At 44.7% G+C, this 72089-nt stretch overlaps 1 protein-coding gene and 1 long non-coding RNA gene across 2 annotated transcripts; both read left to right on the top strand.

Annotated features, from left to right (window-relative positions):
- Nucleotides 1-16229: 16229 nt before the first annotated feature.
- Nucleotides 16230-37473, top strand: LOC135248671 (calcium-binding protein P-like). The gene is made up of 9 exons (XM_064323508.1): nucleotides 16230-16371; nucleotides 16747-16815; nucleotides 18684-18752; nucleotides 19153-19221; nucleotides 32908-32976; nucleotides 34034-34156; nucleotides 34593-34652; nucleotides 35590-35769; nucleotides 37329-37473. Coding segments are annotated over exons 1-9 (783 nt in total). The 3' UTR covers nucleotides 37331-37473.
- A 4242-nt stretch (nucleotides 37474-41715) lies between these two features.
- Nucleotides 41716-46946, top strand: LOC135248672 (uncharacterized). The gene is made up of 5 exons (XR_010328474.1): nucleotides 41716-41829; nucleotides 44203-44427; nucleotides 44837-44905; nucleotides 46033-46125; nucleotides 46876-46946. It is a non-coding gene; the product is annotated as an uncharacterized LOC135248672 (long non-coding RNA).
- The last annotated feature ends 25143 nt before the right edge of the window (nucleotides 46947-72089 follow it).

Raw genomic sequence — 72089 nt, 5'->3', positions numbered from 1 at the left:
AATATCCCATCCGTATATTACTCCCTGACTGATTTTTCCTCAGGCAATACTGAAAGGAGGAGGGGCAAACAGGCGTGGCGCGGGACGCCTCCTGCATGGGGGGGAACGCACAGTACTGACTTTTTGTCTCGGTGTGGGGCGGCCTAGACGTCATTCGTTCCCTTCTTTCCTACCTGCTCTGGGCCTAATCTGGGCAATCGCGTGGTGCTCACGTTTCTCAAACACAAAAATCCATTTTTTAGCCCTGGATATGGAGACTGACTTATCACCATTTTTCCTGGGTTCCATTTAGGATTTAACACACTGCTCTAGTCTATGGCTGTTGGAGTGTGTGTGTGTGTGTGTGTGGGGGGGATGGCTGTCTGTCACTCCCCAGTGAGAAAAATCCAGAATCTATAAGTCTAAAGGGGTGGAAATATAATTTGAGAGACATTTTGACATAAACACTTGACTAACCCCTAAATAATGCATGTATATACCTGGATATAGCCTGGCTATGTCCTATTAGAAAACTTTCACTGTTCACCCAAATGTAGCAGCTTTTCACCTGAACACCAAGATGGCGTTTCACCAACATTTCATCACAAACATGTTCACTGGGTCATCTCAGCCTCGCCCTGTTCCTTTCCACCCAGTCCCGCCCCTCCCTGCCCCACCCAGGTAACAGGTAATGACATATTCCAATGTGTTATTGTTGCTGCTCCCATGCGTGAACAATCACACCCAGATATGCATGTCAGATATTCATTCAGATAGCAGAATGGCCCATGCTTTGTAGTTTGAAAACAGATACCTGTGTGTGTGTGTGTGTGTGTTTGTGTGTGTGTATGCGTTTGTGTGTACGTGCATGCATGTATGTGTGAGGCAGACATCCAAATACAGAAAAGTACACCGTATACACACATCTAATAAACAATGTCATTAACTAGGATGACTCATTAACTGGTGTGACAGGTGTGTGTGTGTGTGTAAGTACGTCCGCACGCATGTGTGTATGTGTGTGAGAGAGAGAGAGAGAGAGACTGAGAATGAGAGAGAGAGAAATCAGAATAAAGAAGGAACCCTTTCCCGAGAGAACTGTCTACCGCCTTTAAAGAAAGCAGAGCTGCTAATCACTGCGAGCCATTAAAATTTTTAGATTTTAAATTTGTATAAACAAGTGGGCCGGCTAATGGAATAGTACCTTCGAACCCTCCAAGCAAATACAGAGCTTATAAAATGAGTATTTCTTCCTATTAAATTTTATGAGCGTGTGATATTTTAAAAGGAGAGACGGCGTGCGGACTGATTAAAATAGAACAGCGCTCATTAACCTCATAAAAGCGTTCTTCATCTGAGCTCAGACATCTGCACTGTCCCTCCATCACACTTTCACTATTGTTAGTGTCATATTTATTTATGGAGTATAGAAACGAGTTGACCCTTGTCCCTCAGTTGACCATATGAAGTTTTGGCCAATTGCTTTTGTACAATTCACCCGCATGCAAATATTTGGCTGCATGTATATAATAATAATTATTATCATTATAATAAAACACATGACATTACAGACGTCACCGTGTATATACGCACACACACACGCACACACACACACACACATATAGATATATACATTTTTATCTCTATTTACACAACCACCAGCCTCTGAATCTTGGCCCCATTGCCATAATTGTATAGCTTAGTTGTCTGTAAATGTGCAGTTAAGAGGGCCAAACTTTGCCTGGGCTTTTGGTTTTGTAATGGAAGAAGTGGATGTGCCATAACACCATAGACCATCTAAAAAATTGATGTCCGTAGGAAACAAGGTCACTCAAACGCTAAGCTCTGTTAGGTTGTTTTAAATGTGATATTTATCTTTAATCCTTTGCCGATGAGCTTATTCAGAGGAACTTAGACAGGTTACATTAGTTTTTTTTTTTGCATAAAACCCATTTATTCAGCTGGATATTTCTTCACTGAAGCGATTCAGGATAAGTCCTTTCGTCAAAGGATACAAACGCGGTGCTCCACCCAGGAAATAAGCCTACAGCCCTGGAGTAGTGAGTCCAGTTGTCCAAGCACTGTGATACATGGTCTTTACTTTTCTCCAATAAAAGTGCATGGAGGGCCATTGGTTTCAGCATTGATATGTTCATAATTTAAAATGTTTTAAAAATTATTACATCTTTGCGTCCACGCATTTTCATATTTTTAATTTCCAAAATTGTCATATTTTTATCCAGAGATTCCCTTTTTTGTGGCCCATTAAGCAAAGAAACCGCTAGTTATAATTTAAGACAAAAAAAATAAAACAACATTCTCATTTAAATCCTAATATTGCATGTCATTTTGCCATCTGAGGCTTGTACGATGCATTACCCAACAAGCATAAAGCTTTTCATTTTCATACATCAACACATTTTCCCAATCATTTAATGAATGTCTGGCATTCGGAAGTGAATAAACCCCATTCCTCTACGTAAACCCAACTCTCAGAGTATTTCTTTTGTTTTGTCTTACCACCATGTTCGATCAATTCCAACAAAGTGAACCCGGTCCCTATTGGACTGAAATTACACTTTGTAGGACTTGAATTGACACTGAACATTTACTGCGCACTGCCTACGTTGCTGAGGGCTCTTTGGAAAGACAGACTCGGTGGCTGTGCGGATTCTCTCCATTTAGCTTCAAATGAGAGAAACAGGAAGGTAAATCAATCATATTACATTAGGCGAGCGTTTCTCCCCCCCGTACTCCATGGACACTCCATGCGCGGTTTATTTTGATTGGCCTTGATTTTCTTTTCCACTTGACATTCTTGAATACACAGAGTCTTCATTGAAAACAGTAATCATCTATTTTCGGCTGATGACTAGCTGAGAGGGGGAAACATTGCAATCAGTAAATATCACCTCTGAGGGTTTGAACGTGGTAATATCCTGTGCGTTCCGGTTGTTCGTGGTCCAGGCAGTTCTGAGCCAAATTACAGCAGCGAAAGGGGGCTCATCAAGGGATCAATGCGTAAATGAACACCCGGGAAACGAAGAGACAGGCGCCGCCCAAGTTTCATCTATCGAGGGGTTTTTTTTCTTTTCTTCTTCCTCCCCTCAACCTTTTTTTCCACAGAAGCAGAAGCGTTTTCAGAGAAAGTGATTGACGAGTGCGCAGTCCAGCCGTCCGCAAATATCACGCGATGACAAGCGGCGGCGGCGGCGGCGGCGGCGGCTGCTCCTCTGCTGTGCGCCGGCCTGTTGGGATGACTGAGGGACCGGAGGCGTGAGGGACATGAATCACTGCCGGGCGCCGGGACAGGTGGCAGGTGGTGGGGCGGGGGGTTTGGGGGCGGGGTCACCATTTAAACGGATCTCGACCAGCCGCGAGGGCTCGGGCCGGCTGGAGGGCCAACCGGTGATGATTGCCATTGACGGGGGAGGGGTCAGAGGTATTGTCCGGGTTGGGGGATGTGGGCGACAGCTACAGCAGGGCAACGTTCGTTAGGTTGGTGATTCAGTCGCAGATGGTCACCGTGAACCTGGCGCTATCTGTTCACTTACGCACGTGATGAGGAAATTCCACCAGGAGCTTAACGGAAAATAAAAAAGAAAAAAAAAAAATGAAGTGGAAGCCCGCACACTGCAGGCCTCTACGGGATTTATTTGCTATTTGCAGCCTCCTTTGGCTGAGAAGGCAGTGAAAGCATTCTCCTTCTTGCATGTTTTTCTGGGGTAAACAGAAAACCTGTTTATTAGGGAGACCCCGGGAGGATTCAGTCAAAATACATGAGATATGAGCCACAGATGTGGTTGTCAGATTTAGAATGAACCAAAACCAGACAATCATGGACAGTCAGAAGAGTAATCAAGAAAAAAAGAAGAGCAAGGAGCTTCCTCCTCGGAACCGGCATTGGACCAGGGAGTCGCTGACGTGCTAATTCATTATAAACTATCAATACATTTCTGCCGTAAATTCCTCAGACCAGAACTGAAATACAAAAAAAAAAAAAAACCTTGAATTGTGTGGTCCTGTGATTGTGGCCCTTCGCAGCTACATAGACCGTCTGTGGCTCTAACAGGCGTACGAAAGGTGGGCGGCAGTGTAGCGCAGTGGGTAAGGATTTGGGCTTGTAACCGAAAGGTCATAGGTTCGATTCCTGGATAGGACACTGCCGTTGTACCTTTGAGCAAGGTACTTAACCTGAATTGCTTCAGTATATATCCAGCTGTATAAATGGATGCAATGTAAATGCTATGTAAAAAATTGTGTAAGTCGCTCTGGATAAGAGCGCCTGCTAAATGCCTGTAATGTAATGTAATGTAATGTAATGAAAGAGTCAATATGTGATGCTAACGTTGGGTGTAAAATGGACAATACAAGGGACAGGAAATGGGGGGAAACAGAAACATCAGCTAGGTTCCAAAAGTGCGGCAAGGCAAGGTTTTGGGCACAATCATTCTGAGAAGGCAAGGCCAGTGTCACTCATTACTTAATGATACCCAGTGGCCATCTTCACAGAGGAGCAGTGTGGTTTTCCTCCTATGGAATTGCAGACGCTGACAGATTCTAATGCCACGCCACAGACTGCATTGCCCACGCGACTTTACACTAATGATTATATTTTTAAGTTCGGCCCTTAACCAGGATAAGGATAAGGTTTGCTAAGCAGGTGGATGGAAATTTTAAAAAGTTGTTCACACGGTAGGCTCTAACGCATGCAGTTGAAAATGTAAACACATGTGTTAAGGGCAAGCTATGTATGTAAAGCACGTATATTCTGTTGGTGGCTTAATGGTAGCCTATTTCTTTCTGTTTTGAATTCATTGATTGCTATTGGAACTACCTCGTTCGAGAATACCCATGCTCAGTTCTTTAAATTATCAAATATCCTTTGAAGAAATAGACAAATAAACCAGATATTGCATTAAAAAATGGTACCCATGGCTAAGACTAGCCACACTGTTCACAAAGGGTATTATAGAGCCCATATGTCCGTACTTACATGTGAATAATTATCTACTCTTGCCCCAATCCCCACCACGCACCCCCGATGCTGATATCTGTAAAATCACAGAAGCATTGCAAAGCCTAACCCCAGACGTTTGTTTTTACATAGCAGGTGTGCAATGCTAGACTGAACCTTTTACTTGCCTGTACTTGCTGCCAAAGGGAAGTCAGGCCTTACCAGAAACCCCCCATTCCCCCCCCCACAGTTTTTTTGTTATTCAAGTAACATGCTATGGTTGGAAGGTCAAAAGCAGCAACAATTGCCCAAATTTCCCCTGACCCTGCCATCCCATCAGAAAGAAAAAAGGAATCTTTGAAGTAGCACAGCCACCTTTGTGCACACATGGTGAACTTTCCTGATACTATTAACCTAAATGAAATCCCTCTCCAATCCAACTGCCGTCCGACTCTATTGAAAGTCATCGTGCGCCCATTCCAACATCTTGTTGGAATGCTAAGGGTGGTTCTGTTGCTACAAGGTCAACCCGACCTCTGTCTTTCCCCGTCCCATTGGTTTTCCACCATAATGGAATTTATGAAGCATCTTTCCTTTGGTCTTTCCTGGGGGTGCATAAAAGTGTTTTAAAGTAGTCCCCAAATCAAGCCAAACACCTATACCCAAATGGGGGTACTGAAGGACACTGAATTAAAGCTACTGCCACAGGAAATTAAGTTGTTCTTCAGACAGTACTTCTTCACAAGAATATCTGGATGTGACTATTGTGGAGTGTCCATCAACAAATTGCAGTTTTTTTTTCTTTCCTTATTTTCCATCCTAAAAAGTGAAGGACGCCAAGAATGGTTCTTGGTATCAAAGGTCAAAGAGATGTGTATGATAAAACGATGTAGGCAATTCAAAAAAATCCTTCTCATTTCAGCCACCTTCACTTGAGGGTTGTCGGTTCACTTTAACTTTAACTTTTTAACTTTAAAAAAAAAACAACTCTATTCCTCTTCCAACCTTGGAATCCTCCCTGTCACCAGCCTCCAAGCAGACACATAGTCGTCTAACCTGCGTGCTCATGCCATCATTGTCGCCCGGTTTGCTATAAAAGACTTTTACGCACGGTGGATTTGGCCGGATGGCTGGGTGTCCTGTTGTCATCAAACGGAACAATAGCAGCACCTTACAACCACAAGACAAAACCCCAGAGCCAAGGTGACTTTTCTTTGTCAAGGATATTTCTATTCAGCCGTAATTCCATTAGACGCACAATGGGTATGCTGCTGTGGCTCAGCCTCGCATTCCCCCGAATATTGTGTCGAAAAACATTTCAGCGCGTCAACATACATATTGCTGAAGCTCATTTTCGCATCGCTAACCTTTTCAGACATCTGGCTTGGATGACTATAATACCTTTATCTTTTTTGTGCACAACGGTTTCCGGAAAAGACTTATTTCAACGTTCACCGAGAAAATAAAAAAATAGTACTCTTGATGTAAGTTTTTTTTTTTTTTTTTTTTTTTGTAAATTTCATAATTTCTGTAACTTTCCTCCAGGCTCTCTACATTTAACAATTATTCAAGGTAGTTCCCTGAATCTTTTGACTTATTGTACCACGGATGCAGTTGACAGGAGACTCGTACCAGTCAAATCATGCTAACTTCAACTGCCAGGACACATAACGTTTATGCCACTCAGTGAGGTGTTGCAGTCTCAGATTAGAGAATCTCTCTCTCTCTCTCTCTCTCTCTCTCTCTCTCTCTCTCTCTCTCAAATACTGCATTCACCCATCCCATTCATGAGAAGTTATCACAAACTCCATAATGTAGCAAAATAAAAATGTATCAAGGACAATGTGCATTGGTTAAAAATATAGTAAACGATCAATTCACCAGTTCTTCTTCAGTAAAAATAATAGACAAATTTGCTTGGAATTAAATTTAAAACACCTAGGAGTGGAGTGAAATTTGGAGTTTGGGATTAACATGTGGCTCACAGGCTCAGATTCGATTGGACTGGTTTCTCACTCGGCTTCGCGCGGTAAACAGCAAGCCCGCACCGAAGTTTCTCTCTCTTCTTCCTTTCTCGTGTGACCATTGTCAGCTGTGTCATGTATAAGAAATGTAAAAAAAAAATCTATATATTTTAATCGTTTTGCAAGTAAATTTGCGCCTCAAATTTTTGGATGGTGCTGGGGTCATGGCTGCCTGGGCAGGGCTTATCTTTACTGCGATAAGGTAAATCCAGATTCACGCTCTGCCGGATGACCTGGCAGGATATCTCTGTTCTGCGCTACCTGTGCTGCCCCCCCACTCCCCATCCTAACAGTATTATATTCTCTCTCTATGACTGCTTCACTGGCTGTGCAAAATGGCGTCCCCTATGGTCCGTGCTGGAATTACATCACAATGCCGAGAGAAGCCAAACTGGAAACACCGCATAGTTCTATGTTGTTCTGCCTCTGCTGTATCCAGTTTTGTTATAGTTTTTTGTTTTTAGTATTGTTGAACATAATCTATCCCCCCCCCCAACAAAAAAAAACAACAAATGTTGTAACGTACCATTCAGTATTTTTGTGCATTATGTTTCATTACTGCTGTGCTGCTGCTGGCTATATAACATTATACACTACATGGCCAAAAGTATGTGGACAAAGGACATCCAACATCTCATTCAAAGTTGTGGGCATTAATATGGAGTTGGTACACCCTTTGCGGCTATAACAACTTCCACTCTTCAGGGAAGGCTTTATACTAGATGTTGGAGCATTGCTGCAGGGATCTGCTTCCATGCAGGCAGAAGAGCATTAGTGAGGTTACAGTAAGCACTGATGGGGCGATTAGGCCTGGTTCGCAGTTGACTTTGCAGTTGATCCCAAAGGCATTGGATGGGGTTAAGGTCAAGGCTCTCCGCAGGCCAGTCAAGTTTTTACACACCATTTTCAACAAAACCATTTCTATATGGACTTCACTGTTTGCCCAGGGGCATTATCATGTGGAAACAGGAAAGGGCCTTCCCCAAAATTGTTGGGGAAGCCCAGAACTGTCAAGAATGTTACTGTATGCTGTAGCATTAAGATCTGTCCTCACTGTAACTAAGGGGCCTAGCCCAAACCATGAAAATCAGCCCCAGATAAGGGTGTCGAGATACTTTTGGTCATATTGTGTGTTTATATTTACATTTAGGCAGTCAGTGGATGCTCTTTTCTAGGGAGACAAAATTAAAAACGCATGCCAGTAAAGGTTAGGCAGTGAGCAAGGACGATACCACATGAACCCTGTCCTTGTGTTTTGTGACCCCCCCTCCCCTCACCCTCCTCACCCAACGGCCCACACGATGGGTGGGGGGGGAAAGTGGTTCACATGCGTGGCCGTCCTGGGGGGCTAGCAGAGGAGGCACTGGTGTCGGCGGTGTGTTTTCACGGGAATGAAAAATGGGCCTCTCTCTCCTTTTAATCTCAGAGTGTGGTCCCCTGGCCCGTGACCCTCGCCCGCAGTGAGAGAGGGGTGCAGGAGAGCCGTTTCGGCCTGCTGGGTCCCAGCAGTGTGCTGAGTGACGTTTGACCGGGACGGGGAATGAGGTCTGCCAGAGCAGCCCCTCCCAGAGATCCCACTGCAGAGACAAACTCTCCCCCCATTCCACCAGCAACGACCTTACTGCTGACCTTACTACCGCCAACCCCCCCCCCCCCCCCCCCCCCCCGCATCTGCCCATGTGATACACCATACCCCCTCATCCATGACATCACAAATCCATTCCACAATCAAAGAAGCTCGGATGGAGAAAGATGTGTGTGTGTGTGTATTGTGTGAGTGAGTGTGTGCGTGCGTGTGTGTATGTGTGTGAGAGCAAAACTTCCTGAGAGTGAATTTTTTTAGCAGTGGGTCGCCTAAAGTGCCCTTTGAAACACTGACACTGAGAGTAATAACGCTGTGCAGCATAGTCAGCAGTGTGTTAATTACCTCCCCATTTACCACTGTCTCCAGACTACTGCTTCTGGGCTTAGACTAATGTACTCTGAGCTAGCCCAGAAGTGGACGTACATCACCACTGCGTACAGCAAGTTATCATACGTTTGGTGATGCCTGTGTTGCAGTGTTTTATTTTTATTGATTCTTTTTAGCTTTCTCAAAGGATCAATTAACAATAAAGATGGCACATTAGCTAAAAATGACTTTTTATTGTCTGTGCTGCTTTCTTTGTCCCAGGTTGCCTGTAGTACCTTTGTCAGCACACGCAGCATCCCGTTCATCTGTCCTAATTCTTCTTGACCTCTCAGCTGCCTTCGACACCGTTGACCATCCTACACTTCTGTCTTCCCTGACAGAATTGGGAATTTGCGGACCAGCCCTCAACTGGATTGCGTCCTATCTCTCCGGCCGCTCCTTCCAGGTTGCCTGGGCCGGTGCAGTATCAGCTCCTCGTCCCCTCACAACTGGGGTCCCTCAGGGCTCTGTCCTTGGTCCCCTCCTCTTTTCTCTGTATACTAGGTCCCTTGGCCCTGTTATTGCCGCCCATGGCATGTCATATCATCTCTATGCAGATGATATTCAACTTTTCTACTCTTTCTCTCCCACAGACACTCAGGTCTCCGATCGCATATCCGCCTGCCTGAGTGACATCCAGAGCTGGATGACCAAACACCAGCTCAAGCTCAACACAAGCAAAACGGAACTTCTCCATATTCCTTCTCTTACCTCTCCCACTTCTCATCTGCCCATTTCTTTAGGAGACACTCCCTACACCCTTCACAGAGTGCCCGAAATCTTGGAGTTGTGCTCGACAACAGGCTGTCACTCTCTGAGAATATCGCGGCAACCACCCGGTCGTGCAGGTTCATCCTGTACAATATCCGCAGAATAAGACCACTCCTCACCAATTATTCCACACAGCTCCTGGTCCAGGCCATGATACTGTCACGTCTGGACTACTGCAACTCCCTCCTGGCTGGCCTCCCAGCATCAGCCACCAGACCCCTTCAGCTCATCCAGAATGCAGCAGCACGTCTGGTTTACAACCTCCCTCGTGACTCCCACGTCACTCCCCTCCTCATCTCCCTCCACTGGCTACCAGTGCAAGCTCGCATCCGGTTTAAGACACTGGTGCTTGCTTTCCAAGCAGTCAAGGGGTCAGCTCCTGGTTATCTGCAGAAGATGATCAGACCCTACAAGCCGGCCAGATCGCTCCGATCGGCTACTACAGGGCGGCTGATTCCTCCCCCAACACGAGCAGCAACAAGGTCTCGACTCTTTGCAGTTCTGGCCCCACGATGGTGGAACGATCTTCCAGTGGAGGTCAGAACAGCAGAGTGTCTGAGCACCTTCAAACGGAAACTCAAGACGCACCTCTTCTCTGTGTACCTCTCTCCTCTTCCCTAAATCCCCTCCCATAACTTAAAAAAAAAAAAAAAAAATTTTTTGGTTCAGACTATCTTGTTTCTCCTTAATGTATGCATCATAGTAAAGGCTTTTTATCTGCATGTTGTTCAATGGACTTAAGTGGACTTGATCCTGAGTTTTGGTTACACTGTTGTAAGTCGCTCTGGATAAGAGCGTCAGCTAAATGCCTATAATGTAATGTAATGTAATGTCTAGAAAGAGTGTTTAACCAAAAGATTAGGCTTTCCGCTGCGCTATTTTACTGTGACAGTTAGAAGTTTAGAAAACAGGCAGTGGTAACTGCCACCTCGCTGTGCCAAAGTTCAAAGCTTTTCCCCATCAGGAATGCACAAAGAGGTGTGAGAGTCATGCAAGTCATGCAATGCAGTCAGATGTCAGCAGCAGTGATGTCACAATGACACAGTTTGTATGGAGACAGAGCGCAATTAAGTCCCGCCCACAGCGGAGGGGAAAACAATTCATCGCTCTCCATTGACTTGGTATTGCGTGAAGGTGCCTCCTTGTCACTTTCGTCTGCTAGCAAACAACAGAAAAATGCCTAAAAGCTGACTGGTAAAGAACCCAGAACTAAGTTTTTTATAAGCTGCCGAACAGAAAAATCTGTCCTAACATTGGAGTCTAGTGGCGTGTCAGCTAGCAAGCTAGCTACGGGCCACAAGTACGTTACTGTAATTCGAAATAAGTTGGAGTTGGCTAGCGTCGTTGTTTCAACAAGCTTGTAGATGGCTAAGAAGGGGAAGCTAAAATGATAGCTACTTAGCTAGCGTTAATAAAATTGCAGGTAATAAGTAGCTAACGTTAGCTAAGTTCTAGCTGCCATGTTTAAACTACGGTTAGTTTCTGCATCAGTTTCACCAGAAACCCCCCGAGCCAAATACAAATACCGTTTGTCAGAGACCGTTATAACGTTGTCACTACACTGAAGTAGCAAGCTAGAGCTAGACTAATGCAGGTAGACACAGGGTGCTAAAATAATCCTTTGACATGCTTAAATCTAATGTTTTTAGCTAGCTACAGACATTTTGTTAGTGTTTCAGCCCTTGGTTGCATATTGTCAAATCAAATCAAAAAATCAAAACGAATTCTATTTGTATAGCGAATTTTACAGCAGTTGTCACAATACGCTTTACAGACAACCCTGGCCTAAGCCCCCACAGGAGCAAGCCTAAGGCAACAGTGGCAAGGAAAAACTCCCTGGGATGGGAAGAAACCTTGGAAGGAACCTGGCTCAAGGGGGAAACCCATCCTCCTCTGGTCGGCTCAGGGTGCCGACTGGTGACCAACATATCAGTCAGTTTTATATTGTGGCGCCGATTGTTTTCCCCTCTGGTGGGCCTGGTTTTCAGAGTATGACGCCTTGCGCCTAGGCCGCCACAATATAAAATATATAATATATGTGACATCAGCAGCTGTGATGTCACAATAACAGAGTTTGTGTCGGCCTTGGAGGCTGTGATGTTACAGAATGTGTGTGGGTTATTGCAGATATCAGAGATGGTCACATCAGTGATTGTCTGCAACAAACCATTTTGTTTGTCCCAAATTGAGGTGCATGACAATCATTTTAATTAAACAATATTAAACAATAATATAAATGTTATATAATATTAAACAATTAAATAAATAAATAATATTTTCACCAAAACCAAAAACTAGTAAAAGATGTTCTTAACATGCTGGTTCTGGTAAGTGGTTAATATCTCTAACCTTTAGAATGTTTGCACATAAAATGTGGTAAATTTCAAAGTCATAATCAAAAGAACACTGTAGCCTGTCTCTCTCTTCCTAATATTGCTGCACATTTCAACATTGAAGCTTCACAAAGTATTTCTCTGTAATCACCCAAATCTTTTCCCATGTTGAACTTTCTTTTTTATACTGCCATTTTCTTTTTTTAATTAACAGATCTTTCATGCAGGAAAAATTGTTTTAGTGTCCAAAATAAAAAGCAGGCCATTTGATTAAAACGTATGTTTAGATTTTTTTGTAATTGGTCCATAATTAATTCAAGTTTAATATTCTTCCACTTATTAATTAATTAATTAATTAATTTTGTGGACTACTTAATTACTTAATAATATCTTAATTAATTTTTTTTTAGCTTCTAATTCAATAGAAACATGTAGCATGGTTGTTGGTGCCAGATGGGCTGGTTTGAGTATTTCAGAAACTGCTGATCTACTGGGATTTTCACGCACAACCATCTCTAGGGTTTACAGAGAATGGTCCGAAAAAGAGAAAATATCCAGTGAGCGGCAGTTCTCTGGGCGAAAATGCTTTGTTGATGGCAGAGGTCAGAGGAGAGAATGGCCAGACTGGTTTGAGCTGATAGAAAGGCAACAGTAATTCAAATAGCCACTCGTTACAACCGAGGTATGCAGAAGAGCATCTCTGAACGTACAACACGTCGAACCTAACAGCAGCAGAAGACAACCCGGTACTAGCAAGGTGTACCTAATAAAGTGGCCGATGTGTATGTATATATATATTCATTATGACAAATGGGGAAAAAATTGGGCGAATGCGAAATAGCCATCAGTCATACTTTCTTTTGTTGCCGTAGGAGGGCGAGGTAATGATTATGACGGCCCGGAGGTTTGGGCGATGACGTCATCCTGGCTGTCGCCTCAGCAGCTGGAAGCTCAGCGGGTTCTAGTAAACCGGGCCGCGCCGGTCGCGAGCATGACGTTCAGCCGGCTCCATTTTTAGTTCTCCCTGCGGGCTGTGCTCCGGGCCTCCGGCCGCCGCTGCAATGGAAGTGCCTGTGTCACATTCGCATGCCGGGGCCTCTGATTGGCTGGCCGGCCCCCCGGCCAAACCGGTTGAGCGGGGAAGGTGTGCCTCTCCGAGAGAGAAGACAGAGGAGAGAAATGTGACTACACCTGACTCTTTGTGTGGGAGCAACCACTTGCGCCAAAACAAAAAAAGGCAGAGAGAGAGGCAGAGAGAGAGAGAGAGAGAACACAGAGACGGGCAGCAAGCGCAGAACTCAAGAAGAAGCGTAAGGTAAGAGCCGCTGTCCTCTCGTCCGCCAGCGTCCCTCCCAATGCGTCCACGTCTCCGTGTGGGTGCACAGAACCGACAGCCCAAATGGAATTCCATTGGTTAATGATCGAAAACCGACGGTGCTGAAAGGAGACGGGGGCGGCGGGTGGTGGTGGGGGGAGGGGGTTGGCGGAGGTGAAACTAGCGCTGGAAATGCCAGAGGCCTAGATTTAATTTTCTGTCATTTGTTGTAATTGCGGACACTCCGAACGCCGCAGATAAAGCATTATTCCAGCTTTGCAGGGTGATCACTTACTGTCTGATAATGGCAACAGGAAAATAAAACAAGAAAAAAATAAATAAAGTACCACGACCCAACAGCTAAAAAAAAAAAAAAAATTTTTTTTAAAGAATTTTAAATAAATACCTGTTACAAAAGAGACAGAGACCGGAGACCCATATCAGACTGATGTTTAATGGTGTTTAAACCGTCGGGAAATAGAAACTGTTGAACCAATACTTTCAGAAGTTTTGGGGTGCTGGTGGCGACATCTCCTTGGCCGTCCAATCAAGCTGACTCATGAGGCTTCACCAGGAAGTACTCAAGCAGATATATGAGGACAGATAAATACTCACCTTTCTTACATTATTCTTACTTTTGTTCTTAAAAATCCTGTTCCTGTGAAAATATCGATATGAGATTCATGACACATGTGCAGACCTTCGTTTTTGTGCATATCCCAGGTGTATGGGATGATAAATGCTGGCTGTTTGTAAATTTAATACGCAATCCTGTTCTTGTGCTTAGCATAAGGAAACAGTCATACAAGCAAATGACCATCAAATGTGATCGTGCGCACGTTTCATGAATGAGGCGCATTGTGTGTGTTTGTTTGTGTGTGTGTGTGTGTGTGTGTGTGTGTGGGGGGGGGGGGGGTTTGCATGCATACACAGGTGAACAAGAGTTTTATGAGGTCCCGTTTCATAATCTGGAGTTTCACTGTGATGAAGCTTCTCTAAAGAAGAAAATAAAATACAACTGGACCTCGGTCCAGCCAGTGCTCAACATGAGTAAATGAATACTGAAATTGTTTCTGTGGTTTATTAATATAATCAGCCTGAGTGGCAAAAAAACGTGTTATGATCAAGATGGCAAAACAGTATTTTTAGCTTAATTCCATCCTGCTCCCACTGTTACATCCTGTTTCTGTCACAAGTGTTAACGACATACATTTACTGTGTTATTATTTTGAGTTGGCATAATATGCTTTCCCAGAAACGTGAATAAGTTTAAAATGCAAATTTTGAAATGCGCTTCGTTCCAAAGATGCCACATTATGGGCTAGCACAAGCACCGGTGTCATACATTGGGGGGATATTCAATGCACGTTGCCCCCTGTAGCTATTGAGATTTTGAGAAGAGCAATGCAGTAACTGGTGAATTTTATTGTAAGGTGATTTATAGCTAGGTGGAATGGTAGAACTATATGCAGGTTATGGCTGTAGTGATACTTGCTTCCTATCTAGCTGGCAGATGAACTCCTAGCCCAGTGATAATTTTTGAAAACTGTAAACTGTTAACATATGCATTGTAGGCCTAGGCCAACCATACCTCTTTTTGTGCTTTTCGGAATGATGTGTATGCCTAAGGAGGCTATCGGCCAAGCTAGTTGTGATGTTTGTTTTTGTGACTGTTACTGTAACATTTCCACCAGCCTGCAGCTGAGCGCTGTCTGGTCTGAGCCCTGTTCATGGTTCTGATGTCCGCCTCAACCTTCTCTCCCAATAGCCTAACTCATACAACCCAACACGTTGTCTACTGTGAAATATCTAGGCCTAGTGGTGTAGTGTGTACACATGCTTGGAAGTGTGTCTGAGGGTGAGAAGGGGCTTGTGCACTGGGGCCTATCATAACTAGCTTCAGCCACTGTGAAGGAGCCCACTGTAATCTGCTGAGACAGATTAAATTACAGTGCATGCATTTCGCAGACAGTATTATCCAAAGAAACATGGCGCTTTCACCTGATTAATATGAGCAATAGTGGCAGACCTGGCCAATGACATCTCCATACAAACAAGTATAAATGCTGAGTCACTAAAGCACTTGCGCAAGTTTCAGTAACTATGCTTACCAAGAACAATGTACCACAGTAGAAATTCTGAGTACATCACCGATTACATTCATAACAACCCTGATGAAGAGAAACATAAAACTATAAAAATTTAACCAAAAATCACATAATCCCATAATTTTAATTATTATGCAAATTAGGAGTTTGAGGGCGCGGGGATGGCAGGGGGAACCAAGATTCAGTCTGGATACGTGTGTCTTCAATCACAATTGGAAGATGGTCCATAATTCTGTTGTCCCCTTGGTCTGGCCCAGCAATGGCCCACTTCCAATTGGTCCGCAAACAGAAATGAAATATGGTCCATGGATGGCCCAGATCAAATTGCCAAATTGGGAGAATTTTTTTGGCCATGACTCTAAAAAAAATGACCAAAAAAATGTTCCGGATCTGGCAACTGGATCTGGGCTACCCATGGACCGTCATTCAGTTCCATATGTGGGCCAAGTGAAAGAGAGTCATGTGGACCGTCGCTGGGCCAGACCAAACAAGCTACAGTAGTGGGTTCTGACCACTGTGTGAAGTTTGTTCCACCACTAGGGGGAGCCTTGGCAGAACCTCGGATCAGACGCTTGGCAGAAGCACAGAAAATGTGCTGTTTATGGTGTGAGGATATTGCAGTACCCTGTACTGGACACATACAGTAGCAGCCACAAACGCAACATGCAGGAACAGTTGTCTTTTGGAAGGGAAGGGTAGGGGTCTCGCCCGTGCCCCCCTACCCCCGCTTCCAGAAAGTGCCCAGCAGGCATTGACACCCCGGGGGGGTTGTTTGTGCTTTTTACAGTGACATGGACGATCTAGGACCGCTGGATTTTCCCCCTGCATACCCAGGGCCCCCCATCAACGACTATGGAGGCATGGCCGGACCCTCCCAGCCTGGCTTTCAGGGCTCCCCATACCCCCCTTTCCAGCCTGGCCCGTACCAGGGAGGTGAGTGACGCCCTTTCACGCCCTGCTCACCTGGGGGATGTGTGCCTGGTGCTCCCGTGCATACCAAGTGCCCTCATGATTACGGTCTTACACTACTGCCACCTGAGCCAGCTGGAGTAGATAAAGGCTGAACCTTTCGCCCTTTGAATAGCAGGCTTTTAGGGAATGTTTTTCATCAAAATTCTAAGTCAGTGTTCTATAACTCCACTGCTTTCAGTCACCAGCAGTGATTGTTACATCAGTAATAGAATTTTCAGTTAAGATGATTCTAATCACATATTTGTGATCTTACACCTTACCTGGCACAAACTCTCACCTGTTCCATCTGTGCGCCCCCCCCCCCCCCCAAACTCAACCTCTCTCTCCTGATACAAGGTCCTGTTCCTGGAGGATACCCAGCTACACCCCAGTACTACGCTGGACAGCCTGGACCCCAGCAAATGGGTGAGTTATGTCCCAGTCCTCAATACTGTCTGTATACTCCCATCTTCCCTACACATGCATATCTGTGCATTCACACATTCACACACACATATGCCCTCACATTCATACACTCATTCACACACATACACATACACATGCACACACACATACACACAGACACACGAGCACATGCACACGCACACATACACACAGACATACGTGCATACACACACACACACACACACACAGACATACATGCAAACCCACACACAAACATCTATTCAAAGTAAATATCTATTCGAAGTAATATTCATAACTATAAGAACATACATTTCAAATCAGGCATAATATCTGTATTGAAAAAACATCAGGATTGTATGGGCATGGTCGGGAGTGCCCCACCATCCTTCCTGCCCCCTGAACTCCTCCCAAATGGCCCCAACTACAAGTAAACAAACACACGTGTCTAAACAAACGCACATTAAACGTATGTAAACGGTATCCCGATGCTCAACAGAACCAAATTCTATTTGTAAAACTTACACAAAGATCTCACAGTTCTGTGGCATTCTGGTTTATGTGTAAATTCTGCCTTTTAACAGATTCTGTGATTCTGTCTGAGATTTTCGCAAAATGGAAAACATAAATATAAAGTCCTACATATAGCCTATTGTAGCCTACCTCTTAAATGAAAACCATTGGAAACAGGCTATATCCAACTTCTGAATATTAGAGAATATTTTCCAGTGCATGCTTTGGTACAAATAAACCTTCAAGGTGAAATGTATATTTCTGCACTGAAATAACTTTGACATTCTATGTTCTGTTCATAGGCAGCTGGGATCCTCTAGTGGTTGACAATAGTATACAGCCTATTTTAGTATATAGCCTAAGGTTACGAAAGATACTAGGTTAGAACATAACAGTTTCATTGTTGCTAATTTATTAAAAGGTGCTTTCTGATGAGACTATCAAACAGCTTCATTTTTAAGATATTAAAATGAAGATGATTGATGTGAATGTCTCTGCTTTTTTTGCTTCGTTAGCCTTCAGAGATATATGGCTGTTAGTAGTATGATTAATAAGTTAATTGCTAAATTTAACAAAATAATTATCCGATGTTTAAAGATGTGTAATTTTGAATCTCCTGACCACTGCTAGTCTTTATGAATGCTAGTAATAATGTGCTCATTCTGATATATTTTTGTAAGCGTAGATATAATAAAAAAAGCAACAAACAATGCAAGTTCATAACAAATTTTATTTCAGTTATTCCTGTGCAGTTTTACAAGAAATGATTGCGCCAGCAAATTACATGAACTTCATTTTACGAGTCTGGAACATTATTGGAGCTGTTCGCTGACTCATACAAATGAGCCTGTGAGGAAAGCAGAATATTCTGTCTATATTGATAACATGGATGCCGATTCTCTGTGGCAAAGGAGTATTTCGCTCAGACTCAAAGAGGCAGTTTTAGCGGGAGAAGATACTTTTATTTTCCTAAAACTATGGGAGACGATATGCAATGAGACGAAAACATTTATTGGCCATTGCGTCAGGTCCGTCATGACATCATGAAGGACCTGGACCCAGCAGCTCAGAGCCCAGTAGTAAATTTAATGTCACCCATTCACTCCGCACATAGGTACTGATGGAAATGTTTGGACTGATATAATTTGATATTGCAATGCATTTGATTTCTCATACTGTTGCTGATGCTTAATACATACCATAGTAACCCCATACAATGTAGTCTGAAGCTACTCACAAATTTACCTTCAGAGTCACATTCTAATCACATATTTGTGATCTTACAACTTACCTGGCACAAACTCTCACCTGTTCCATCTGAGTGCCCCCCAAACTTACCCTGTCTCTCCTGATACAAGGTCCTGTTCCTGGAGGATACCCAGCTACACCCCAGTACTACCCTGGACAGCCTGGACCCCAGCAAATGGGTGAGTTATGTCCCAGTCCTCAACCCTCAACTTACGTCCCATTCCTCAAATTCCTCACCCACACACACCCTCACACAAACACACACACACACACACATGCATGCCAAGTGCATTCATGATTTCAGTCTTAAACGAGTGCCATCTGTACTGACTAGAGTAAATAAAGACTGAACCTTTAACTCTTTTAAGACTAGGTTTTTGGAATTATTTTCTGAAATTGGAATTCAGTGTTCAGGAACTCCATTTCTTTCAATTACCAGTGATGATTGTTACATCAGCAATAGAATTTTCAGTTAACATGATTCTAATCACATATTTGTGATCTTACCTTATCTGGCACAAACTTTCACCTGTTCCATCTGTGACCCCCCCCAACCCAACCTGTCTCTCCTGATACAAGGTCCTGTTCCTGGAGGATACCCAGCTACACCCCAGTACTACGCTGGACAGCCTGGACCCCAGCAAATGGGTGAGTTATGTCCCATTCCTCAACCCTCAATTCACATACACATTTATACACACATACACACACACACACTTACACAACCATGCACACACACCCACACTCTCTCTCTCACACACACACACACACACACACAAATATGCACACAGACACACAGGGCTCCCATGAATGCTAAGTGAACTCGTGATTTCAGACTTAAACAAGTGCCATTTGTGCTGACTGAACCTTTAACCCTTTTAAGACTAGGTTTTTGTGAATGTTTTTCTAAAATTGGAAGTCAGTGTTCCAGAACTCCATTGCTTTCAGTTACCAGTGGTGATTGTTACATCAGCATTAGAATTTTTAGTTAAGAACATACTGATCACATATTTGTGATCTTACACATTATCTGGCACAAACTCTCACCTGTTCCATCAAAACCCACCCTGTCTCCCCTGATACAAGGTCCGGCCCCTGGAGGATATGAACCCCCACCCCCGTCCGCCACTGTGCAGCCTCAACCCCACAAAGTGGGTGAGTTACATTCCATTCCTCAACCCTGCACTCACATACACATACTGTATATGCACACACACGCACACACACAGACATGCACACTATCCTTCCAATGTGTTTTGCATAACCTGCTAGCCAACTCTGGTCATTTATGCAACACTGGGACAGGAGACGGGGCAGTATTTATTTATTTTTTTATTCCTTTCTGAATAATACCAAACTGACGACACCCACCCTCCCCACTTCTCCAGGAACATGCCAAGGGCTAGGACTGCAAAAGATACACAGGTCAGAACAGGGAAAGTTTGCATTGTAGCTAGGCAATACAACTTAAAGGCTCACATTCCAAATACAGACCACTTTTTTCACAAATAATTTACTTCCACCAATAATTTAACAATTTTTTCCTGGATGGAATAATAGACAAACAAAATTGGCAAAACAAAATAAAATGAATATAAAATAACAGCAATAATAAAACACTGCAAGTTAACTAACGCAAAATTGGGTAACTGTGCCAAGTGGTCAGACAGACAATTCCAGGGCAAACTTCACTTCATCAAGCTGCTAAAAGTAAAAGTTATTTCCATTTAGAAACATATGGATCACATATTATGTGATGCATGTGTTATACATACTTATGAACATCTTTACCTTCCAAGGGATAGCAGATGAGCATTAGATAAGCATTAGCTGAACATATAATTGCTGATACGCAGATTACTCTTTTTTACTATCATAAATTAATTAAGTAAATAAATGAACTAAATTTGAAACCCCTTGCTGATGCATCTTTTCCCGAGGAACTACAACAGTTCTCATTTTTTACGCAAAAGCAATTCAGGCCTAGGTCCCACCTGGCAATCGAGCCTGCAAGCTGTGGATGACGCATCCACCCCTGGACTCAGTTTAACATGTTCTGTTTAAGCATTTCTCCCCCCCCCCTCAATACAGAAAACTTGCACCGGTGGGGGTAGCGTCACACAGAAAAGTATAAAGGCCTGCTTCTGACAAAGATACGAAATCAAGTGTCGGTCTTTAATTATTGTACATCACATAATGTAGTCAATTTCTGAATGAAGGTCACAGATTTCTGGGATGCCTTTCACCCTGCTGTGCTTGTGACCTCTTCTGGATTCAGGCCTTGGTCACACTCGTATCTGAAGCATTCCAGAGTACGGTGGCCCACAACGAAAAGCACAAACATAAAGGGGAATGCACTCCGAATCAAAATGACGATGCAACATGGATAGTCGCAGAAAAACCAATTGGTACAATGGAAGTGCTCCACTTCGCACAATGTAATGTACTCGTGCCGTTCAATGTTTTTTTGTGTTACTAAATAATGATGTTTTCCTGATTAAAACAAACAGTAACAACAGCTGTGTAGTGTAAATTTATAGGATATGTTTTCTACTTCAAATGGTGATCAGGAAGTGCACAGGACACATTCTACCTGCAGAGGGTGCCACACTTGCACTGCTCCAGTAATGATGTTGTTTACCTGTCCCACGTTTCTCTCGCTGAGTCATCTGCACTTGGGGGGTGTGGTTGTGACACAGGTGAGCTGGAGCCACCTCGTGGCCACGCCTCCCAGAGAAAAGTTACCTGTCCATCGAGTCCCCTACCAGCAGAGGGAACCAGGGATTAGTGACTCATCTGGTCTGATCGCTAATGAGTTTCTGGGCTGAGACTTTGATCTCGCAGTTGTTTATCATCACATTACATTTCAAGAATTTAGCAGACGCCCGTATCCAGAGTGACTTAAACAACTTTTACATAGCATTTACATTTCAGATTAAGTATCATGCTCATAGGTACATAGGGCTCAGAGGTGCCCTAACTGGGAATCGAACCTACGACCTTTAGGTTACAAGACCAGCTCTTTACCATTTATACTACACTGCCACCCGTCCGCACATTTCAGCACACTGCATCTGTGCAGGCGCAAACAGCAGCATGCTCACCTGTCCCCAAACATTACCTCCGCCTCCACCTCCACCATGTTCCTTCCAAACCTTCACCCCATAATCGCCACTCTACCTTTCCATTACCACTTGCTAGTCCCACTGTTCTCAGGCCATGATGAATGCCTCTGTACTCTCTCCCTCACCACCACCACCCCAGCCCCTACCCCACCACGGGCCCCCGCTCCACCCTCCACCTTGCTTCCCTCCCACTCCAGTAACCCCCCTCCCTTACCCATCCCAGGCTGAGCGTGTCTCTCTGCTGCCTCCTGTCACAGACCAAAGAAATGCTGACAACAGGCGAGTGGACAAGAAGCCTGCGAACTCCAACGGCGGCTGCAAGCTCTGCTGCCTGAAGACCAAGAAGTGCCTGATGAGCCCGGAGTGTGGGCGGGGCCTGCAGATCGCCAGCGTCATCTCCATGTGCGGCATGTGCATCGGCTACTGGACATGTGAGTGCCGCACCCCAGCGCCACCTAGGGCTTCGCTGATGCAACTTCACATGCGTCTGTGTTGCGTTGCCTGTGGTAACGAAGGTCGTGGTATTAACGAGCAGAGGTGGAAAGTCCAGGGGTCAGGGGTCAGAATGTTAAAGTCCTGCCCGGTGGTTCTTCCATCCATGGACTCAGCCAGCTGATTTCACTAATTGGTTCTACCTCCTGGCTGATGAATTGTGCTAATTAGCAAATCCAGGGAGTTGGAACGAAATACTGGGTGAGGACTTTTATTTTCTGAATCTGGATTTTTTCAACCTCTGCTGACGAGTCAGGTGGTGATTGTAGGAATACAGTTAGACGTTCCAGGACAGGGAGAAAAGAAAAACTTGGCAAGAATTATTCAGAAAAATAAAAATCCGCATAACTAGATGAACAAGTGACATATGAAGTCATTTGGAGTAAAAAAAAAATCCTTGTTATGAGAGATTGGCAAGAAAGGAGGGTGAAGAAAACATTTAAATTTTTGACTTCTGTGGCCTCCCTGGAATGAAATTACGTTTTTTAAAATGGCAATGAAAGGAGAGACAGTCGTACTGCAGTATAATACATCGGTGCACCGTAAAGCGTACAAATGATTTAGGACGCGTTAGTCACCTTACCACCTCAGCGGGCATCTCATCCGGTTCAGGCGCTGTTTCAGAGCGCGGATAGGTCCCACGGTCCGGCTTCTGAATCGGGACCACCCCCCCACCCCCCACCCCCCCGTAGGGTGACCTGTAACGAGCCCAAACATTTCCCCGAGAGGCGAGGTCACGGCTGGACCGGGATGAAGGAGGTCTCATCACAGTTGTTAAACTCTTTCTCACGGGGGCCTTTAGTTGTTTATTGTTTTTTTTTTGTTTTTTTTTTACCATTTTAATAGTGTTGAGATTTATATAATAGATAAGTAAATAACTATGAATATAAAAATAAATATTTCTGCTAATTTGCTGCATTTGACATTATTAAGGGTTTATTTGTTTACAACATTTTTGTTCTGTTTTTAATGCTGAGTGGATATTTTTTCATTGTTCTAGATACCGTAGGCACATGACTTAACACGATACCAGGCAGGGTAGGGTAGTATAATGGTTAGGGAACTGGGCTTGTCGGTCAAACGTTGTGGGATCAGTTTCCAGCTGTAGCACTGTCTGTGGCCTTTTACAAGGCATTTAACCCGATCCGCTTCAGTAAAATATCCAGCCGCGCATATTACTTGTAAAAATGTAGTTGCTATCAGTAGCCAGTAGAGAGAGGTGAGAAGAGGACGGGCTTAAATCCTAGTTTTCCATTTTTCAGAAGTTCTATTGCTTTCTATTGATTTTTATTCCTTGGTTCTGCATTGTAAATGTTCAGTTTTCTCAGCAAATTACAGTATCGACTGCATTTTGTTTCGCTGCCTCAGATGATGAAGTCTTCTGCATTTCTGTTTCCTGCTGAACCGTGACTGAATTTCTTATATTACAGAGGCGGATCAAGATCCCCCAGAAGAAGGGCCCATTCCTCCCTTCCCCCATGATGCCCGATTTTTGCCTGTGTGATCTTGCGCGCCCCTACATGAAAGGCTACCCCTGGGACCTTCAGCCGTGTGTGTGTGTGTGTGTGTGTTTGCGTGCGTGTGTGTGTGTGTGTATGCGTGCGCGTGCATGTGTGTGTGCGTGTGTACGTGTGTGTGTGCATAAGTGTGTGTGTGCGTGTGTGTGTGTGCATGAGTGTGTGCATGGGCATGCATGTGTATGTGCATATGTGTGTGTGTGTGCGTGCGTGTGTGTGCGTGCATATAAGAGGTCAGCTGATGAGCTTCCCCTCTCTGCTGGGGCTGTGTCTCTCTCTCCCCTCATGGCACACAGCGCTAGAGGAAACTCTACTGTTTCTTCTCCCCCATTGGACTGTCAGAGACCTGTATGAGCCAATAAGAAGCCTTACAGAGTTTGTCCCAGTCCTGAGAGCTCTTTGTCGAAGTGTATTCCTCCCCCATGCTCTGTCTCTTCTTCATTCATTCTCCGTTCCTTCTCTGTCCTTATATTTGTCTATCCAGCTCATTTTGCTACACTTTTCTGACGAAACGTGAGGCTTCCCAAATATTAATTTTAAATGTTTTAACTTATGTGGACAGCACGTGATGTCGAGAAATAAGGATTCTTTGGTTTCAAAATTATGCTGTGCAGTTTTGATTTTTTGTTTTCAGGTTTGGGTGTGGGGGGGGGAGTGTGGCAGTTCTTTTGTAGCTGTTTTTTTGCTGTATTTATTTATGCTAATTTGCTATTTAAAAAGAGCTTTTAGAAGATGTACAGAGCAAAAGTGTCTATCTTTGTTTCAATCCCTCTTTTACTTTCCTTTTTTCTTCCCTTGTTTCTCCCCTTTTCACTGCCTCCAATTACCTGAATTCAAAGAGTAGTCTGTGCACCTCCCTATGACTGCCAAATTATGTGCAATTGCCAAGCTAAGGGGCTGTTATGTTTAATTTTATTTTTACAATATTATAATTTTATCATTTTTCTTCATAGCCATCTTGCCTAATAAAAATGTTAAAACTCTAATTATTTCTCATTACCAGCTAATTATCTGTGTTTTCGTACTAGTAGCTTGTAGGGTGTGATGTCAGCAGTTCGCTTCTTCTTGCTTGCGCAGACATGAGTCAGAGACAACAGTCAGACGCACGGAGATGCACGCAAATATGCACGTGACACGTGCGCAAACACAACACATGCAAACACGCACATGGACATGGTCACAAACACACGCATGCGCATATTCCAATGCACAGACGTGCATATTCATGGACACACGCTTTCAGGAGAAAAGATTCCAAAAGGCTCCTCTGTGTCCCCATAGAGGAACCCTGTCTAGTTCCAGGGGTTCTTTGTTGGGCAAAAATGGTTCAGTCTGGGAGCTTTCACTGTTTCGCACCTACCAAGAAGAACTAAAAACCCTATGTGGCCTGGCCTCCCCTTCACAAGCATCAAAGCAAATGTGATTGGGGCAATTTAAAATCCACTGATACCCTAATCTAGGCAGACGATCTATGGGTCTCACCTCATGCATAGTTTGTCTCAGAAGAGACTAACCAGAAGACACAGGACACCATATTGTGGGTCAGAGACCCTGCATGCCTACATTTCCCTTTACTTTAAGTTTGAATGCAATCTTTAAGTAGGCCATTCCTTGTCATAAATGAGTCTGACCCCCCTTCCCTTCTCTCCTACACGTTAATTCAGCATCACCCAATCAGGGCAAACATCCTCAAGCCATACTGGGTAAGGTGTTTACAGTTTTTTTCAATTGCTAACGTGCATTGGTCAAAACTGAAGTCATATTGTCAAAACTCTTCACACAGTCAGCGAAACAGAAGTCTATGTGGACCAAACTGTGAATCATTTTCCATTGCTTTCACACAAAATGCATTCAATGACCACATTTTCCAAAATCCATAAACTCTTTTCTCATTCATAATCCACCACCTGCAAAACACTATATATTTGCAGCACATTTTTCAAATGCTAACACACTGTTTTCAAAACTGTTAAAAACACATTCAAAACAGAATGATGGCAAATGTTGTGCATTTACCATGCAGTAACCATATTGAAATATACAGAAATTCTTAGCGGAATATTTACAATAAAATGACATAATAATCATTCCAAACACAGCTGATTGCAATTTCAGCTGAAAGCCTGCCCAGGGGTTCTGTTTTAAGTCTCGTTACCAAACAGACAAAAGGGAACAGCTTCGGAATGATTTTGTTTGGAAAAATGGATCAAGGAAGACAGGTTGGTGGGGAAAGAAGAGTGGCAGGGAGAGGGAGAATGCGTGGAGGACAAAGGAGAGGAAGACCAAGAGCGGTGGTCTCTGATGAGATAAGGGCCACAATTATTGACCATGTTGTAAACCATGGCCTCTCTTTGAGAGAGGCCAGTTTAAGGGTGCAGCCAAATCTGCAGCGTTCAACAGTTGCATCAATAGTACGAATTTTTCCGGTAAAGCAACGGGTGAGATGTGCATCCTTCAATGATAATTGAACTACGTATTACAGTACAATACAGTATGTTTACATTTTTACATGCACTGACATTTTGAAATATATTGATTGTTTTGTGTTTTACACTAGGATCCAAAGGTCGCCTTCCACAGGAGGGAGAGGCAGAATATTTTCAGATGCGCAGGAAATTGCCATTGTTGACATGGTACTTGGCAACAATGCAATAAAACTGCGGGAAATTCAGGACAGAGTGCTGGCAGACAATATCACTTTTGGGAATGTGAACACGGTCAGCACAACAACAATTGCCAGAGTCCTAGAAAAACATAAATTTGCTGATGGTTTGCTGTTACACAAACCACTCATTGGCCCCTACAATACAGAGAGGTTCATATCTTTTCTGGATGACCTGCATAATCGACTTGTACCAGTGGAGGAGCGAGGGGCAGGAAACTCCCCTACCTTCGTTGTTGTGTGGGATAATGTGGCATTCCACCACTCTGCTGCAGTCACAGACCGGTTTGCTGCACATCCCAGGATGTTAGTACTATTCCACCCTTCCTAAACCCCATAGAGGAGTTTTTGGAGGTGGAAGGTGTAAGACCACCGTCCACTTGACCAGATGTCCTTACTGGATGCCATGAATGCCGGGTGTGGAGACATTTCTCCTGAAGACTGCCAGGGTTGGATTACACATTCCAGAAGATACTTTCCAAGATGCTTTCTACAAGAATTGCTTCTTGAAAGTTATGCAATATGTTCATTATGACAAATGAGGGGAAAATTAGGCGAATGAGAAATAGTCATCAGTCATACTTTCTTGTGTTGTTGTAGGAGGGCGAGGTAATGATTTTGACTGCCTGGAGGTTTGGGAAATGACACCATCCCGTCAGCAGGAAGCACATTGGGTTATAGTAAACCAGGACACACCGATTATGATCAGATGCCTTTGTTTTTAGTTTTTCCTCCGGGCCATGTTCCGGGCATCTGCCGATGCTGCAATGAAAGTGAGAGGGATTTGCATGCTGGGACTCTGATTGGCTGGCTGGCCCAAGTCAAACTTGTTGAGCAGGAAGGAGTGCCCCCCCGAGAGAAGACATAGGAGAGCAATGTGACTATGCCTGACTCTTTGTGTGGTGGCAGCCACTCGCGGCAAAGCAAGAAAAGAGAGAGGGAGAGAGAGAACGAGAGATAGAAAGGGAGAGCCCGGAGACGGACAGCGAGTGAGTCGTGCCAGGTCAAGAAGGAGGCTAAGGTAAGACCTGCAGCCCTCTCGCCCCTCTCCTCCATCCCAGCTTGCCCACGTCTCCCTGTGGGTGCGCAGAACTGGCAGCCCAAATGGAATTCCATTGGTTAATGATTGAAAACCAACGCTGCTGAAAGGAGATGGGGTGGCAGGAAGGGTAGGGGGAGGTGGGGGTTGGGGTACGGGGGGTGGTGGTGAACCTGACATTGGAATTGCTAGAGGCCGGCTCCATAGCCCCGACTCATGAAACTTCAACAGGAAGTACTTGGGAAGATGTACAGTACTGTGCAAAAATCTTAGGCATCCTAGATGTTTTCATATGATATATAGTAAATATTTGGTCTTAGATGTTTATTTTTTGTTTTCTGCATTAGTGTGTCAGTAGAAAAGAGCAAGAGATTTGAGATTTCCAAACATAAATTTTCCAAAAAATGAAATTTTACAGATACATTTTTGTATTTTGTTAAATAAAGTAATATTTTAAAGTAATAATCTCGAAGATTTTCATTAAAATAAGTGTCTGTTAAGTCACTATCTATCGCTGAATTAGGTAACACAATGGTGATTGAACCCATTGTTATATTAATTTATATTAATTAATATTAATTAATGATTATTATTATTATAATTTATGATTAAAGAACTGGGTGTCTGTGGCGACATTCCTGGGAAAAAATAACAAATAGATAGTGACGCGTTTTCCATCCACCCATCAGTGGTTGGTCCGCCAGAGAGGGTAGGCGGACGTAACGCAACAGGCTTGCTCTTCAACTCACTTGTGTGTGAGCGGCGTACTGTTTTTTCCGGTGTCTGCTAGCGTTAAAGGTGGGGGGTTATGGAACCCTAATAAGTTTTTGTGTAACATGAGAGGTCATATTATTTGTTGATGTAGATTTCGTATTACATTTGATGACAATGTAACGTTACTAAATTGCATAGCTATTTGCACAGCTAACGCTAGCTACCAGACCATGTCAATAAAAGCAACGTTAGTTTAGACAACGTTGAGCACAGTATCCATCTCTCATATCAGGTAACGTTGCATTAGCTAGCTAGCTAATGTAATTAACACGATATAATGTTAGCTAATAATTAGAAAAAACGCTAGCTAACGCTACCGACTGGTACCGACCTCGCAAACCGTCTCTCGAATGCAATGCTACCTTGTTGCAGCGTTGCAATGTAGCTAACTAAAGGCCAGTTCAGATCAATGATTCGCAACGAGACTGGATGCAACTTGCAAAATTCCAAGACCTCTGATTGTAAACGTTCTAAAACTGCACTTGGCGATTTGACAAGGTGGGTCTTTTGAGACCCTAGGCAACGGCTTCAGAGGCACCGCAACTAACCAGTTCACACCGCTGCAATTTTCTCTGCAACATTCTAAAACTGTTTTGTCTCGTTGCGAATCATTGATCTTAACTGGCCTTAACGTTACCGTTATTTACATTGCCATCAAGTTCATCAATATATAAGGTGGAGCAGAGCTGGGTCTGATTTTTGTGTAAAGATGTCAGGCCGGAGAAAACTAAATAAAAGAATACGGCAGTATGGATTAGCATTGTTATTTTTTTATTACGCTTCTTCATATGCTCCTTCAGCCTTGATGCCCTTTTTTGATGTAATCTCCTTTGTTTTTGTTTTATTCTTCTTATTCTGATTGCTAATTTAACACCCAGCTCAGCTTTATTCTCGAACAGTTTAGCTAGCAAAACCAGAAACAAGGCAGTTGTTTCAAAAATTTCACACAACGATCATTCACGATGATGATGCACGAGCCACAGCGAATCCCACAAATTCTTCTCTGCAATATAAATATGTTCATACCGAGCAAAAGGTGGATAAAGAACGGTTGTGGAAATTGATCATCATTAATTCTACCCCAGGTCTGCTACAGCATTTTAACCCGGCTCGGAAGTGTAAAGACAGCTTAAGTTCGTCTAATGAGATGAGTATGTATATAACGTTACTTGTATAACATCCATTTTTTATTCAGTAAATAATAAGTGTAATAGTTGGCGTGGCCCAGGTGCCAACTGACTGACGTCACACAGGCGACACTGGTTGGATCCGGTTGGATCTATGGGAAGTGAGGTCCAAGAACACACCTGCAATTACCGCTTCTCGCCATTGGTACCGCCAAAGAGAATGAAACTGAAATCTTTGAGATTGTAACTTTAAGTAATAGACTACTTTTCAGATGAAAATTTGATCAAGGGTCTCTGGGATTACCTGGAGAGCCAGAAGCAAGCGAAACAGCCAAAATCTGCAGAAGAACTGTGGCAAGTTCTCCAAAATGCTTGGAACAACCTACCAGCTGATTTTCTTATAAAACTGCCAGACAGTGTACCTAAGAGAATTGACGTAGTTTTAAAGGCGAAGGGCGGTCACACCAAACATGATTTTATTTCGTTTTTAACTATTTACTGCTCTTTATATTATTTTTTCGATATTTATAACCTTTCATTTCATTATTTTTGAAAGCTGTACAGCATTTTTTTACAGGTGCCTAAGACTTTTGCACAGTACTGTAAATATTGTGAGTTGTGTGTGTGTGTGTGTGTGTGTGTGTGTGTGAAAGAGTGTGTATGTATGTGAGTATGTGTGCATGGGTGTGTGGGTCTACATGCATGTGCAGGTGAACACATGAGTTTTACAAGGTCCCATGAGATTACCACTGATGAAGCTTCTCTTGAGAAGAAAAAAAAAATACAACTGCAGGCAGTGCCAGGAATTTGACCACAGACCAGCCAGTTCACATTTCCTACATTTCTCACTCATGCATTCCCAACAACATTGCTACAGATGTATGCTTTCCTGTCTTTCTTGCTCACTCGTTCTCTTCCACTCTCTCTACCTCTTTCTTTCCCCACTTAGCCTGTTTGTCGCTCTCTCCCCTCCCTTACTTCAGTTAATTTTGACAGTGCTTGCCTGTTTGTTTAAATTGGGCTGCCACCATGTGCTAAACAGTAAACCTGAATCATAGTATTTTGGATGAGGGTAACTTTAATCCACACGCATTTCTTACAGTCAGAGCAGATCACTTTCAAGATCCAAAAACTTTAAGTCGGGAGGGTGAGGGTGTTTTAATAAAATAATCTCCTTGATCTTGAAAATAGCTATCTATGGATAATAAAAATAGGTTGTACAATGATTTTTTTCATTGATCCTCATTTTATGTATTGGGGATGTGTTTTTGGTCATGTGGTATGTGCAGTGGTCCGGGAGAGGTTTTTTTTTATTTTTATGATTGAGCGAAGACCCAGACTTGAATCACAACAAAATAATTACTTGTTTCTTTGAGTTAATCATCTTTAGGTGTCTGACATTTGTGTTGTTCATTCTTCATGATAGCCCATTTATTTATTTTCCACAGCTGTTGGTAATATTGCAAGATTCAAAGAGAAAGCGATTCATTTCTTAATTTCGATAAAAAGTCAAAAACAAGATGTCACTCTCTAGCGAGCTTGTTCAACATTAGGAAATTAATAGTGAAATTTCTTCTATTGTTTTTAAAAATATTATTAGCCTATTGGCAAAAATCATGTCATGTCATGATCAGAATACCAAAACAGAATATTTTGCTTAATTCTATACTTCCATTTTCCAGAGCTTTCACCTGATTAATATGAGTAATAGTGGCAGATCTGGTCATCTGGTCAACAACATCTCCATACAAACGAGTACAAATGCTGAATCTCTTAAGCACCAGTGCAAGTTAACTATGCTTACCAAGAACAAACAACAAATACAATGTACCAAAGTGCAAATTCTGAGTACATTACAGATTCATAACAAGTCTGAAGTAGAGAAATATAAAACGATAAAAAAATGTAACCAAAAACCATTAAATACCATAATTAAAATTATTATACAAGGTTGGAGTTTGAGGGGGGTGGGGATGGTAGGGGGAACCAAGGTTCAGTCTGGATACGTTGGTCTTCCGTCACCATTGGACGATGGTCCACAATTCTGTTGTCCCCTTGATCTGGCCCAGCAACGGCCCACACATAACTGACTTTCAGTCAGTCTGCATTCAGAAATTAATGACGATGCATGGGTGGCCCAGATCTGGTTTCCAGATCTGGACCATTTACTTTGGCCATGATTTTTTTTAAATGGCCCAAAAAATGGCCATGAACCGTGATTCAGTTCCATATGTGGGCAGAGTGAAAGAGAGTCATGTGGACCGTCGCTGGGCCAGACCAAACAAGCTACAGTATGTGGGTCTGACCGCTGTGTGAAGTTTGTTCCACCACTAGGGGGAGCCTTGGCAGAACCTCGGATCAGACACTTGACAGGAGCACAGAAAAAGTGCTGATTATGATGTGAGGATATTGGAGTACCCTGTACTGGACACATACAGTAGCAGCCACAAACACAACATGCAAGAACAGACACAGTTAGTAGTTGTCTTTTGGAAGAGAATGGTAGGGGTCTCGCCCATGCCCCCCTCCCCCCAGTTCAGAGAGTGCCCAGCAGCCATTGACATTGACATTTACTTGCCTGCTCTGGTTTGTACAGCACTTTGGTAAAAGTGGGTTGTTTTTAAATGTGTTTTATAAATAAATGTGACTTGACTTGACTTGACAACCCAGGGGTGGTTTTTTGTGCTTCTTACAGTGACATGGAGGGGCAAAGACCACCAGATTTGCCCCCCCCATACCCAGGGCCCCCCCTCAACAACTACGGAGGCATGGCCGCACCCCCCAAGGCTGACATCCAGGCCACCCCATACATCCCTCCCCCGCCTGACTTTCAGGCCAACCCATACCCCCCTCCCCAGCCTGAGAATCAGGCTCCCCCATACCCCCCTCCCCAGCCTGAGAACCAGGCTCCCCCATACCCCCTCCCCAGCCTGAGAACCAGGCCCCCATACCCCCCTCCCCAGCCTGAGAACCAGGCCACCCTATACCCACCTCCCCAGCCTGAGAACCAGGCTCCCCCATACCCCCCTTTCCAGCCTGATAACCAGGCCACCCTATACCCACCTCCCCAGCCTGAGAACCAGGCTCCCATACCCCCCAGCCTGATAACCAGGCCACCTCACCCCCAGCCTGAGAACCAGGCCACCCCTGTAGCCCACCCTCCCAGCCTGAAGAGTACTCAGGCACCCCATACCCCCTTTCCAACCTGGCCCCTACCAGGGAGGTGAGTGACACCCCTTCACACCCCGGCATGAAGGGGGGAGGGGGGGGGGGGGATGGGGGGTCTGGGGTGGTATGTGCCTGGTGCTCCCATGCATACCAAGTGCACTCATAATTACACTACTGCCACCTGAGCCAGCCGGAGTAGATAAAGGCTGAACCTTTAGCCCTTTCAAAAGTAGGCTTTTAGGGATTTTTTTTTCCCAATTCAAGTCAGTGTTCTAGCACCCCATTGTTTTCAATTACCAGTAGTGTTTGTAACATCAGCATTGGAATTTTCAGTTAAGAACATTCTAATCACATATTTGTAATCTTACACCTCACCTGGCAGAAACTGCCACCTGTTCCATCAAACCCAACCTGTCTCTCCTGATACAAGGTCCTGCTCCTGGAGGATACCCAGATGCACACCAGGACTACACTGGACAGCCTGGACCCCAGCAAACGGGTAAGTTATGTCCCAGTCCTCAGTCCTGTCTGTATGCTCCTCTCTTACCTACACATGCATATCTGTGCATTCACACACATACGCAAACATATACATACACATATTCACACACACACACACACACACTTACAAACACACAGACATACATGCATACACGTGCAGACACTCACACATACACACACATAAACACACATATATGCAAACGCGCACACAAAATTCAAAGTAAATGTCTGTTCAAAACAATGTTACTAACAATAATAACGTACATGTTTCAAATAAGGCATAAAATCTATATTGAAAAAACATCAGGATTGTATGTGTACGGTCGAGAGTGCCCCACCACCCTTCCTGCCCCCTGAACTCCTCCCAAACGGCCCCAACTACAACTAAACAAACACACGTGTCTAAACAAACACACATTAAATGTATGTAAACGGTATCCCGATGCTTAACAGAAGCGAATGCTATTTGTAAAACTTACACAAAGATCTCACAATTCGGTGGCATTCTGGTTTATGTGTAAATTCAGCCTTTTAACAGATTCTGTGATTCTGTCCGAGATTTTCGCAAAATGGTGAACATAAATATGAAGCCCTACAGCCTATTGTACCCTACCTCTTAAATGAAAACCATTGGCAACAGGCTATACCCAACTTCTGAATATTAGAGAATATTTTCCAGTGCATGCTTTGGTACAAATAAACCGTCAAGGTGAATGTATATTTCTCCAAGGAAATAACCCTGGCATTCTACTGTATGTTCTGAACTTTACTGGAGCTGTTCGCTGACTCATGCAAATGAGCCTGTGAGGAAAGCAGAATATTCTGTCTATATTGATAACATGGATGCCGATTCTCTGTGGCAAAGGAGTATTTTGCTCAGACTCAAAGCGGGAGAGGATACTTTGATTTGCCTAAAACCATGGGAGAAGAAATGCAATGAGACAAAACATTTATTGGTCATTGTGTCTGGTTCTTCATGACATCATGAAGGACCTGGACCCAGTAGCTCAGAGCCCAGTAATAAATTGAATGTCACCCGTTCACTCCACACATAGGTCCGAATGTAAATGTTCACATCCGGGAATTCATCAGGGAAGTCCACATACAAGGACCTGCCCCTGAAGGATACCCATCTGCATCCCAGTACTACCCTGGACAGCCTGGACCCCAGAAAATGGGTGAGTTATGTCCCATTCCTCAACCCTCAACTCACATACACATTTATACACACATACATACACACGTACACACAAACACACACACACACGCACAGACATGCAAACACATGAACCCACACAGACACACAGCGCTCCCATGCATGCCAAGTGCACTCGTGATTTCAGACTTAAACAAGTGCCATTTGTGCTGACTATAGCAAATAACTACATTTTTTGGAATGTTTTTCCAAAATTCTACGTCAGTGTTCTTTAACTCCATTGCTTTTAGTTACCTGTGGCAATTGTTACATCAGCATTAGAATTTTCAGTTAAGAACATTCTAATCACATATCTGTGATCTTACACCTCACCTAGCACAAACTCTCACCTGGTCCATCTGTCCATCTGTGTCCCCCCTCCCCTCCCCTCAAACCCACCCTGTCTCTCCTGATACAAGGTCCTGCCCCTGGAGCCTCACCCCAATGGGCCACTGGAGAGCCTCAACTAGAGAATGTGGGTGAGTTACATCCCGTTCCTCAACCCTGCACCCACATACACATACTGTATATACACACAGTATGTGTATATACATTATCCATCACAATTACAACCAATTACAGCAAGGGGGCCTTTAGAAAGCTGTTTGGGAGGACTTGAGTGAGATTTTGTACTTGAATGACATTTCTACAGTGAGAAGCAGTGGTCTGTATTTGGAATGTCACCATTTAAGTTGACATACACAGTGTTGCCTAGCTACAATGCAAACTCTCCCTGTTCTGAGCTGTGTATCTTTTGCAGTCCTAGCCCTTGGCAGGTTCCTGGAGAAGTGGGGAGGGTGGGTGTTATCAGTTTGGTATTATTCAGAAAGGAATAAAAAAATTAAAATAAAAAAAAACACTGCCCAATCTCCTGTCCCAGTGTTGCGTGAAAGACCACAGTTGGTTAGAAGGTTATGCAAAACACATTGGAAGGATAGTGTGTGTTGTGTGTGTGTGTGTGTGCGTGTATGCGTGTGTGTGTGTGCACATGTCTGTGCACGTGTGTGTGTGTGTGTGCGCGTGTGTGTGTGACAGTGTGTGCACATATGTGAGTGTGTTGTGTACATATGTGTGTTGTGGGTCTGTATGCATGCATTTGGTGTGTATGTATGTGTGTTTTTGAGTTAATAAATAACGTTTACCTGATTAAAACAAACAATAAAAACAGCAGTGTAGTATAAATTTATAGGATATGTTTTCTACTTTAAATGGCTGTTAGGAAATGCAGGAGAGTGCACAGAACACGTCCTAACTGTAGAGGGCGCCACAATTGCACCCCTCCAGTAATGATGTTGTTTACGTGTCCCACGCTTTTCTTGCTGAGTCATCTGCACTTCGAGGGTCTGTCTCTCACTCAGGTGAGCTGGAGCCACCCACTCCACCCGGCTGAGCATGTCTCTCTGCTGCCCCCTGCAGACCAGTGTCATGTAACGACTGATGACAGCAAGGTGGACAAGAAGCCTGCGGACTCCGACAACTGCTGCAAGCTCTGCTGCCTGAAGACCAGGAAGTGCCTGATGAGCCCAGAATGTGGGCGGTGCCTGGAGATCGCCAGCGTCATCGCCATGTGCGGCATGTGCTTCCGCTTCTTTATATGTGAGTGCCGCACCCCAGCGCCGCCTAGAGCTTCGCTGAGGCAACTTCACATGCGTCTGTGCTGCGTTGCCTGTGGTAACGAAGGTCGTGGTATTGACAAGCAGAGATGGAAAGTCCAGGGGTCAGGGGTCAGAAAGTTAAAGTCCTGCCCGGTGGTTCTTCCATCCATGGACTCAGCCAGCTGATTTCACTAATTGGTTCTATCTCGTGGCTGATCGATTGTGCTAATTAGCAAATCCAGGCAGTTAGAATGAAATACTGGGTGAGGACTTTTACTTCATGAACCTGGATTTTTTCAACCTCTGTTGACGAGAGAGGTGGTAACTGTAGGAATACAGTTAGACGTTCCAGGACAGGGAGAAAAGTAAACCTAGCCAAGAATTATTCCGAAAAATAAAAATCCACATAACTAGATGTACGAGTGACATATGAAGAGAAAAAAATCCTTGTTATGTGAGATTGGTAAGAAAGGAGGGTGAAGAAAACGTTTAAATTTTTGACTTCTGTGGCCTCCCTGGAATGAAATTAGGTTTTTTTTTAAATGGCAATGAAAGGAGAGACAGTCGTACTGTAGTATAATACATCGGTGCACCGTAAAGCGTACAAATGATTTAGGACGCGTTAGTCACCTCACCACCTTAGCGGGCATCTCATCCGGTTCAGGCGCTGTTTCGGAGCGCGGATAGGTCCCACGGTCCGGCTTCTGAATCTGGACCACCCCCCCACCCCCCGTAGGGTGGCCTGTAACGAGCCCAAACATTTCACCGAGAGGCGAGGTCACAGCTGGACCGAGATGAAGGAGGTCTCATCACACATCCGGGCAAACGCTCTGACTCATGTCTGCATGAGCCCAACGCATGTGTGACAGGAAGTGCTGGTCCCGCCGATGCCTTCGGATCATTGTCATTTGCGCTGGTCTGTTTTTAACGGCTTGTTAATTACGGCTGTTAAAATCTTTAACCTTTTCTTTTAATGGCCAACTTCTCACGGGTGACTTTAGTTGTTTTTTGTTTTTTGTAAACCATTTTAATAGTGTTGAGATTTATTTGAATATAAGTAAATAAATATCAATATAAAAATAAATATTTCTACTAATTTGCTGCATTTGACATTGTTAAGGGTTTATTTGTTTACAACATTTCCTTCTGTTTTAAATGCAGAATGAATATTTTTTTCATTGTTCTAGATACTGTAGGCTTGTCGGTCAAACTTTGTGGGATCAGTTTCCAGCTGTAGCACTGTCTGTGGCCTTGTACAAGGCATTTAACCCGATCCGCTTCAGTAAAATATCCAGCCGCACATATTACTTGTAAAAATGTAGTTGCTATCAGTAGCCAGTAGAGAGAGGTGAGAAGAGGACGGGCTTAAATCCTAGTTTTCCATTTTTCAGAAGTTCTATTGCTTTCTATTGATTTTTATTCCTTGGTTCTGCATTGTAAATGTTCAGTTTTCTCAAGCAAATGACAATATCGACAGCATTATGTTTCGCTGCCTCAGATGATGAAGTCTTCTGCATTTCTGTTTCCTGTTGGACCGTGACTGAATTTCTTATATTACAGAGGCGGATCAAGATCCCCCAGAAGAAGGGCCCATTCCTCCCTTCCCCCATGATGCCCGATTTTTGCCTGTGTGATCTTGCGCCCCCCTACATGAAAGGCTACCCCTGGGACCTTCAGCCGTGTGTGTGTGTGTGTGTGTGTGTGAGTTTCCTCTTTGTGGTGTGTTGTCTGCTGCACTGTGGGAGTCACTAGTAGGAAGCTCCATGTTTTTCTCATGTGGACGTGCAGTGAGCTCGTTGTATGAGCCAATAAGAAGCCTTACAGAGTTTGTCCCAGTCCTGAGAGCTCTGTGTCGAAGTGTATTCCTCCCCCACGCTCTGTCTCTTCTTCATTCATTCTCCGTTCCTTCTCTGTCCTTATATTTGTCAATTTAGCTTGTTTTGCTACACTTTTCTGATGAAACGTAAGGCTTCCCAAATATTCATTTTAAATGTTTTAACTTATGTGGACAGCACGCGATGTCGAAAAATAAGGATTCTTTGGTTTGAAAATGATGCTGTGCAGTTTAGATTTTTTCTTTTTTTTAAGGGTGGGGGGGGGTTGTGTTTCTTTTGTTTCTGTTTTCTTGCCGTATTGATTAATGCTAATTTGTTATTGAAAAAGAGCTTTTAGAAGATGTACAGAGCAAAAGTGTCTATCTCTGTTTCAATCCCTCTTTTCCTTTCCTTTTTTCTTCCCTCGTTTCTTTCTCTATCTTACCTTTTCACTGCCTCCAATTACCTGAATTCAGACGAATTTTTGCACCTGCCTGTGACTGCCAAATTGTGTACGACTGCCAAGCTAACCTGAGAGACTGTCTTGTTTAATTTCATATTTACAATATTATGTTTTTTTATCATTTTTAAAATATGAGCCTTCTTCATAGCCGTCTTGTCTAAGAAAAATGTTAAAGTACTTATTATTTAACATTGCCAGCTAATTATCTGGGTTTTTGCAAATGTAATAATAACTTGTATTCAGAAAAAGTAAAAAATAAAAAAAAGGTTCATTAAATGACTCTGCATGCTAATGCTGTCTGGGCTCTGTTATTACTAACTTGTCTGTAACCTTGATGTTTTTTTTGGGTTAATTCTGGGGAAAACAAAAAAAAGGGATCGGTGAGAATTTTTGAAAATTAGACCCGGGACACGGCCTCGCGTGGCACATCGAGCAGGGGGGAGGCGGGCGGGCCCCCCGCGTCGCCGCCGATTGATGAATTCTGGGAAGAACGGCGGGCGCGCACGCACAGGTGGGTCGATAGCTCCGCAGGTGCAGCCGCGGCGCGCTAAACGGGCCGCCATTAATCAGGCCGGCGGCCGGGCCGACGGGGGGACGCAACCCGGACGCCTTGATTGATATCGGCCCGCCGCCTGCCCGCCCGCCCACCGATTGAAGCGTTGATTGTGAATTCACGCTTTTAGCCACGAGGACATTAAGCCACTTGCAGTCCTCCCCACTCCTCACAAGCATCAAAGCAAATGTGATTGGGGCAATTTAAAATCAACTGATACCCTAATCTAGGCAGACAATCTATGGGTCTCACCTCGTGCATAGTTTGTTTCAGAAGAGACAAACCAGAAAACACAGGACATCATATTGGGGGTCAGAGACCGTGCATGGCTACGTGCCTAACATTTCCCTTTACTTTACATTTGTATGCAATCTTTTGGTAGGCCAGTCCTTGTCATAAATGAGTCTGACCCCCCTTCCCTTCTCTCCTACACGTAACTTGGCATCACCCAATCAGGGCAAACATCCTCAAACCATGCTGGGTAAGGTATTTAAGATAACTTACAAGAGGTGTAAGAGAATCAGCAAGTCATGCAATGCAGTCAGCTGTCAGCAGCAGTGATGTCACAATGACAGATTTTTGTGTCGGCCTTGGCGGCTGTGATGTCATAGCGGATGCAGAATGTGTGTGGGTTATTGCAGATATCAGAGGTGGTCACGGTTGATGGCACCACAGTGACTACCTCTCACTCTGCAATGAGCCTGGGGGTGGTCCTGGATGACCAGCTGGACTTCAAGGAACACATCAAGGCAATGTCACGGTCCTGCAGATTCCTTCTGTACAATATCAGAAGGATTCGACCATACCAGACTACGCACTCTACCCAGCTGCTCGTCCAGGCTACGGTGACCTCCCGCCTTGATTACTGAAACTCTCTCCTTGCAAGCCTGCCAGCTCGTGCCATACAGCCACTACGGATGATCCAATATGCCGCTGCCCAACTCATCTACAACCATCCCAAATTCTCCCATGTCACTCCTCTGCTGCAATCACTCCACTGGCTACTGGTCGCTGCCAGGATCCAGTTCAAAGTCCTGACCCTCGTCTGCACTGCAGCCAACAGGATGGCCCCTATCTATTTGCAGGACACGATTAGATTCTGTACGCCTGCTCGACCACTCGCCTTGTACCCCCTCCCACCTGAGTAAAGGGATCACGGAGCTTCTCTACCCTAACTCCCCAGTGGTGGAACAAACTCCCTGTCCCTCTTCAAACCTCTCCCTCACTACCCATCTTCCGCCATAATCTGAAGACTCATCTCTTCAGACTACACCTGGACTAACTACCGCTACTCTGTATATCATTTCACTTTAAATCCCCCCCTTTCATGACACTCGTTACATGTACCCCCATTCCAGCACTTTTTGGTAATTTATATTTGTCCTAATATTGTAGCTTGTTCTTCTGCCTAGTTGGCTTGGCAGAGGTTAGGTCAGAATAGTGTTCACTGTGTGAACTAAACTGCGTTATTGGCTAGAAATAGCTGTACGAAATAAGTATCTTATTGGACCTGTGTGTTGTAGTTGTCCGTGACCATGAAATGCACTTTTGTACGTCGCTTTGGATAAAAGCATCTGCCAAATAAATGTAATGTAATGGTCACATCAGTGATTGTCCTCGACAAATCTTTTCCTGTTTGTCCCTAATTGAGGTGCATGACAATTATTTTAATTAAACAATATTAAGCAATAATATAAAAAAGAATATAATATTAAACAATTAAATAAAACAATATTTTCACCAAAAAAGCCATCATGTTCAGTAATAAAAAATGTTCTTAACTGGTACTGGTCAGTGGTTAAAATCTCTACCTTTATTACATATGTCCATAAAATTTGGTGAATTTTAAAGTCATAATCAAAAACATGCAATAGCCTACCACTCTCTTCCTAATATTTCTGCACATTTCGACATTGACGCTTCATAAAATATTTCTCAGTAATCACCCGAATCCTTGTCCAAGTTGAACTTTCTTTTTTATTATGTCATTTTATTTTTTAACTAACAGCAAGCAATAGTAATAATAATAGAATTTTTTTTTTCGCTTACTAAAAACATGTGTTCACTTGAGTATATCTCCAAAAGCAAAAGTGTCCATATCATATACTTAATAATATAACATAATACAATAGTTGAATGTAAACATAGTAGCGTTTTTATTTCATTACACAAACCACAAAAACAACAAATAACCCGTTAAAATAGAGGGAATTAGTCGGTTTCAGTTTCACTTCGCCCTCAATTGCACGTTATCTTTCACGAAAATGAACATCCCCAGTGTACTTTCACCTCCTGATCATCATCTTCGTCCTGAGAAGTATGGCATGAAGTGGTAGTTCTACTTATAATGTTTATTTCTGAAACGTTTCTGAAGCATTATAACTGAATGCTCTGGGCTTTCTGTGTGTGTTTTCAACAGCTAGTATTGTTGGTGACAAAACAGCCAAGATTTACTGAAATTTTTCAAATGCAAATCCGGATTCATTGTCAGTTAATTTGACGTATTTGAGAGAGGCAAGTCTCCACTGCATAATAAAACAAGAAAAGAAAACAATTCTACGTTCAGAAATGAGAGACTTATAAAACGAAGGGTGTTTTATGATGCCAATTGGCGTCATCTGGACTCAAGGAGTTTTGTGTTCTTCCACTTCATTTTGTGGAGTATTTAATTACTTAATAAAATATTAATTAATAACTTTTTACCTTGTAATTCAGTTGAAACATGTATATTGATTATTGTTTCTGAGATTAATTTGTGATAAAGATGATAAGAATTGCTTCTTGAAAGTTCTGGAAAATTAGGCGAATGAGAAATAGTCATCAGTCATTCTTTCTTGTGTTGTTGTAGGAGGGCGAGGTAATGATTTTGACAGCCCGGAGGTTTGGGAAATGACACCATCCCGTCAGCAGGAAGTGCATTGGATTCTAGTAAACCAGGCCACACCCATTACAATCAGCTGGCTCTGTTTTTAGTTTTTCCTCTGGGCCATGTTCCGGGCATCTGCCGATGCTGCAATGAAAGTGAAAGGGATTTGCATGCTGGGACTCTGATTGGCTGGCTGGCCCAAGTCAAACTTGTTGAGCAGGAAGGAGTGTCCCCCCGAGAGAAGACATAGGAGCCACTCGCGGCAAAGCAAGAAAAGAGAGAGGGAGAGAGAGAACGAGAGATAGGAAGGGAGAGCCCGGAGACGGACAGCGAGCGAGTCGTGCCAGGTCAAGAAGGAGGCTAAGGTAAGAGCCCTCTCGCCCCTCTCCTCCATCCCAGTGTGCCCACGTCTCCCTGTGGGTGCGTAGAACTGGCAGCCCAAATGGAATTCCATTGGTTAATGATTGAAAACCAACGCTGCTGAAAGGAGATGGGGTGGCAGGAAGATGGGTAGGGGGAGGTGGGGGTTGGGGTACGGGGGGTGGTGGCGAACCTGGCACTGGAAATGCCAATGGCCTAGATTGAATCTGCTGTCATTTATTGTAATTGCGGTCACTCCGAACGCTGCAGATGAAGCATTATTCCAGCTTTTCAGGATTACCACTCACTGTCTGATAATGGGAACATGAAAATAAATTGCCCGACCCAACAGCTAAAATATAAAAATTAAACAATAAGAATTTTTAATAAATAGCTGTCACATAAGAGACCAGTGACCCATATCAGGCTGATGTTTAATGGTGTTTTAACCCTCGGGAGATAAATACTGTTGAACCGATACTTTCAGAAGATTTGTTGGCTGTGTGTGTGTACGCGTGAGTGTGTGTGGGCCTACATGCATATGCAGGTGAATACATGAGTTTTACAAGGTCCCATGAGATTACCACTGATGAAGCTTCTCTTGAGAAAAAAAAAAAAAATACAACTGCAGGCAGTGCCAGGAATTGGTCCACAGACCAGCCAGTTCACATTTCCTACGTTTCTCACTCATGCATTCCCAACAACATTGCTGTATGATGTATGCCTTCCTGTCTTTCTTGCTCACTCGTTCTCTTCCACTCTCTCTACCTCTTTCTTTCCCCACTTAGCCTGTTTGTCGCTCTCTCCCCTCCCTTACTTCAGTTAATTTTGACAGTGCTTGCCTGTTTGTTTAAATTGGGCTGCCACCATGTGCTAAACAGTAAACCTGAATCATAGTATTTTGGATGAGGGTAACTTTAATCCACATGCATTTCTTACAGTCAGAGCAGATCACTTTCAAGATCCAAAAACTTTAAGTCGGGAGGGTGAGGGTGTTTTAAAAAAAATTATCTATTTTATCTTGAACATTGCTATCTATGTATAATAAACAGGTTGTACAGTGATTTTTTTAAAATGATCCTCAAATTATGGAAAACTTGGGGATGTGTTTTTGGTCATGCAGTGTATGCAGTGGTCCTAGAGAGGTTTTTTTTTATGATTGAGCGAACACCCAGACTTGAATCACAACAAAATAATTATTTGTTTCTTTGAGCCAATCATCAGTAGGTGTCTGATATTTGTGTTGTTCATTCTTCATAATAGCCCATTTATGTATTTTCCACAGCTGTGGGCAATATTGCAAGATTCAAAGAGAAAGTATTTAATTTCTTAATTTCAATGAAAATTCATAGCGAGCTTCTTCAGCATTAGTAAATTCATACAGAAATTTCATCTATGGTTTTTAAAAATATTATTAGCCTGTGTGGCAAAAATGTGTCATGATCAGAATGCCAAAATAGTATTTGTAGCTTAATTCCATACTTCCATTTTCCAGACAAACGTGGAGCTTTCACCAATAGTGGCAGACCTGGTCTACAACATCTCCATACAAACGAGTACAAATGCTGAATCTCTTAAGCACCAGAGCAAGTTAACTATGCTTACCAAGAACAAACAACAAGTACAATGTACCAAAGTGCAAATTCTGAGTACATTACAGATTCATAACAAGTCTGAAGAAGAGAAATATAAACCCATAAAAATGCTACCAAAAACCATGAAATACCATAATTAAAATTATAATACAAGGTAGGAGTTTGAAGGGGTGGGGATGGTAGGGGGAACCAAGGTTCAGTCTGGATACGTTGGTCTTTAGTCACCATGGTCACGATGGTCCACAATTCTGTTGTCCCCTTGATCTGGCCCAGCGATGGCCCACACATAATTGACTTTCAGTCGGTCTGCATACAGAAATGAATGACGGTTCATGGGTAGCCCAGATCCGGTTGTCAGATCTGGACCATTTATATTGGCCGTGACTTTTAGAAAAATGGCCGAAAAAATGGCCATGAACCGTGATTCAGTTCCATATGTGGGCCGAGTGAAAAAGAGTCATGTGGACCGTCGCTGGGCCAGACCAAACGTGCGATGTGGGTCCTAACTGCTGTGTGAAGTTTGTTCCACCACTAGGGGGAGCCTTGGCAGAACCTCGGATCAGACGCTTGGCAGAAGCACAGAAAATGTGCTGTTTATGATGTGAGGATATTGCAGTACCCTGTACTGGACACATACAGTAGCAGCCACAAATGCAACATGCAGGAACAGTTGTCTTTTGGAAGGGAAGGGTAGGGGTCTCGCCCGTGCCCCCCTACCCCCACTTCCAGAGAGTGCCCAGCAGCCATTGACACCCCAGGGGTGGTTGTTTGTGCTTCTTACAGTGACATGGCGCTGGTCCCATTCCCCCAGCCTAGCTTCAATGCCACCCCATACCCCCCTCCCCAGCCTGAGATCCAGACCCCCCCATACCCCCCTCACCAGCCTGAGATCCAGACCCCCCCATACCCCCCTCACCAGCCTGAGATCCAGACCCCCCATACCCCCCTCCCCAGCCTGGATCCAGACCCCCCCATACCCCCCTCACCAGCCTGGCCCGTACAAGGGAGGTGAGTGACACCCCTACACGCCCTGCTCAACTGGGGGATGTGTGCCTGGTGCTCCCGTGCATACCAAGTGCACTCATGATTACAGTCTTACACTACGTCCACCTGAGCCAGCCAGAGTAGATGAAGACTGAACCTTTAGCCCTTTCAAGAGTAGGTTTTAGGGATTGTTTTTTTTTATTAATCTAAGACCGTGTTCTAGTAGGCTACTCCATTGCTTTCTATTACCAGTAGTGTTTTTGTCATCAGCATTTGAATTGTCAGTTAAGAACAATCTAGTCACATATTTGTGATCTTACATCTCAGCTGGCAGAACCTGTCACCTGTTCCATCTCACCTGACTCCCTGCCCCCCCCCCTCCCTTCCTCCCAACCCCCCACCCCAAAACCCACCCTTTCTCTCCTGACATAAGGTCCTGCCCCTGGAGGGTACTCATCTCTACTCCAGATCTACACTGTACAGTCTGGATTCCAGCAAATGGGTGAGTTACGTCCCATTCCTCAATCCTGTCTGTATACTCCCATCTTCCCTACACATGCATACCTGTGCATTCACACATTCACACATTCACACAAACACAAAAACACACACACTCATACACATACATACATGCATACACATGCAGTCACTCACACATACACAAATCCACACACATAATCATACATACATTAGTACAAATAAACCTTCAAGGTGAATGTATATTTCTGCAAGGAAATAACTTTGCCATTCTACTGTGTGTTCTAATTATTCATTGGCAGCTAGCTTCCTCTTGTGGTTAACATCAGTATGTGGCCTATTTTAATATCATAGCTTAAGGTTACAAAAGACACTTGATAAGAACATTGGGTATTTTAATTATTCCTAAGTTTATTAAAATACACTTTGTGATGAGACTATTAAATAGTTTTATTTTTAAGATAAGACGATTGATGTGAATGTCTCGGATTTCTTTCTTCGTTAGCCTTGAGAGATATACGGCTGTAAGTACTATCATTAATAAGTTGATTGTTAAATTTTAAGAAATAATTGTCTGTAATTTAATGTGTGTTAAACGTAAAGAAATTAGGTGTGTCATTCTTACAACCTCCCATCCACCGCTAGTCTTTATGAATGCTAGTAATAATATGCTAATTCCAATATATTTTTGTAAGCGTAGATATAAGAAAAAAAAGAAACAAACAATGCAAGTTCATAACAAACTTTATTTCAGTTATTTCTGTGCAGTTTTATAAGTATTGTGCCAGTAAATTACCTAAACTTCATTTTACGAGTCTGGAACTTTATTGCAGCTGTTCAATGACTACAAATGAACCTGGAAGGACAGCAGAATATTCTGTTTATATTGATAACATGGACGCCGATTCTCTATGGCAAAGGAGCGTTTTGCTCAGACTCAAACAGGCTGTTTTAGTGGGAGAGGTTGAGGCTTTTATTTGCCTCAAACTGCGGGAGAAATGCAATGAGACAAAACATGTATTGGCCATTGTGTCAGGTCCTTCATGACATCATGAAGGACCTGGACCCAGTAGCTCAGAGCCCAGTAATAAATTGAATGTCACCCATTCAATCCATACATTGGTGTTGATGGAAATGTTCTCACCCTGGGAGTCAACACGGCCGTCAGGATGCAAGGTCCTGCCCCTGGAGGGTACCCAGCTGCACCCCAGTACTACGCTGGACAGCCTGGACCCCAGAAAATGGGTGAGTTATGTCCCATTCCTCAATCCTGTCTGTATACTCCCATCTTCCCTACACATGCATACCTGTGCATTCACACATTCACACACACACAAAAACACACACACTCATATGCACACATATGCATACACACAGACTCATGGGCACACACACATGTGCACTCATACACACATAAACACACGCACTCACACACACACACACACACACAAACACACATACATACATGCATACACATGCAGTCACAAACACATACACAAATCCACACACATAATCATACATACATTAGTACAAATAAACCTTCAAGGTGAATGTATATTTCTGCAAGGAAATAACTTTGCCATTCTACTGTGTTCTCAATTATTCGTGGCAGCTAGCTTCCTCTTGTGGTTAACATTAGTATGTGGCCTATTTTAATATATAGCCTAAGGTTACAAAAGACACTTGATAAGAACCTTGGGTATTTTAATTATTGCTAAGTTTATTAAAATACACTTCGTGATGAGACTATTAAATAGTTTCATTTTTAAGATAAGACGATTGATGTGAATGTCTCGGATTTCTTTCTTCGTTAGCCTTGAGAGATATACGGCTGTAAGTACTATCATTAATAAGTTTATCGTTAAATTTTAAGAAAATTTAAGACCCAGTAGCTCAGAGCCCAGTAATAAATTGAATGTCACCCATTCAATCCATACATTGGTGTTGATGGAAATGTTCTCACCCTGGGAGTCAACACGGCCGTCAGGATGCAAGGTCCTGCCCCTGGAGGGTACCCATCTGTACCCCAGTACTACCCTGGACAGCCCGGACCCCAGAAAATGGGTGAGTTATGTCCCATTCTTCAACACTCAGCTCACATACACATTTATACACACATACATACACACACACACACACGCACCTACATGCAAACACATGAACCCACACAGACACACAGCGCTCCCATGCATGCCAAGTGCACTTGAGATTCCAGTCTTGAACAGTCTTTTTGGAATGTTTTTTCAAAATTCTAAATCAATGTTCTAGAACTCCATTGCTTTCAGTTACCAGCGGCGATTGTCATATCAGCATTCAAATTTTCAGTTAAGAACAATATATGTGATCGTACACCTTACTTGGCACAAATTCTCACCAGTTCTATCTGTGTCCCTCTGTCCAAACTCACCCTGTCTCTCCTGATACAAGGTCCTGCTCCTGGAGTATATGCACCCTCACCCCAGTGCATCACTGAACAGCCTGCACCTCAGAATGTGGGTGAGTTACATCCCATTCCTCAACCCTGAACTCACATACACATACTGTATATACACACATACACGCACACACACACACATGCACACACATGCACATACACACATACACAAACACGTTGATACACAAGTGATATGTAAAATGCAAGAAGACGTTTATTTACAGCAGAGCGGGGAGTTAGAGCTTGTCCTAGAAGAGTTATAAGCAGGCATGTACTGGTATATCACAGGTTGCAGAATCTCACTGGGTTGGTAGTGCACAATGTGCACTTTCTATAACTAAAAAGTAAGAAGAAGGCTACTATTAGTAATTTAACACGTTATAGAAGATGTCTTTAACAAGCTGCAGACAACAGGCAATGTGGACTAAAAGATGCACATCATAAATATATATTCCGGCACCTTTCTAATATCGCTGCTCTGTGACGCATCCTGGCATCCTCACAACAGTCATCCTTTAAACTGGTTGCCAAGCGATGGCATGCGGAGTCTCTCAGGCGCATCTTTGGATCCGCATTTCAGCCACAAGACCGTGATGTCATTATGTCCGTCTGTAGGGTAGCCAGAAACAACGCGGCAGCTACAAAACACAACGCCCAAAAAAGACTGGGACGTAACGTGAGTGTGTGTGTGTGCATGCGTGCATGTGCATAATGTGTGTGTGTGCGTGTGAGTGTGCGTGCGTATAAGAGGTCAGCAGATGAGCTTCCCCTCTCTGCTGGGGCTGTGTCTCTCTCTCCCCTCATGGCACACAGCACTACAGAGGAAACTCTACTGTTTCTTCTCCCCCATTGGACCGACAGAGACCCGTATGAGCCAATAAAAAGCCTTACAGTCCTGAGTGTCCTTCGCCAAACTGTCTACCTCTCCCAAGCTCTGGCTCTTCTTCGTTCATTCTCTGGCCTTATATCTTTCTATCAAGCGCGTTTTTCTACATTTTTCTGATGAAACTTCAGGCTTCCCGAATATTTGTTTGGAAATGTTTTAGCGTATGCGGACAACACGCGATGTCGAAGGATTTTTTGGTTTGAAAATTATGCTATGCAGTTTAGATTTTTTATGTATTTCAGTTTTGGGCGAGGAGGGGTGCTGGGGGTTGTGTTTCTTTTGTTGCTGTTTTTTGCCGTATTTTATTATGCTAATTTGCTATTGGAAAAAGAGCTTTTAGAAGATGTACAGAGCAAAAGTGTCTATCTCTGTCTGAATCCCTCTTTTCCTTTCCTTTTTTCTTCCCTTGTTTCTTTCCCTAGCTCCCCTTTTCACTGCCTCCAATTACCTGAATTCGAAGTCTAGTCTTTGCACCTGCCTGTGACTGCCAAATTATGTACGACTGCCAAACTAAGCTGAGGGACTGTTATTTGTTTTATCGCAATATTATATTTTTATCATTTTAAAACTATGAGCCTTTTCATAGACGGCTTTCCGAAGGAAAGTGTTAAAGCACAAATTATTTAGCATTACCATTTACCAGCTAATTATCTGTGTTTTTGCACATGTCATAATACTTGTATTTAGCAAAAGTAAAACAAAAAAAAAAGGTTCATTAAATTATTTTATCTGCTAATGGAGGCTTGGAGTTTTTGAAAATGAGACCCGGGCTCACGGCCTCGCGTGGCACATCGAGCAGGGGGGAGGCGGGCGGGCCCCCCGCGTCGCCGCCGATTGATGAGTTCTGGGAAGGCCCGAGTGAGAAAACGGCGGGTGCGCACGCACAGGTGGGTCGATAGCTCCGCAGGTGCAGCCGCGGCGCGCTAAACGGGCCGCCATTAATCAGGCCGGCGGCCGGGCCGACGGGGGGACGCAACCCGGACGCTTTGATTGATATCGGCCCGCCGCCCGCCCGCCCGCCCACCGATTGAAACGTCGATGGTGAATTCACGCTTTTAGCCACAAGGACGTTAAGCCACTTGAAGTACTCACCCCCCCCCCCCCATCCCCATCCCCCCTCCCTTTTTCTTTCTTTCTTTTTTTCCCTGCTGCGCTTCCTTGTGGATTGAGGAGAGAAGCCAGTCTGGAAACAAAATACTTTTTCTGTGTAATTGTGTTAGTATAAAATAAAGTAGTTTTTTTCAGTATACAGTGCATTTGCTCACCAGTGCAGTTTACTTACTTGGTCATATGTATCAAAGGTATGAATAATTTTGGAGGGAACTATACGCACACACAGCAACACAACTGCCCAGCCCACACACACAGGCCTATCGTGAAAATTGTCCTTGAAACTCTGTAGTCCCTACTGAAACAGAGTCCCGCCCACGAACACAATTTTAGCTCCCTACTGAAAGAGTCCTGCTGTAGCTCCCTACTGAAACAGAGTCCTGCTGTAGCTCCCTACTGAAACAGAGTCCTGCTGTAGCTCCCTACTGAAACAGAGTCCTGCTTAGCTCCCTACTGAAACAGAGTCCTGCTGTACGACTCCCCTACTGAAACAGAGTCCTGCTGTAGCTCCCCTACTGAAACAGAGTCCTGCTCTAACTCCCCTACTGAAACAGAGTCCTGCTGTACTCCCCTACTGAAACAGGTCCTGCTGTACTCCCCTACTGAAACAGAGTCCTGCTGTAGCTCCCTACTGAAACAGAGTCCTGCTGTAGCTCCCCTACTGAAACAGAGTCCTGCTGTAGCTCCCCTACTGAAACAGAGTCCTGCTGTAGCTCCCCTACTGAAACAGAGTCCTGCTGTAGCTCCCCTACTGAAACAGAGTCCTGCTGTAGCTCCCCTACTGAAACAGAGTCCTGCTGTAGCTCCCCTACTGAAACAGAGTCCTGCTGTAGCTCCCCTACTGAAACAGAGTCCTGCTGTAGCTCCCCTACTGAAACAGAGTCCTGCTGTAGCTCCCCTACTGAAAGTCCAGGTTGCCTACATCTGTTCTTTTTTATACTGTGCGATTCGGCTCAGTCCTCCAATTTAATCTAGTTTTTTTTTCTTCCTCTTTTGTTTATTTGTTTTCTCTTTTTACCATCAGCCAATCCTGTCAGGCGAGGCAGGCCTTTGAAGCAGCCTCAGGGGAAGCCCTAGCAATGCCGAGGTTAGGGAATAATAACTCTTTGATCATTATGTCTTTTTAAAAGTATACCCCCCCTCCCCTCACACACACACACACACACCAATGCTGAATAAACCTGCGGGGAAGGCATCGACCCCTTTCCCTGGCAGTTTTGGCCAGCCTCCCGCACTTCAAAGAGCATCAGCCAGTCCCCCGAGCGCGCCAAGAAATACCCCTCCGAATTCCACATCCTAATGTTTGTAATTTGCTTACATTAGTGTGCTAATGGTGGGGTTAAATACCGTTGGGAAGAGCGGTTTGAAAGTTTAGATGTGTCTTGCAGCGCGAGAAGAAGAAGGACTTGAGGGCAAGAGGGAACGGGGGAAATTGTTACATTTTTATGAATCAAGAGATCTCCCACTTTCCCATCCTTTTCCCTTATTTCTCTCTCTTGCCCTCCCTCTCGTTTCAGGTATCTATCTCTCCCTCGCTCACCTCCCCCTCTCTCTCTCCTTTCCCATCCTCTCTCTATCTCTCCCTTTCATCGCCACGGTGACTGCCTGCGTGGGCTAGGCAACGAAAGGCAAGGGTGACATTTCCAGCAGACAGATTAGGCCCCTCTCCAATTAATTTCGCTCTCCCCACTAAATACACAATCAACCAAAGGCGAAATGTCAGCAAAACAAACGAGGATCCGCCACGCGGCTGACAATTACCGCGAAAACCGTTCAGAAATGCCAATATGTTAAGATAGAACCGCGTCTGAGGGAAGGGGTGTGGGGGGGGGGGTGTGTGTGGGGAAGGGGGAAGCAGTGAGGTGTGTGTGTGTCGGGGAGGAGTGTGGGGGGTGAGAAGTGTGTGTGGGGAAGAATGTGTGTGAGGAGGGGCGAGGCAGTGAGGTGTGTGTGTGGGGGGGTGAGGTGTGTGTGGGGGGCGTGAGGTGTTTTGGGGAGGAGTGTGTGTGGGGGCGTGAGGTGTGTGGGGGAGGAGTGTGTGTGTGTGGGGGGCGTGAGGTGTGTGGGGGAGGAGTGTGTGTGTGGGGGGGGGGGGGTTAGGATGATAACACATCTCAGATGGAGGATGAGGATGGGGGGGGGGGCTCGATGGCGGTGGTGTCCGGTGGTTGGCTTGTGAAAGATATTCCGGGCAGGAGAAAACAGACGGGGAGCCACAGAAGCACATCGATTTGAAATGACTTTTCTCGTTTTAAGGGTTTAATGCCTCTCTTGTTCGAGGGTTTAATGTCATCGGCCTGATTCATTTTCCTCCTCTGATCTGCCACCTTTGACACCGCAGATCAGTGTTCTCCGACGTTGGCATCTTGGTTCTCGACCGATTAAAGTGACTGACAGTCCGTGCCGCATTCGTGCGATCTGGGTAGATAAAGGGGACGTGTCCCAGTCAACCCTTTCAATTTCGGAATTTCTTGGAAGTGAGTAAATTGCGGGTGAATATTGTGCTTTAAAACACGGAAGCGTCTGGTACTGAATCCGGACCCCGGCGGCAGCATTGCAGGGCGACACATGACGGGGTGGTAGCCTCGCACACTGAAGAGGGGCCAATCAGCCGGCTGAGAAGGCCGTGCCACCTTGCTCGCTCGCTGGTGTCCCCGCTGGTCAGTCGGGCACCTGCAGTCCGCAAGTTGTGCTCCGAGCGCCATCCCGCCGCTCTCGACCTGCGGACCGCGGCAAACGAGGCTGAGGCCCCTGGGGCTTCGCCTCTCGGCAAGGCAGTGCGCCCCGTGTGCTCCCCCGCATCGGCAGGAGAGGGTGCAGCTTTGGGTACGTCTGCTGAGATCCAAAACTGGGGTGAAAAAGAGTCCAAGCGTTAAGCCCGTACTCCTGTCACAGACACCCTCCCCAGTAGAGCTGGACCATCTGGAAACAAGCAAGCAAGCGGGCTCAGAGGAAAAGGCCGACCCCCCAGCAGGAGGGGAGCTAGCTTCCAGCAGTGATGGTTGACTCTAGCCCAGCTTCCAGCAGTGATTGGTTGACTCTAGCCCAGCTACCAGCAGCGATTGGTTGGCTGTGGCACTGCGCTGACACATGGAGCAGCCGTTTCTCCCAGGTGACAAAACCCACTTTCACAAACCTACATTTCAAGCTGTTCTCACTGGAAAGTGTTACTGAACACGCGGACAAACACGGTCACGAACGCGCGCACACACATTCGCACGCGTACACACACACACATACACACACACACACGCACCTACCAAACCCATCTGTTAGCGTCTCCCTGCTACACGGCGGCCTGCTGGATCGCTCGGCCGCCAAAACCGAACGTGGAAGATCTGGCCTCTCTCCACGCTGCTTGGCTGGCTCGGCCGTTTTCAGAGCGGAGAAAATGCAGGAGCGCGAGCAACCTTCCGCATAACATCTCCACCCCTGCGCTGCTGGGAATTAAAATAGAACGCCCCCCCCCGCGCACGGGTCTATTTGCTAATTGCCATTTCTAAAGCACACATTCAATCTGTTTAATTTTTATACCCCCGGATAGCTCTTGTGCCACGATTCCTATTTCACCTCCTGCCTTTCTCCTTTTAAAAAATTAAATTGGGACCACTTCAGTTCAGAACACTCTTTTGGCTGGATTCAGGCTACTTATTTTCATAAGTAGCTTGTACTTCTTTTTTGGCTGTGTTTTATGTGCTGTTAATTTCTGAATTCTAGTAAAAAATTATTTAAATGGTGTCTGACGTGCTCAGTTGAATATTTCGGACCAGGCACTCATAATTTATTTGAAATTACTTACATTTATTTAAATAATTGCTGGCAATTTTATTAGGTGGTTTTAACTGGAACTAATGAAGTTGACCGAACACAATTTCTTAAGGTAATAAAATGACCTTTCCTAGGTTAATTCAATATGCATCTACAGGGAATCGTTTATGCTAATTTAACTTGCAGAGCAGGCTGTGAAAAATATTTTTTGTATTTTTTTTGTGGACCACCGTGAATGGGGTGTGTGAGCTTGCTGATGTGATGGTTGAGTGTGATATTAATGCATGTTATATAGATGCAGCCTGTTAACAGTGTACCACTGGGGGACAATTTATTAGCAAGTGTTTCTACTTAAGAATAACATCATATTTCTGTCTTAGGTCTTGATCACAGTACTTTATGCAGCCGTGGATTACATAAATGACTTGTGATTTTATTAATGGCAACGCTTACTGGTAGAGTAACATGCTCTGGGACTGTGCACTTTGTTTATGTCTCTCTCAAGAGCTATCACATCAAAAGACCCAGACATCCCAACCAGAGGGCCATCTCGCACACACACACATACACACACACACACACACACACACAAACATGCATGCACGCACACACACATACACATGCATACACACACACACAAATACACAAAATTACCTGCTTTACAAATATGTACAAATGCAAACAAAATGAAACTGATCACATACAAATGCTCAGTACCCGGAGATGCATACTAGAACATGAGTCGGAGTCCCTGGTCCTGGAGAGCTGCAGGGCCTGCTGGTCTTATACCGTCACTTTGAACTTATGACTGTGGATTTTTTTTTTGCGAAACATGCATTGTTCAGCGTGATATTAAAAATCCAGAGTCGTGTTCTTGCGCAGGGGGGTCTGCAGTCCTCTGAGTCTTTCACAGGCTGACGACTACGTACGAATTCAATTCGACTGACTCTGCAGTCGGCAACCCGTAAAAGGCGCGCTCGCGACGTCCAGATACGAACGCACGCTCGCGCTCGCTTAGATACGAACGCGCAGCGACGCTCGCTTAGATCCGAACGCGCGCTCGCCCTCGCTTAGATACGAACGCGCAGCGACGCTCGCACTCTCCCGTCCCGCCACCACCGCCTCCGCCGCCGCGGCGGCAATCGCTCATTACCCGCCTCTTTTATCGCCGCGACGCGGAGAGCGGGAGAGTTCACCTTTCGGAGCGGGCCCCGAATTAACATCTGTTTTCTGGTCCGATAACGGCGCCGGCCTTTTTCCGCGGGCGAGAAATACCGAGTCAGTCACAGTGTATTATTTATGGCAGGCCGGGCTCCCGGGGGGGAGAGGCGGGCGGTGACATAAAAGGTTATTTTATAATTATTCCCTGAGCAGGATAATAAATCAAAGGCCGCTGAGTCCCCAGAGCACAAAGAACTTTTTTTTAACTCCACCCCCCCCCCCTCCTCCATTCGCAGGTCTTTCGAGTGTCCAGCCCATTGGTCACGGGAACTCTGGGATCAGAAAGGAGAACAGTTCCCAGGGCACGAAGATGCGTTTTGGTACTTGGGGTTGTTGTAATTGTTTTAATTGAGTTAATCAAAGGATTGCTTGCTCATGCACTCTTTCTCTTCTCTCTCTCTCTCTCTCTCCCTTTGTCAAGAGTGGTTTGCGATTCAAACACTGGTCCACTAGGGAGCTAGAGTAGTGTGTATGTGTGTGTGCGTGCACATGTGTGCGTGTGCATTTCAGAAAGATGCATCTCTCCGCCACCTTTCAGCCTGATCTGCCTCAGAAGATGGTGCCGCCAGTAAACGCTGCCTCTGTGTTCTGAGCTGATTAGAATTTCTCAGAGACAAAAGAAACCTTGGGAACATCATTATTCCCCCTTGGAGGACCGCAGGTCAAAACCAATCACCGAAAAAGCGTCAGCAATGCCACCAGCACAGGAAGCCAAGAGCACAAAAAGAACGAAAAAAAAAAGGAGTGAATCAGAACAGCACTTATTAGACATTTGGACTGTCAGTCATTCTTTTGAAATGCGAAGTCGCTTCCTTCATAATAAATCAAAATCGCCGGCTCAACGGCCCAATGATTTCAGAAATGGCACCGCTATTTATGCAATAACCGTATGTATGACAAGCTGACAGGTATTTAAGAATGGAAATCATCACCTCGGGGATTTGTAAGGACTCCAGAGGGGGCTCTGACTAAAGACAGGAAAGCTTAGAATTCAATTGTGAGAGGGGAATTGTGGGTAGTGTAGTCAGATCATTTAAGGTCCTTAAGCATCATTATGAGCCCAAACACAATGGAGGATGCAGATGTGTTCTCCACACCCCTCCCTGTTTCTTTCACATCCCACAGTCAGTGTCCCTGTAGACGGAGAACAAGCCCACACACACACATACACACACACATGCACACACATACACATGCACACACATGCACACACACACACATGCACACACATACACATGCACACACACGCATACACACACACATGCACACACATACACATGCACACACACGCACACACACGCTCACACACAAAACACAATCATATGCACATACATACACACATATGTACATGCACACACACACATGCCTATGCAAACACACACATACACACATGCACAGAGAGAGAAAAAGGGAGAGAAAGCTGTATAGTAACAGGTAAACAAGCCTGTTTGTATATCTGTATAACTGCTTTACAGTTGTTTTTATTTGTGTGTGAGATGACAGTCCATGTAGTCTAAGTAATTTTTGTTTTTTAACTCCTCCTCTTAGAAAAACAGGTTTTCAAGATTTTCTTTTGTTTACATATAACTGAATATTTTATTGAAATGATGCATGAACAGAGACAGACAACACGGCCCTAAACAAATTTATATTTCTGTAATAAAGTTATAAAAGCAATTAAAACCAAAAGTGAATGGGTTAAAGAAAGTGATTTCCCATTGATATTACTTATTCATAAGTATAAATAATGAATGTCTGGAATAACTTTATGACCTACCCACTGGGAGAGAAAAATTAATCAGGACCCCCCTATTTGTTTTTGTCACAATGAGCTGGGAAGTTAATGGAAGGCAATGAAACCATCTAAATATAACCTAATGAATAAATATATTATTTAATAATAAATTGTACAATTGTATCACTTTTATATTATATTGTAAATGAAATTATATATATACAATATCATATAAAGAATTTTATTCCAGCCATTTTTTGTGTTGCCATATGTTTTAAACACACACACACACATGCACAGGCACACACACACAGGCACACATGCGTGCGCACACCCACACACACACACACTAATTGCACTTACAGAAGTTTACAGGAGAAATGGCCTCACTTTACATTAAGTGGTGATAATATATGTTTTACAACACTTGTAGCTACAGTGTACCTACTGAACATGTTGTTACATTGTACTTACAATTACAAATACAAAAAATGTATTTCTGAAATATCGCATTTGAATGTTGAATTTTGAAAATAAATTACCTCCATAATAACACAAATTCATACAGTGATTATGGGATTGAGGGGTTGGTGAAACCCTCATGCAAATTTAATTGCAACATTACGATGCCAAATAAATGATTTCGACAAGCAATAGCAAAAATGTTCCATCTCAAGCTTATAAAAACGAATCAAGCTACAGTTGGCATATACCGTATTACTCCCACTGTAAAATCATAAGCAATAACACATATATTTCACTTTTTCTTGTTTGTTGATTAACTGTGACCGAAAATACATTAGCTGTGAGGTGTATTTTGATAGCGGTAATGAAGTGATCGTGGCAGCGGGTCTTCGCAGTTCTCAGAGCAGAGCAGCACGTGACATATCTGACACCGTCTGACCTGCTGAGAAGGAGAAGCAGAAAAAAAACTTCAGCTCCACAGCGCGCAACGCAGAGAGGAGGGAGAGGGGACGGGAGGCGTACCTTACAAAAACAGGCACGCGATCCCTGTCTGTCTGCGCCTGCAAAGCTCTTCAATGGGCAGACGGGGGCTGCTGTGATGGGGAAGAACTGAGGAGCACCCCTGCCAGATTCCACCTGACTGCGCACCCCCTCGCCCCCCCCAACCCCCCTCCCGTCCTCCTCAGCCTCCGCCTCATAGCGCATTCCTGCCGGATCCACAGCCCTTATTTTGTCAGAGGATTCCGATGCGCAGTTAGGACAGGTGAGGGGAAGGGTAGTACCTCACGAAAAAGTCACGACTCACGGGCCGGCCGATTCTCCGCCAGCCGCCCGAGCTTCAGCTCCTCCGATCCCCTCGAGATCGGAAAGACAAGGAGAGAAAAAAGAAAGAAAAAGAAAAAAAACAATCCCAGAAAGCACTGGGGTTCTCAACCGCCGTTCGCTCTCCCTTCGGCTGCCGAGACCCCGTCTCACCCCTCCTTCCGGCTGCTTTCATTCGTTCGCGGCGGCGCTCCTCGCTCTCGAGGAGAGGAGGCGGTCCTGGAGGAACGGTTGCCAGCTTGTCGACGGCCTTGACCGTGAGGACGGGGAGGAAGAAAGGCAGCCGAGCGCGTCTCTTCCTCCCGCATAATGCCCGCTTAATTCCTTCGGCGCCGCGAACGGCCTTGATAACCGTGTGGTGACAATAGCCAGGATTCAGGCAGAGTTTGTCCATAACTTTTTAATGACTTGTGAAGACATCAGACCTGGATCAAGTACTGTACATATTCGTTTTGGATTCAAGTTCTTTTTCTACGCTTTGCTGATCTTGTCTGGTGTATTAGAACCAATGAAAAACTCTCAAAAAGTATACACCCCGCCTGTTGGTCATATTGGCAGGCTCAATTACACCAGGCAAGATCAATTGAGCACAGAAAAGTATTTGAATCCAAAACAAATACGTATTTGACCCAGGTCTGGAAGAAATACAATTTTTTAAATTTTTTTTAAATATGCAAACAACATTTTTCCCCATTTATTTTGGTGCTTGGCGAGCTCCTTAAATGGTCGTTCACAAAGATGTAAAGAAAAATGGAAGCGGCACTTGTCAAGTTGAGCCGGTGGTGAGTCAGCGCTGACGGACTTGTAGCCAGTGTTCCTGCACTGCTTGTGGCCATAATCACGGGAGCAGGTGCATGACTCAGACGTGACAGATGTGCGCCGTGTTTTTCCCTTTTTAGCTTCTCGCCCGCGCCCGATATTGCAGTCGCTACACAAACTCGACCAATCACAATCCCAGAATTTTAACAAGGTGTTCATTGTTCTGGATTAGACACTTTTCACGTTTTGAGGGATTATTTACCACGTTGTATCAGAAATGGCTATGCGTGCCAGGAAGAATACAAGTCCCGTATTCACAGTGTACATATTTTATTGCAAACAATTAAATAAAAAACTGTTTTTTTTTGTTTGTTTTTTTTACCTGATCGAATTAAAGACTGAGGTGAATCAGTCAGATCCTAATCAGGGATTTTGGGTCCCAAGAAAGGATCTTACACTGGGCCCCCCCCCAGCCCACCCCACCCCACCCCAAGCCTTCCTATCCCTGCACAGATACAGCACAATTGTTTGAGGGCCCCTGTCAGTCACTGCCTTTGAAGTCACCCTAGCTTTCCCGCCCATACGGCACCCCTGTTCCTAATTGGTGAACGTGTGGACACCTGACCACGGGAGCTAGCCATTTGGCGGCTAACGAAGAATTCAAAGACGACACAGACGTTAACAAGCCAAACCGGCGTTGTGTTAAGAAATTCAAGGGGGAAAAAAAAGATTAAAGATCTGAAACACGTGAGTTCAACGGCCCGTAATTGATCAAGCGTTTGGCTGTTATAAAACCGGCACAGGCATACAGAGCTTCCCACAACCGCAAGATTCAGAGCCATTGATTTAGAGAACAGAGCTGATACCTGGCAGCGCTCCCAAGCAGGCAACTTCCAGGTAATGGACTAGACAAATCTGAGGGGCCAGGGCGCGGTTAGCAGAAAATCACGCCGATGATGTATCCGCGCAGTTTCGCGCGGAGCGAAGGGGGAGGGGCCCGCAGGGTGACAGAACGTTCTGTCTCCAGGGTTACAGCGCTACTTCAGAGCCCTCCTCCCTCTCTCTCGGCGCCAGCGTGGATGTGCCCTCCCTGTTCATTAGGAAGATTCACGGAGATTTAATTCACCCTGTTGAAATGCAATAGCAATTAAGCGGGGGAAAACATTTTTGCGGCACAATTGCCGTAATTCTCGGGTTGTGTCTGAGAGCGTTTTTGGCGGGTGCGGCGGGCGATTCTCATTCATAACCGGAGTGGCGACATCCAGCTCTCTGACAGGTTCACACCATATTTTAGGGGATGGGGGAAAAAAAGAAGAAGAAGAGCAACATTCAAAAAGGTTATGATTGCATTTCAATTACCCGCCAGAGACTGCTGGCTGCGTTACGTTTTATGGCCATAATGTGCATGAGGGGCTGGCAGGACAGGCTTGTTTTTTCATTCGGGAGGTATGACAGCGGGGTGTTTGAGATTCTGAGGGGGGTGTGGGCAGACCCGCTACAGAAAGGTTCTGTCATTCGAGTGAGAGGGAGTGTGGGGGGGGGGGGTGGGGGGTGGGATGGGCGAGAAATGGGATACCTGACGTAGGGAAGCAGGTTCGAAAGGGGTCTGGGAGACGAAGGCTCAGAGTGCAAGGGCACCCCCTGTAGGCGATCCAGCGGAACTCCTGAAATTGGGGCCCCGGTTTTTTTCGGCAGCTTCACTTCAATGCTGCCCTGTTCCACCCCTTTCAATCTCGAGCGCATTCTTGCTACAAAAAAGGGCGTGAAATTAAGATGGAGAGACGAGGAGAAAGAGCGGAGGACGAGGACAGGGAATTTGACAGACAGCAGATTAAATGAAATTCTTTTTTTTTTCTTCTGTTTTTGAGGTCACCGCTGTTGTTGCTTGTTGTAACCGTTGTCTTAAATTGCTCTGTCAGGCAGGCTCGGAGGACGCCTATCACGAAAAGGACCCCATTAAAGGCCAACTGTTCTTGACATTGGTCCCCCGTAACATTTCCGTGTGTAGTTAACCTTCCCACATTCGCTTCTTTTGCTCCCCGCGTCATCCCAGCCGCTTACCTGTCAATCTCTTAACTCGGCCATGTTTTCAGCGTCTCTGTGTGCACACCGCCCACCCCACATATGCTTTCAGGGTTCATGTGCAGCCGTGCATAAACTGCAGAGACCGATTGGTAGCGTGGTTCCGAGAACAATAATGAACAACTACTCGCTAACTGTGAATGTGCTTATCGTGTTATTTATTTTCAAGCTTTCAATACGCACAAAAATATATATATACACAAATGTTTCTATGCAATCTCAGCACCTTTAATTTAGAATAATTCCTTTAGTGTCCTGGGCTTGGCATGTCTGTGCCATCCAGCTGTCTAGCTTTTGCAGAATATCATTCATTTCGGCGTCAATAAATTGCAAGAACACAATCTTTGCCTTCTTTTATAAGAATTATAAGCTGCTGAATGATTCATCTGTTACTGTTATCAGTTCCTATCCAACATCTGTTTGGAAGCAGAACAGTATTTTCTACTTGGGCAAAATATTAACTTTCCCCTCCGATAAATAAAAAAATATTGAAATAACATAAAATAAAAGAAAAGAAAAAGATCAAATATATCCTTTCATAAATACTGTAGGACCTCCGAGATATGGACTCACCTTTTGGAAGTTTGGAGTTTGAAGTGTGCCAAACTTTGAAACTCACATCAAAATGGCTCAGCTTCAAGGCTGTGATTTCTTTATTCGCTGTTTAAAGCGCTCACAGTCATTGCATGCATTACTGAAGCCTTTTGTCATTTTCATTCTATATACTTCAGTTTAAATTGGAAAATCGGTAATCTTGGCATTAGGCCTCATTTCGCTGATGCTACTGGCTGGCCAGTCCATGACTGTGAGGTTCATTTCTCTGAAGCTCTATTGTATTGAGAGGAGTTCATATCCTGAAACCCAGCTGGGAAAAAAAGTACTTCAAGTATTTCAATTTTTTGACATAATACAAGTTGTCTTGGATGACAAAAGAACATGTTGCAGTGAGAATGTTTTCAAATGTATTGCTTATTTTATTTTTTTCTTGAATGTCCCCTTGTGGTGCAGGCTTCAGCAACGTGGAATATATGGTTCTTGAGAGTAAAGCCAGAGACTTGTGTCCCCCGCAGGGGACAGAAATGAATTGCCTGGTCTTAGGTGGGGAATGTGTGCTGTATGTAAAACTATTAAAGCCACACGCTGGTTTCAGGGGTCCCCTACTCCACAGTGGGGTACCTGATTGTTTGATTTAGAGGCTCACATTGCAGAGTGCTGTGAATAAGTACAGCAGTTCAAAAGGCAGAAATACAAAGACAATTAAACTTTGTGGGAAAAAATATATGTATATATATATATATATCACCAGGGGGTTGCTGAGTGTCATGCATCTGGCGTGAAACTCCTGCTTTCAGCCCTCCTTGTACACGCTCAGGCTCCCTTTCGAAATCTCATACCAGAGCTGTTCACTGCCAAATAAAAAATATGAGAAAAAAAAACCAGTTCACAGATCCTTTAAATAACTTTACAAACTACCTTGAGGTTCCTGCTGCACAATGTCACATATCATATCAAAGACCGACATTTAGCTCTGCTCTGTCGGGCATGATTTTCTGAACTGATCTGACAAACCTGTGTGAATTTTGCCATTCATTAAATAAACCAACAATAATTCCAAAATCAAATTGCAACTGCAATCAGCAAATTAATTGAAAACTTAAGAAAACGGCTGTCCTATTTTCTAAAACCAAATTTAGAAAAAGGTGTACACAATACATGTGCACAATTGGGTGTACATGTAAATTTAAAATCTCACTCCACTGAGATGGCCCTAGTTGGCAACCCTGAAATATACTTTTTTCCAACAACAAAGTAGATTAAAAAGTAAGTCAGTAACATTTTCCAAGAACTTGGCAGGTGGTAGAACCTTCCCCAGCAGAGCTCCCTTACAGTGGAATAAGCTTCCGAAACATGTAAGGGAGTCAGACACAGACTGAGAAGCATGTAGGCATAGTGCATTATGGGGCGACAAACTTCACTTAATGTCACAGCAGTTTCTCTTTTTTTTTTTTTTTTAAAAACCCAAAAAGAACAAAAAAAAGAACAGTCATTCTTTTAGTCAGCTTCTCCCTGACTGTCTTTTCTTTGTTTCCCACTCTCACCAATGGGGCGGCTGCCCCCTTTCCCAAGTCATTCTGAAGCATATGTTCACCAATCCAGCCACCACTACTTCCCCCCCCCCCCCCCCCCCCCCCCCCCCCCGAAACCACCACCTCTGGGGCTTCAGGCAACCTGTCACTGTTGCCAATAGGGACTACATGTGCTTATAAGCTACATTACTTAATGTAGCTTATAACATTAATGCTGGGCATTTTTACTGCATATGGGGCTCTTGACCAGGATAAACTGTGAAGCATATTGTAACAAATTCTTAGTAAAATCCTCTACTTGAATACAATTTGATTTGACTTGAAAATTTGAAGTACTGCCAAAAGCATTGAGCATTTACTGCATGTACTGCTGAAAACATTTTTAAATGCACTTTATTGGCAATGAAATATTCCTGTGTTTTTTCTTTTTTGCTGTGCGTGTGTTTCATTTATATTTCTGTGTTTTAATTGCAAATAGGTCTGCGATTGATTTATCTGGCACAAACAAAGAGGGGAAAAAAATGTTTTAAATAGTTTTTCTTTCATCGCACCAGGTTGGGTGTTTGAGAAACATTAACCGCCAGACCACTTTGCAACGGTTTAATGCTTTTTATCCCGACTCGACTGAGCATCAGTGGAAGAGGAGCGGACTGAAAAAGAAAAAAAGAATGAAATGATTACCCGGTCTTATTGTGGCTTTTGTTACATTGGAATGACATTACGCATTCAGCAAGCAGTGTTTGGGATTAAGCTCTGTTTACGAAAGGCTGGTTATGCATTTAAAAAAACATCATTATTATAATGAGATTCCCATTTCGAAAGGTGGTCCGGAGACAGTTCAATTTTATTACAGCTCAGTCTGCATAAAACTTGTTGGCTTCGGAGCGTTTATATATTTATATGTTTTCCTCTGAGTTTGCAGAAGCCCACAGACAAGCCGTTCAAAGGTGCATGACACAGTGGAATTGCCGCTGTCACTGTTGCCGCAGTCACTGTTGTTTTTGCAACTAAAAGACAGCAGAAGCACTATGTACACTCACAAGAACTTGTGAAGTTTGAAATTAAGTCGCAGTCCCTAAGCCCTTCGCTCGTTATGTATTTATTTTTTCTAAATTTATTTATTCGCTCATTTTTAGTCAGGAGCGGCCATATCACAATCCATACACGCATTACAATGGAATAAAGCGGGATTATGCTCAAGCTTACCATGACAGCTGAGCGAAAGAAAAAAAAACGAAAAACAAAAAAAACAGTTGCATAAACCAAGCTATTTTTTCATGTATTAACATGTGTTTTTTTGAAGGCTGTTTGATATTAAAGCTTTAATTACAAGTCCCTTTTAAATCCTCCTTAAGACGACACTTTTAACAGGTTACGCGCTCAGCGCTTTGAAATGTAGATTCGGACGAGCGGCAGCCCATGCAGCACGCGGAAGTTTTTAAGAATTCAACAGCATACAAAATGGCCTGTAATAAAAACCCATTACTACCAAAAAGAAATTATAATAAACTAAAAATCAATGGGCGACCAACCTTCCTCAACAGCAAAAGCCAGGCAGATGCTTTGTATTCAGTATAGGCACATTAATAATGCAAGGCAAGATAGCCCATTAGATTGTGTTTGAAAGTAATCAGATTCCAGACTTCTTGCAAATCCATTAACTCGTGGGGTCACAAGAAAGGAACAGGGGTAATGAACTAATACCTGAATCCTGCAGGTAAATCGTACAGACCCTCAGACTGGTAAAGTATGTCCATAATTGCAAATGGTGCCACGAAGAACGCTAACAAAAATAGTAATCATTTGAAATGAGTTGTATAACTGCCTTGGTCAATAAGTGAATTGGTCCGCTGAGGCCTGTAGGTATTTTCTTGGAGACAGGGTAATTACTTTTGTCCAATTAATTCAGTATGGAAACGTGTCCCAAGCTATTATGGAGACTAGTCTTTGTTGCACCTTTGATGAATTGTTGCCAACGAGCATTTTACTGGAAAGAAACAGCAGCTTCACGTTTAACAAGCTCTTAGGTTCACGACTGCGGGAGAGCTTTTTATGCGTTTGATAGAGTGTCTTTGAAACTTTTAAACTTTAATGTGATTTAGATTTTCATACAATGAAAGGGAGAGGAGGGATGTGTGTGTGTGTGTGCGTGTGCGTGTGTGTGTGTGATCGAGGAAAATTCTCTCTCTCTCTCTCTCTCTCTCTCTCTCTCTCTCTCTCTCTCTCTCTCTCTCTCTCTCTCTCGCTCCCCCTCTCTCTTTCTCTCTATCTCTCTCTCTCTCTCTCTCTCTCCCCCTCTCTCTTGCTCTCTCTCTCTCTCCCCCCCCTCTCTCTTGCTCTCTCTCTCACACACACACACACACACACACACATTCACATGCATATATATGTATGCATACCTCCATATATGTATGGGACCTGGAGAGATAGAGAGCGATTAAAAGACACAGTGGAGATTCTATCTGTGTGGCCCAGTTCAGGGATCTTCTCTACAGGATATTCTACACAACCCACCCCCATGCCCCCCATGCCCCCCCCCCCCCCCACCAGCCTGGCAGTGCCAGCCGAAACTCTTCAGCACACAGCAAATTGATCAACAATTGATGAATTTGCTGTGCACCTCCCTGTACATGTACCAACAGGCAGACAGCTAGTGGTCCACCCCCCACCCCCCTCCGCCCCTGCCCCCACCCCCTCCCGCAGTCAGTCCCAGGACAGTGCTGGGGCTCAGAGTCTCCCTTTCTTCAGCTCAGATGGCTCTGAGTTCTAGCCCCGGCTAATTCCCCGCTGTTTAAACTCTGACAGAGGGTGCCCGGTGCCCGTCACTGTTTTCCGGTCATCTCCTCGAGACTCACTACAGCTGCCATGACAACGGCTGTGACGGCGACAGATATCGCTACCCAAAAGCCAGCACCTGACACCCAGCTTTACACCCGCTAACACTCTACCACCGCTAACACTCTACCACCACTAACTCTCCACTGTCGCTAAGGCTCTACCACCGCTAACGCTCCACCACCGCTAATTCTCTACTGTCGCTAACGCTCTACCACCGCTGATGCTCTACCACCGCTAACGCTCTACTGTCGCTAAGGCTCTACCACCGCTAACACTCCACCACCGCTACGCTAACGCTCCACTGTCGCTAATACTCCTGCTAATGCCACGAACGTCTGAAATTTTCCTCGCACCCACCCCCCTCCCTGCCCCGGCACAGCACAACACCATCTATCAACGTACAAATAATCTGCAATTTGCCAAAGAACAGTGGCTGTGTGATCAATTTACTTCACGTGTGTGAAGATACGTCGACATTTCCCATGTAATCCAATAGACGGAGAGAGATACCCTAACTCTACGCCTTCTGTGAAGCAAAATGAGTGTCGGAAAGCCATCCAGCATTATGGAGTGTTCAGTCGCCGCCCCACCCCCGCTAAAATTGTGTCGACTTTGAAACTCGTTTTTGAGCAGAAATCATGATGTTTGTGTTTCCTTGCTGATTAGTTAATTGTAAAGATTTTCTTTCCGTGAAGTTTTTCTTCGAGTTCTGGGTTTTTGTTCCCTGAAAAAGGAGCATTAATCCAAGGTTTTGACTTTCATCTTGGCCGTGTAACATTTCTGTCCTGGTTTTTCTGGGTGACGGGTCGTGCCACGCCAGCTCCGGTCTCTCAAACGGAGACTGCGCGCCCCGAGGAAACGAGGCGTTCTGTCAGCGCCGCCGAGACCCCCTTAACTGAGCCAGGGAGGCCCGGAGGCATCGAATCCTGCCACTCACCGGGGTGCAAAACCCGGCACGGGGATTAGAAGTACCACATTACACAAAAAAAAAAAAGAAGTTTCCAGAAGCTTTTCCAGAATATGGAACAAACGCTGGCCGTCAGCAGAGCGTGCCGCGGGGCTGTTGGCGGTGTCCCAGCGCGCGAGCGGGCCTCCAGGCCCTGGTTTCAGACCCGGACTCTGCCAGTGAGAGGGCGTCGTTAAAAAAAACCCTTCCCCTGGTGAAGGCTGCGTTAGGTGCTACGACGCCGTTAGCATTTTTTTCAGGGAGCTGTTGTCACATAATTGTGGCTTTTAATAACTCCCCAGTTTAGTTGTTTTGTCTCATAATTTTCTATCCGTCTCTTCGTCGCTCACCCTGATTGTTTGTACGCCCGGCCCTAAGGTGAGCGAGGCAAAAAAATATGTAAAAGAAATTAAAAAAATATCCCTGGGCCCAAAAGCCACAATTCATTGTGGCGCATTTCGAGTTCGTTCAGGCGTTGGGGAATCTCAATGAGCGAGCGCTTTGGAGATGGCGCAGGCTTGCGGCTGTTCAGTTGTTTATGAAAGTAATCCAACCTGAATTGAAGGACCGATTGCTGCAGTTTTTTTTTTTTGTTTTTTTTTTTGAGGATCCCAGGCATTACTGTGGATGTGAAAACGTGCGCTTCCTCCTGCCGCTAAGACGCCCCATTTGAATCTCCCCCTGAATGTGAATTATTCAGTCTCCCTGAGCTGCTCGATGCGGGGCTAATACTGGTGAAGTCTGACACTTTATTTATTCACACATTTTTTTGTTGTTGTTTTTTCCGCCCAGCTCTTGTTTGTGTCTGTGTGGCGGGCGGGCGGGCGGGCGGTACGCTTCATTGTGGCGTCCCCTGCAGTTCAGGACAGATGCTCTTCTCTCAGAAACCACGTTACGAAGCTCTCTGCGGCTTGGCTATTCCAGGTAAATTGGTGTAGATTAGGTCGGCCAGCCGTCTGCACCCCCACCCCCTCCACCCCCTCCCCTCTGAGGCATGATGGGAACGCAGTGAAATGGAGCCGGACTCCGTCTCTCGCCTCCAATTCTGCCAAATCCTTTTGATGGGGACTTCGGCAAGCCCCGTTTACTCGACTGCCCCCCTCCCCCCATCTTATTGGGGTAATTATAACCCCAGCCTTCTCGCTACTCTGAACAAAGGATGTGAAAGACTAAACAGAAGGCAGGAGTGTTTCATGGACGCATCACCAATTATACACACTGTGATAAAAGCAGGACGGGTGAAATTTATTCCATTTTCTGTAGAAAAGAAACCAAAAAAAAAAAGAACTTTAAAAATGGAGGAACGTGGAACCTGACTGGCAAGTGGAAGATGGATAAAATGTAACATTGCAGCCTTTATTTTTCTTTTCTCCCAGTGAGTCATGCCTGACTGTGCACCTGCCCATGCTCACTGGCGCCCCCTGGGGGGCTGTTGGTGCCGTGGCACCAGCAACAGAACAACAAACAAATACAGGAGCGAGGAGGGGAGGGGGTAGAGAGAGGGAGAGAGAGAGAGAGAGAGAGAGAGAGAGAGAGAGAGAGAGTGGGTACCATAGTGGGGTGTAATCAGGAGACTGTTTCAATATTCAACCTCAGGGCCATTGCTTTAATTTCTTCTACAGATTGTGCTGCGCACAAGAAAAAAAAAAAGGGACAAAATGGCAATGAGTGAGGAGGAAATTTGCATTTTAATGCGCCTGTCGCAATCGCTTTGGCGAGCGCAGGACTGCGAGGGGCCGGGCGACCTGCGTGTCAGAGCAGCACTCCTCCTCTAATGGCGCCCGTCTCCCCGGAAACGGAGCCCGGGAAGGGATCGGAGCGCGCGGGCGGTGTCTCAGGAGGGGCGCGGCCAAGAAGCGAACAGACTGCTGTGGGTGGGCGGTACCAGGATGGGAGAGGCTGGGATGGGCGAGATTTCGGTAGGGGGAGCGGTGGGGGGGGAGTGTCCCTCTCTAAGGAATATGTCATTTAAGGTGGACCAAGGGGGGCGTCACATCTGTGAGTCACGTTTTAATTACTTTAAAGGACGCGCTTCATTACCAGCCCATCGTATTGCTGATATCGGCGCTAACTGTGCTACTCTCTGCTCGTGTGGGGTTCTTTTACTAAGTGTAGCTCAGATGAAGAGAATTCTGACATCAAGGTTTAATGTCCAAATGACACTAATGACATTGTCATCTGACAAGAAAGAGAGCTCGGTTCGGGAACTGTTTATTAATCCGGTTATGTCTCATTCTGCTGGAGTCGGGTATATCTCACAAATCAATGGGTTTCCTGCCTCTCAAAGTGACTGAGGGACACGCATACATATGCATGAGAGCTCGCAGATACTCTCTCTCTCACACACACCCACACAGGCACACACACACACACACACACACACACCCCGAGCTGTCCAGAAGAGGATGGGCTCCCCTTGTAGAGTTTATTCTTGTATTCCATCCAGGGAGTTTGTCCTTGCCATTGTCACCTCTGGCTCTGTGGGGGTTTAGGCCTGGCTGCACACCATGAAGCATATTGTGTCAGATTGTCACCTTTGTAAAAAGGTCTTGCATTCATAAAATTGATTGATTGATTGATTGATTGATTCACATGTATACAGGGAGAGTCACACGCGCATGTATATGCGTGAACACGCACGCATGCACACACCCACAGAACGCACAGACACATGCACACACATAATGCCACTCTCTGTGGCGCCAGCACGAAGAATTTGACAAACCACAGATTCTGAAGCTTGTACCACCCCAAAAATGGGGAGGGGGGAGTGGCGGGAACAGCGCCGCCACTCAAATAGCATCGGATTGCCTGTTCCAGTTTTTTTCCTCTCATTCTGTACACACGAGCATCCAACTACACTTTCCCCTCCTCCTCTGGACCAATAATCACATTACACCCCCACCCGCTCTGCACCAGCACCCCCCCAGAACCCCCCACCCGCCCACCCCCCTACCTGGCCCAAACTTCTACCTTTATTACAGTGCACTCGGAAATCCAGTCCTAATTCGATTCCACTGCTTTGCCTCGCTCAAAATTCCCATTTTCACTTAATAAAAAACAGCTCATTGTACTGGGCCTCCAACTGAATTTCCCGCAAATTAGATTCTACCCAGAAACCCTTCGACTGACAGTGTTCTCTCCGTTCCTCTCTCTCTCTCTCTTTCTCTTTGAATGTTTTAGATTGTTTGTTTTGAATCTATTTTTTTTTTAAAATATATGAAAAGAGAACAAGTATGAGGAGGAAAGAAAAGGACAAAAAGAAAAGGGAAAAAAGAGGTATCCTGTAGGTCTGCTGATAAGCGGGTCTTTCATCTGGTCTGTGATGTTTCTGTGAGGCATTCTGGGATTTCTCTCACCTGTTCGATTGCACCACACAATTTTTTTCCACCTTCGATAACGGCGCTCGTCGGTAGAGCGTAAGTGGGGTCAGCTAACCGATGAAGAGCTTCTTCCCTTCTTGTCCGAGAAAAATGGGCCTGGCCATTTTTTTTTTACTGCTGAAAGTGTGTGTTGTGGGGGAGGGAAGGGAGGAAGTAGTTTCTCTTCATCGCTTCAAACACACACTTGTCCACGTGTTCGGCCACAGCAGCTGATTACCTGTCGATTTTGCAAGAGGAGGAGGTGCGTGCTTTTCAAATAACATCCCCCCCCCCCACAGGCCTTTCTCATTTCCTTACCCGCTTTAAAAGACCAAGAGCTTCGACCTGCAGCTCCAGCAATAAAGTAGACTGCTGTTGATAAACAGCTGGAGAAAACTCTAGTAATTCTATCTCCTCTCTTTTTCCCTCTCCTCTCTCTCTCTCTCTCTCTCTCTCTCTCTCTCTCTCTCTCTCACACACACACCAGGTGTGTGACAGGCAGATCTTATTTAGCGGGGACAAAAACCGTGAAAAATCGTCTCTGCGCGAGCGAAATGGCCGTGCGCGATTACGGGTAGCGCGGCGAAGGCGACGGCGGGACGAGAGAGGGGCGCTCTCCCGCCAGCCCGGGCGAGCAAGAGAGCGAGCGAAGAACAATCTCATCGGCGCCGCGGCAACCGGGTCGCCCCCACCGGTCGGCTTCCAATCACGACGCCAGCTGCCGCCTCTTGTTATCCGTCGCCGAAGCTGTCGCCAAGGGAGGGACGGCAGAGCCAGCCCAGATGTTCCAACGCCGCGTGAGCGGACGTTAGCCAAGAAATGAGAAAGGGGGGGGGGGGGGGAAGGAGGGGTAGGGTGTTGATCTTGCTAGATTCGGGGTGCCCAGTCTTATCCGAAAAGGGCCAATGCGGGTGCAGGTTTTTGTTTTAGCCCACCACTGATTCTGCCTATCAGGGTCTTGATTGAAGAGCCATGATTGGTTAATTAGTTGAATCAGGTGTCTTAGTGCTGGACTAAAAATGAAAAAATCTGCACCCACATGGGCTCTTTTTGGGATAACATTAGACATCCCTAGATCTAGATTATGGAACACAGACTGTTGTAGTTAAAAGGTGTGGGGGCCACACGTGTTTATTGTCATTTTAATTAAAGCAACCATCGGCTTGAGAAAAGTGCTGTGTAAATAAAATAGATCTTTATAATTAATCGAGTATCATGTGAAATATAGTATAAAAAAGGATTAATAATAACTATATAGCAAAAGCAAATAAGCATAAGAATTCATAGATACTATTCTTCACCTGAGAAATGTTTAAAGACAGTGATTCTGGAGTCCCTGTGTCTTAATTTAAGGGGGCAGCCCATGACATAAGCTATTTTTAAAGTGCAAAGAAATGTAATATTCCTGAGCGCCGATGCAATTACAAATTATACACGTGTCCCTTCTGTCTCACCCTGAGTGAGGTAATGCGATTTAGATCCCTGGAACAATTTTTTGAAGATTACCTTGAACCGCAGGACGGGAAATGAAGAATCCCGACGCTGGTGGACAAATTGGCTCATTATTGAATATTTCTCAGGACGGGGGTTTTAAATTGGTGCATGTCCAGTGCCGGGAGACAGATTGCAATTCGGAGCTACCTGCTCCGTCGTCTCCGTATCTGCCGTTTCTCTGCAAAATAAACCTCATCGCTCGAGGCAGATGAGCCGGGGCAGGACTGACCGTCAATGCGAGCAGTCTCATAAATGCGCCCGCCCGCCTATTTGCCAGAAATTGGTTTGCCTTAGAATGTGCAGCGTTTTGTAAAAAAAAAAAATAATAATAATAATTCCAGCACTGCTGGTGCTCGGTGCTCTCTGACTATCTTTCCCTATCTCTCTCCTCTCAGTCTGTCTCTGACTCCTTCTCTCTTTCATTTTGTGTTCATTTTGTCTGCCAGAGAACTTCACTTTTTCTCCTGTCGTTGAATAAAATAAAAAATGGAAGAAAAGGTGACTCAGAGACTATATATGTGTGTGTGTGAGTGTGTGTGAGTGTGGGTGTGTGTGTGTGTGCGTGTGTACGTGTGTGTGTGTGTGCGTGTGTGTGTGTGTGTGCATGTGTGTGTGCGCGTGTGTGAGTGTGTATGTGTGTGTGAGTGTGTGTGCATGTGTGTTTAGCGTGTTTGTGTGTGTGTGAGTGTGTGTGTGTGTGTAGTCCCTCTCATTCTCGAATGTGGTAGCAGCAGGAGTTCACTGTGGCCCTTCCAGGAGGTTGAATGCTGGTGCGTTGGCGTTGGAGGGCAAAGACATTGCCCAGCGGTGTAGCCGTCCGACCCGCAGAGAAAACGGAGCCGCTGATGGCTCTCGCACGCTTCGCGGCGGCAGGTGGCCATTGAGCCGGATGGCCACGCCCCCCCCCCACCCCCCTCCCGGCGGTGCAGGCGCAGATGCGTCTTCCACAAGCCCATCACTCACTCTGCCTGTTTGGAGCGCGGCGGAGATAAAACGATCCATTTGCGCAGCGCCCATCGCATAGATTATCTCCCCGATTTTTTTTTACATTTAAACACCCTGTCATTTGTTCTGCACGCCAACATCTGTTTCTGAAACCCCAAACACACACAGACACACACAACCACACACGCACATTTTCACAGACACGCACACACACTCACACACACACACACGCACATTTGCACACACACGCACATA

Source organism: Anguilla rostrata, chromosome 2, assembly GCF_018555375.3.
Source record: "Anguilla rostrata isolate EN2019 chromosome 2, ASM1855537v3, whole genome shotgun sequence".
NCBI classification, from domain to species: Eukaryota; Metazoa; Chordata; class Actinopteri; order Anguilliformes; family Anguillidae; genus Anguilla; species Anguilla rostrata.
The sequence above is the reverse complement of the archived record's forward strand: the minus strand, read 5'-3'. Positions and strand labels throughout refer to the sequence as shown.

Excerpts from the sequence above, each read along its gene's own strand:
- LOC135248671 (XM_064323508.1), top strand. The coding sequence starts at position 16,230 with ATGGACGATCTAGGACCGCTGGATTTTCCCCCTGCATACCCAGGGCCC. Across the intron at positions 18,753-19,152 it reads GCCTGGACCCCAGCAAATGG|GTCCTGTTCCTGGAGGATAC; the intron begins GTGAGTTATGTC and ends TCCTGATACAAG. Across the intron at positions 34,653-35,589 it reads GCCTCAACTAGAGAATGTGG|ACCAGTGTCATGTAACGACT; the intron begins GTGAGTTACATC and ends TGCCCCCTGCAG.